The 69,138-nt window shown below is 51.0% G+C and overlaps 3 protein-coding genes across 8 annotated transcripts in view; 2 read left to right on the top strand and 1 right to left on the bottom strand.

The window, feature by feature from the left end:
• Positions 1-8,072, top strand: part of PODNL1 (podocan like 1) — a 19,390-nt gene extending 11,318 nt beyond the window's left edge. For both annotated transcript variants that reach the window (XM_044994358.1, XM_044994359.1), the window contains 5 exons: positions 1,496-1,652; positions 2,129-2,244; positions 2,510-3,167; positions 3,947-4,095; positions 6,955-8,072. In XM_044994358.1, coding sequence (XP_044850293.1) covers positions 1,496-1,652; positions 2,129-2,244; positions 2,510-3,167; positions 3,947-4,095; positions 6,955-7,105 — 1,231 coding nt within the window. In that variant the 3' untranslated portion in view covers positions 7,106-8,072. The remainder of the gene's footprint in view (positions 1-1,495; positions 1,653-2,128; positions 2,245-2,509; positions 3,168-3,946; positions 4,096-6,954) is intronic.
• A 2,175-nt stretch (positions 8,073-10,247) lies between these two features.
• Positions 10,248-46,939, bottom strand: CC2D1A (coiled-coil and C2 domain containing 1A). 2 transcript variants are annotated; one of them, XM_044994436.1, is made up of 30 exons: positions 46,724-46,938; positions 45,531-45,619; positions 42,245-42,377; positions 41,864-41,973; positions 41,200-41,265; positions 39,712-39,849; positions 38,271-38,622; positions 37,993-38,117; positions 37,197-37,269; positions 36,322-36,417; positions 33,799-33,929; positions 32,664-32,736; positions 32,062-32,201; positions 31,417-31,555; positions 30,857-31,029; positions 29,775-29,897; positions 29,036-29,094; positions 27,647-27,763; positions 26,804-26,877; positions 24,464-24,522; positions 24,326-24,377; positions 23,162-23,261; positions 21,693-21,783; positions 20,852-20,983; positions 20,180-20,235; positions 16,632-16,698; positions 15,411-15,537; positions 14,712-14,788; positions 14,298-14,345; positions 10,248-13,880 (listed from the first exon to the last, which is right to left on the bottom strand). In XM_044994436.1, exons 2-30 carry the CDS (start codon positions 45,591-45,593, stop codon positions 13,860-13,862), a joined length of 3,015 nt encoding a protein of 1,004 aa, XP_044850371.1. In that variant the 5' UTR covers positions 45,594-45,619; positions 46,724-46,938; the 3' UTR covers positions 10,248-13,859. The 2 variants fall into 2 exon arrangements, 1 of the variants encoding a protein (XP_044850371.1); XR_006574494.1 differs by lacking the exons at positions 10,248-13,880; positions 14,298-14,345; positions 14,712-14,788 and adding an exon at positions 18,643-18,943 and having other exon boundaries at positions 15,488-15,537; positions 46,724-46,939.
• BRME1 (break repair meiotic recombinase recruitment factor 1) lies at positions 46,884-66,312 on the top strand. 4 transcript variants are annotated; one of them, XM_044994439.1, is made up of 9 exons: positions 46,884-46,941; positions 50,599-50,644; positions 54,516-54,726; positions 55,478-55,562; positions 56,206-56,310; positions 58,013-59,929; positions 61,962-62,089; positions 63,312-63,404; positions 65,351-66,312. In XM_044994439.1, exons 2-9 carry the CDS (start codon positions 50,617-50,619, stop codon positions 65,472-65,474), a joined length of 2,691 nt encoding a protein of 896 aa, XP_044850374.1. In that variant the 5' UTR covers positions 46,884-46,941; positions 50,599-50,616; the 3' UTR covers positions 65,475-66,312. The 4 variants fall into 4 exon arrangements, with proteins under 4 accessions (XP_044850374.1, XP_044850375.1, XP_044850372.1 ...); XM_044994437.1 differs by lacking the exon at positions 46,884-46,941 and adding an exon at positions 47,039-47,189; XM_044994438.1 differs by lacking the exons at positions 46,884-46,941; positions 63,312-63,404 and adding an exon at positions 47,039-47,189.
• The last annotated feature ends 2,826 nt before the right edge of the window (positions 66,313-69,138 follow it).

The raw sequence follows: 69,138 nt of genomic DNA, 5'->3' as shown, positions 1-69,138 counted from the left end.
CAGGGAGCTCAGTAGGGGGCGCTCTCCCCTCTGGGTGACCTCAGTGTCCCAGTACAGTGCTAGGGGGCGCTGTGCTGCAGGGAGCGGGATGGGGGTTCACTGGGGGGGCTCTCCCCCTGCAGTCAGTGCTCACCCCAGCATGGCACTAGGGGGCGCTGTGCTGTAGGGAGCGGGCTGGGGGCTCACTGGGGGGGCTCTCCCCCTGCAGTCAGTGCTCACCCCAGCATGGCACTAGGGGGCGCCGTGCTGCAGGGAGCGGGATGGGGGTTCACCTGGGGGGGCTCTCCCCCTGCAGTCAGTGCTCACCCCAGCATGGCACTAGGGGGCGCTGTGCTGCAGGGAGCGGGATGGGGGTTCACGGGGGGGGCTCTCCCCCTGCAGTCAGTGCTCACCCCAGCATGGCACTAGGGGGCGCTGTGCTGTAGGGAGCGGGATGGGGGCTCACTGGGGGGGCTCTCCCCCTGCAGTCAGTGCTCACCCCAGCATGGCACTAGGGGGCGCCGTGCTGCAGGGAGCGGGATGGGGGTTCACCTGGGGGGGCTCTCCCCCTGCAGTCAGTGCTCACCCCAGCATGGCACTAGGGGGCGCTGTGCTGCAGGGAGCGGGATGGGGGCTCACTGGGGGGGCACTCCCCCTGCAGTCAGTGCTCACCCCAGCATGGCACTATGGGGCGCCGTGCTGCAGGGAGCGGGATGGGGGTTCACCTGGGGGGGCTCTCCCCCTGCAGTCAGTGCTCACCCCAGCATGGCACTAGGGGGCGCTGTGCTGCAGGGAGCAGGATGGGGGCTCACTGGGGGGGCTCTCCCCCTGCAGTCAGTGCTCACCCCAGCATGGCACTAGGGGGCGCCGTGCTGCAGGGAGCAGGATGGGGGCTCACTGGGGGGGCTCTCCCCCTGCAGTCAGTGCTCACCCCAGCATGGCACTATGGGGCGCCGTGCTGCAGGGAGCGGGATGGGGGTTCACCTGGGGGGGCTCTCCCCCTGCAGTCAGTGCTCACCCAGCATGGCACTAGGGGGCGCTGTGCTGCAGGGAGCAGGATGGGGGTTCACTGGGGGGGGGCTCTCCCCCTGCAGTCAGTGCTCACCCCAGCATGGCACTAGGGGGCGCCGTGCTGCAGGGAGCAGGATGGGGGCTCACTGGGGGGGCTCTCCCCCTGCAGTCAGTGCTCACCCCCGCATGGCACTAGGGGGCGCTGTGCTGCAGGGAGCAGGATGGGGGCTCACTGGGGGGGCTCTCCCCCTGCAGTCAGTGCTCACCCCCGCATGGCACTAGGGGGCGCTGTGCTGCAGGGAGCAGGATGGGGGTTCACTCGGGGGGGGGGCTCTCCCCCTGCAGTCAGTGCTCACCCCAGCATGGCACTAGGGGGCGCCGTGCTGCAGGGCTGGAGGGCTCACTAGGGGGCGCTCTCCCCTGTAGGGTAATGCAGGACAGAGGCATTACCCTACCCCAGAGACTCTGGTGTCAGCTCTGTTTTGCTTCCCTCTCCTCCATGCAGGTCCGTGTATCTTCACAACAACCAGCTGACCAACACCGGGCTCCCCTATGACGCCTTCAACGGCTCCGACGCCGTCAGCACCATGATCCTCTCCAGCAACCAGCTCAGCTACCTGCCCCAGAACCTGCCCCCTGCGCTCGTCCGGCTCCACTTACAGGTGGGGCAGGGCTTGGGCTCATGACCGGGGGCGGGGCGGGGCAGGGGATCTGCCCCTAAACGTGTGGTTGGCCTGGATCCCTGAGGCATGACACATCCCAAAGCCCCACAGCCCTTTGTCTTTGATATGGGGAGAGGAGGTGTAGGCCAGTGGTTAGAGCAGGGGGCTGGGAGCCAGGACTCCTGGGTTCCGTTTCCAGCTCCAGGTGGGGTGTGGGATCTAGTGGTTAGAGCAGGGGGCTGGGAGCCAGGACTCCTGGGTTCTAGTCTCAGCGTGGCCTTTGACTCACTCTGGGACCTTGGGCAAGCCCATCGCTTCTCTGTGCCCCAGCTCTGCCATTCAGATGGCAGCTGGGCTGGGTGGCCTAGTGGTTACCTTGGTACCGTATCGAGGGCAGCCTCCCCCCCAGGCCTGCTGACGGTGACTGAGGCAGGCTCGGGAGCGTCTCTAGTGGCCGCGACCTCCCGTCCCTGCAGAACAACCGCATCGCCCGGATCCCCAGGGGGGCACTGAGCAGCCACTGGAAGCTCCGAGAGCTCTACCTGCAGAACAACAACCTGTCCAACCAGGGCATGGACCCTTCCACCTTCAGGTGAGACTGAGGGAGGGAGCTGCAGAGTGGTTAGAGCGGAGGAGATGGGACTTCTGGGCAGGGAGGGGGGTCTAGTGGTTCTAGCCAGTGGGGCTGGGAGTCAGGACTCCTGGGTTCTATTTCCAGCTTGGGGAGGGGAGCGGGGTCTAGTGCTCAGAGCAGGGGGGGAACCAGAGCATCAGGACTCCTGGGTCCAGTAGAGCAGGAGGCTACGGCACGAGCTGCTCACCCCAAGCCAGCACCCCGTTCCCCTTCTCCTTTGCAGCAAGCTGAAGAGCCTGGAGTACCTGGATCTGTCTAACAACAACCTGACTGAGATCCCGGCTGGCTTCCCCCCGAACATCATGATCCTGCACCTGGGCAAGAACCGCATCGACTCGCTGCCCCGGGACAGCCTGAGCCGGGTGCGCGGCCTGCAGTACCTGCTGCTGCAGAACAACCGCCTGACGGCCGCCGGCGTCCACCCCGACGCCTTCCTCAAGCTACGCAACCTGCACACCCTGCACCTCTACAACAACCGGCTGGAGCGGGTGCCCCCGGGGCTGCCCCGCCGGGTGCGCTCCCTCATGATCCTGCACAACCAGATCACGCACATCGGCCTGCCGGACTTCGCCAACACCTACCTGCTGGCCGAGCTCAACCTGAGCTACAACCGCCTCTACAGCGCCAAGATCCACCGGCTGGCTTTCCGCAAGCTGCGCCGGCTCGAGAGCCTGGACCTGTCGGGCAACCAGCTCACCCTGCTGCCCGCCGGCCTCCCGCCCAGCCTCCAGGTGCTCAAGCTGCACAAGAACCAGATCAACTCCCTCTCGCCCGAGCTGCTGGCCAACCTGACCGGCCTCAAGGAGCTGCACCTGGCCCACAACAGGCTGCGCATCGGCTCCATCACCCCTGGCACGTGGCAGGAGCTGCAGGGGCTCAAGGTGAGGGAGGGGGACGATTGCCCTAATGATGTAATCAGAGAGGGCAGTGGGGTCGAGTGGTTAGAGCAGGGGGCTGGGAGCCAGGACTCCTGGGTTCTATCCCGGCTCTGGGAGGGGAGTGGGGTAGACTGGTTAGGGGGGGCGGGGCTGGGAGCCAGGACTCCTGGGTTCTGTCCTGGTTCTGAGAGGGGAAGTGGCTCAGTGATTAGAGATGAGGCACCAGAACTCCTGAGCTTGTACCTTCATTACTAGGTTAAAGAGCCCTCTGGCAGCATAGGAACGTCAGACAGGATCAGGACCAATGGCCAAGTACCCCCTTATCCTGTCTCTGAGAGCCCCACCATTAGATGTCTCAGCTGAAGGTTCAGGAACTCCCACAGGGATACTCAGCTCCCCATGAAGGTCTCCTAATAGTCAGAGATTGGCTTAAAACCATGAGGTTTAATCTCCCTTCCAGAACTGTTCTAACTCCAGATCTCCTTGTCATCCATACAAACATCCAGCCCCTCTTCGAGTCTGACTCTGTTTGCAGCCTCATTGACTTCATGTGGCAGGGAGTTCCACAGGCTAACGACATGCTGAAAGGAGAAGTGGTTTGAGTTGTCTCCCTTCTCCCAGTGTAGGGACTCGAACGCTGTGATCAAGTCCCCGACCCGCCTGCCCTGCAAGAACCTTGTCTAAAGCAGTCAGCCTGGCAGGGTGTTACCGGCGATTAGCGGCGTAGAGTGAATCCAAGTAGCTGTTGAGAACTGGGTAACCCTGTCTCTCCTGCTCCCCAGCTCCTGGATCTCAGCAACAACGAGTTGTCCTACATCCCCCCGGACCTGCCAGAGTCCCTCGAGTACCTGTATCTCCAGCACAACCGCATTGCTGTCATTGGGGCCGAAGCCTTCCACACCATCCCCGACATCCGAGCCATCGTCCTCAGGTAACAGCCAGAGCAGGGAGGTTAGTGCCGGGAGCACAGGCAGGCTCCTGCCCTACCATCCTGGTGACCGGCTTTCCCGCCAACCTTTCCGAAAGGTGGGGCCAGAGCAGGGGGGCTGGGCCTCAGGATTCTGGGGTCTCTGCCCCTGGTTCTGGGAGGGGTGTGGGGTGAAGGGGTCAGAGCAGGGGGTCTGGGAGTCAGGATTCCAGGGTCTCTGTCCCTGGTTCTGGGAGGGGTGTGAGGTGAAGGGGTCAGAGCAGGGGGTCTGGGAGTCAGGATTCCAGGGTCTCTGTCCCTGGTTCTGGGAGCGGTGTGAGGTGAAGGGGTCAGAGCAGGGGGTGCTGGGAGTCAGGATTCCGGGGTCTCTGTCCCTGGTTCTGGGAGGGGTGTGGGGTGAAGGGGTCAGAGCAGGGGGGCTGGGAGTCAGGATTCTTGGGTCTCTGTCCCTGGTTCTGGGAGGGGTGTGGGGTGAGGGTCAGAGCAGGGGGTGCTGGGAGTCAGGATTCTGGGGTCTCTGTCCCTGGTTCTGGGAGGGGTGTGGGGTGAAGGGGTCAGAGCAGGGGGGCTGGGAGTCAGGATTCCGGGGTCTCTATCCCTGGTTCTGGGAGGGGTGTGGGGTGAGGGTCAGAGCAGGGGGTGCTGGGAGTCAGGATTCCGGGGTCTCTGTCCCTGGTTCTGGGAGGGGTGTGGGGTGAAGGGGTCAGAGCAGGGGGTGCTGGGAGTCAGGATTCCGGGGTCTCTGTCCCTGGTTCTGGGAGGGGTGTGGGGTGAAGGGGTCAGAGCAGGGGGTGCTGGGAGTCAGGATTCCGGGGTCTCTGTCCCTGGTTCTGGGAGGGGTGTGGGGTGAAGGGGTCAGAGCAGGGGGTGCTGGGAGTCAGGATTCCGGGGTCTCTGTCCCTGGTTCTGGGAGGGGTGTGGGGTGAAGGTCAGAGCAGGGGGTGCTGGGAGTCAGGATTCCGGGGTCTCTGTCCCTGGTTCTGGGAGGGGTGTGGGGTGAAGGGGTCAGAGCAGGGGGGTCTGGGAGTCGGATTCCGGGGTCTCTGTCCCTGGTTCTGGGAGGGGTGTGGGGTGAAGGGGTCAGAGCAGGGGGGTCTGGGAGTCCGGATTCCGGGGTCTCTGTCCCTGGTTCTGGGAGGGGAGTGGGGTGAAGGGGTCAGAGCAGGGGGTGCTGGGAGTCAGGATTCCGGGGTCTCTGTCCCTGGTTCTGGGAGGGGTGTGGGGTGAAGGTCAGAGCAGGGGGTGCTGGGAGTCAGGATTCCGGGGTCTCTGTCCCTGGTTCTGGGAGGGGTGTGGGGTGAAGGGGTCAGAGCAGGGGGGCTGGGAGTCAGGATTCCGGGGTCTCTGTTCCTGGTTCTGGGAGGGGTGTGGGGTGAAGGGGTCAGAGCAGGGGGTGCTGGGAGTCCGGATTCCGGGGTCTCTGTCCCTGGTTCTGGGAGGGGTGTGGGGTGAAGGTCAGAGCAGGGGGGGCTGGGAGTCCGGAGTCCGGGGTCTCTGTTCCTGGTTCTGGGAGGGGTGTGGGGTGAAGGGGTCAGAGCAGGGGGGCTGGGAGTCCGGATTCCGGGGTCTCTGTCCCTGGTTCTGGGAGGGGTGTGGGGTGAGGGTCAGAGCAGGGGGTGCTGGGAGTCCGGATTCCGGGGTCTCTGTCCCTGGTTCTGGGAGGGGAGTGGGGTGAAGGGGTCAGAGCAGGGGATGCTGGGAGTCAGGATTCCGGGGTCTCTGTCCCTGGTTCTGGGAGGGGTGTGGGGTGAAGGTCAGAGCAGGGGGTGCTGGGAGTCAGGATTCCGGGGTCTCTGTCCCTGGTTCTGGGAGGGGTGTGGGGTGAAGGGGTCAGAGCAGGGGGGCTGGGAGTCAGGATTCCGGGGTCTCTGTCCCTGGTTCTGGGAGGGGTGTGGGGTGAAGGGGTCAGAGCAGGGGGTGCTGGGAGTCCGGATTCCGGGGTCTCTGTCCCTGGTTCTGGGAGGGGTGTGGGGTGAAGGTCAGAGCAGGGGGGTCTGGGAGTCCGGATTCCGGGGTCTCTGTTCCTGGTTCTGGGAGGGGTGTGGGGTGAAGGGGTCAGAGCAGGGGGGTCTGGGAGTCCGGATTCCGGGGTCTCTGTCCCTGGTTCTGGGAGGGGTGTGGGGTGAGGGTCAGAGCAGGGGGGGGCTGGGAGTCCGGATTCCGGGGTCTCTGTCCCTGGTTCTGGGAGGGGTGTGGGGTGAGCGTCAGAGCAGGGGGGCTGGGAGTCAGGATTCCGGGGTCTCTGTCCCTGGTTCTGGGAGGGGTGTGGGGTGCAGGTCAGAGCAGGGGGGTCTGGGAGTCCGGATTCCGGGGTCTCTGTCCCTGGTTCTGGGAGGGGTGTGGGGTGAAGGGGTCAGAGCAGGGGGGGCTGGGAGTCAGGACCCCTGGCTCGCTGTAGGTGTGTCGACATTGCAGCTGGGCGCATGCCTTGCAGCGCAGACAGACTCACACTAGCTTCGCTGGGGAAATCCAGCTATGGTGGGGAGCAGGGGCGGCGGCTCCGGCTAGCCACCCGAGCTGCAACCCATGGGGTTGGGCGGGCTAGGACTCGGGTGGCCAGCCTGAGTTCTGCCAGAGTCACAACAGCCACACGGCTAGCGTCAGCGCAAGAGTGACCTCGAGCCAAATCGCTGCTCTCCGCACCCCCCCCGCGCTTCAGCAACACTTACGGGGTGGGGAGGGCCAGGCTGGAGCCCAGCAGAATGGGACTGTCCCGTCCTTGCTCTGTGACCTGAGGGGCCCACTGCCTAGGGCAGGGTCCTGGGTGCCCTCTCCCCGGAGTATTCGGCCAACAAATGCCATCTCAGGAGGCCTCTTCCCGGCAGAGAACCAAGTTTTTCCCCTGTCCTCCTGCTCTTTCAGATCCAACCGCCTGCTGGCAGCCGGCGTGTCTGCCCAGGCCTTCGCGGCCCTGAAGCAGCTGGAGGTTGTGGACACTACGGGGAACCCAGAACCCATCAGTGTCAAGATGCCACGAGCCGGGCGCTGGCTCAGATCTCACCCAGGCGCCTAACAAGCGGACAGCTCAGCCTGAGCTGGTCAGTGTCTGCCCTGGGCCTGGTTTGGCAGGGAAGCTTGAATAGCAGCGAGGAAATGAGGAACCAGGGCAGCTTTGTCCTTCTCCAGCTGCGCCGCTCAGGTGCTAGACTCTGTTATCGCCAGGGGCTCGGGTGGTCCTGTCAGGGAGCGGCAGCTAAGCAGGGTTGGGAAGGCCCAGCAATTGGACAGAGGAAAATCCAGCCATGGTGGCGAGTAGGGCGGGTGTCTCCGTAGGGAGCGCTGAGAGTCAGCACCGTCCTGGGGGCGCTGTGCTACCGGGAGCAGGGGGCACGCTCCTGCTCTTTCAGCCAACCACAGAAGTGGGGTCCTGCCCCTTGGTCAGCCTGGCGAATTCCATCTGCCTCCCTAACTCCTTGCACTCTCCACCTCTTGTCCAAACCATCACGTAGAACTGCCATGTTCCACCCCAGAGGTGGCTGCATTTCAGTGCCAGGGAAGTTATTTCCCTCTGCATGGGGCTAGATTCTGAGCTGCTATCAGCAGGTGCGATTCCTCTCAGACCTCCAACCAGCTCTGAACTTGGCAGGTGCTTTGGGATCTCTTGGGCTGAGAGGAGCTCTGGCAACATCCCCTGCTGAAATCCCTCTCTCCTGCTGTCATTTCCTGCAGCCGCCTTCCCTCACTCCCAGGCTCTGACGCGGCCCGTCCCAGATCGCAGCGATAACATGGTTTCAATATCCTCCCTGCACTTCCCTGAGGCAGCATTCCAGAGGGATTACGCTGCCTGCTCTTCTGGGCTCGTTCAGCTGCACGGGGCGCCGACACACCCCTGCAGGCCCTGCCCCGGCCTCCCGAGAAGCAGCACGTCCCCTTGGGCACTTAAGGCCTCGCTCCAGGGGCGGCTCCAGGCCCCAGCACGCCAAGCGCACGCTTGGGGCGGCAAGCCGCGGGGAGCGCTCTGCCGGTCGCCGGGAGGGCGGCATGCAGGCTGCCTTCGGCAGCGTGTCTGCGGAGGGTCCGCTGGTCCCGCGGCTTCGGTGGACTTCCCGCACGCGTGCCTGCGGAAGGTCCGCTGCCTGCGGGAGGGCCACCGGAGCCGCGGGACCGGCGACTGGCAGAGCGCCCCCCGCGGCGTGCCGCCGTGCTTGGGGTGGCGAAATGGCTAGAGCCGCCCCTGCCTCGCTCCACTTTAGCCAAGCATTTTAACCAGCCTTGCAGGGGCCAGGAGGGCTGCCCGCTGCTAGGCCTGAGTTGGCCAGCTGGAGGCATGCGTCAGCCAGGGCCTGAACTCCAGCCCAGCTGAAAGGGCCCCTCCCTGTCAATTAGTGACTGTTGTGCTTGCAGCATAGGCACCGTGGGGGCTGGGGTAGGGGTCTAGAACCTGCGCCTGCAGGGCTGCCAGGTAACAGACACCCCGCAACAGTGCTGCTGCAAAGCGCTGCTGAAGCCAAAGGAAGGTATTTAAGATACTGGGATGGGGAATGGGCCTGGACCCAGGCAATGGTGCCAGCAGAGCCGGCGGGTGTCTCCACATCTCTGAACCCGGGCGGGATGACACGTGTTGTGTCCGGTAGCAAAAGACCCCGGAGTGAATGGAATAACCAGGGCCTCTTTCCTTTTGCAGTCCCCAGTTAGCTCCCATCCCCAGGAACGAATCCCTAACAAATAGATTTCATCTGGCCCCAGTGCAGGCTCGAGGAAACGACTGTAAGGTGGGTTGAAACCCCCCGCTCTAGTAGCTCTCAGTCGAGCTGGAGGGACGGAGCTAGCGGGACCCTGCAGGGCTCTGCCCTGAGGCTGGTCCTACTCAATATTTTGGTTCAGGACTTGGCTAATGGAGCGGAGTGTGCGCTTATGGCTTTGGCAGAGGACACCCTGGGAGGGGCTTGCAGCACATTGGACAGGGTCAGAATTCAAACCAACCCTGACTTCAATAAAGCGCAAGTCCTGCACTTGGGAAGGAAGTGAAACGCACGGCTACACTCCGGGGAACACCTGGGTAGGTGGCAGGACGGTAGAAAAGGATCAGGGGGTTACGGTGGATCACAAATTGGATATGAGCTAATGCTGTGAAGGCGGCTAATATTCTGGGGTGTATTAACAGGAGTGTGGTCTGTAAGACCCGGGAGGGAACTGTCCTGCTCTACTCAGCACTGCTGAGGCCTCAGCCGGAGGCCTGTGTCCAGGTCTGGGCACCAGCCTTTTAGGAGGATGTGGACAATTTGCTGGCAGGACAGAGCAGAGCAACAAAAATGATTAAAAGGTTTAGAACACGTGACTGTGAAGATTAAAAACACTGGGCCTGGTTAGTTGTGAGACAAGAAGACTGAGGGGAAGCTGGTAGGTCTGCAAGTATGTTAAGGGCTGTTCCAAAGAGAACAGCAACCAACTGTTCATGGCAACGGAAGGCCCAGAAGGAATCGTCGTAAGCTGCAGGAAGGGAGATTTAGGTTAGCTAGTAGGAAACACGCTCTCAGGCTAGTGAAATACAGGACTAGGTTATGCGGGGGAGGTGGTGGCATCCCCCTCACTGGAGGTTTTTAAGAACAGGTTAGACAAACCTATCCGGGATGGCCCAGGTTTACTTGGTCCTGCCTCAGTGCAGGGGTCTGGACTAGGCGACCTCTTGAGCTTCCCTCCAGGTCCACGAATCTAACCAAGTCGTCTACAAGTCCCTGAGCTGTTTTAAGCCCGATCCGAGGAGCTGGCAGCAGCAGGCGGCCATGGAATGAGTGGTCGACCTGCGCGGCGCAGCGCCGATAGCGCGCCCCCATCAGCATGCTGCTCCTCGGCTCGCACGAAGCACAGCGTGACTGCAGCTAGGCTGAGAAGCAGGGTAGCCTGGAGGACCTGCTCGCCCATTAGTTCACGCTGCCTATAGACCTGGCTCTGTGCCTGCGTTTAGTGTCTGAAATGGGGCTAACTCATCCTGGGGCAAAGCGAACGCAGCACTTTGAGCCGGTAAAAGGGCAAGGGTGTTACTGGGGACGCGTCTTCTTAGGCAGCGCCTGGGGCCATCTCCAGGCTGCGCTCAGATCTCCCCCTTTCAGACCAGGCATTCGGCAGCCCGCGTGTGCAATGAGCGCACTAGATCTCGGTCCATTTCATGGAGGGTGGGGCAGGCAGCCCCATTCATAATTAGCCCCTGTGTTGGGAACGAAGCTGAGACGACTAGAGCAGTGGGCTCTGAGCGATGCCCACGGGGTGGGACTCCCATCTCCAGGGCGTTTCACCCACACTGGCTTCCACAGAACTTGTACATTCCATTAATTTACTAGGAACACAGCTTGAGCCAAGGCAGTCGCACCACTAACCGACCCACAGCCCGTGCTGGAGAGAACATACTAACACCAGGCTAGGTAAGTTCAGTGAAGGGTGGAGGCGCAATTGATTTCAGCTGCTCTCTTTCCCCTGGGGGGGGGGAAGCTGCCATGAGGGGAATCCGGCAGAGAACACAAGGACTGAAGAGGTTCCAGAGAGGTTTAATTGTTATTTGTTACAGGATTTCAGTTCAGGGTAGAGCTGGGTTTGGTTTTGTTTTTTTGGTAGAAAAAGAGATTGGTCTTAAAAACTTTATATAGATTTGTGGTCTCTCTAAGCACAAAATAAAACCCGAACGCAGTCAGTTCCCACATCTCTGCTTTTACATTCGCTCTCGGATTCTCCGGCCGGACAGACAGACGCCCCCAGAGACAGGCACTTACAGCACGTAAAAACAGACCCAGCAACACGCTGCGGTACTGGGCTGTGGAATCAGACCAGGAGGATCAATAGACATTTGGACAATTACCCATTATTTACCCGCAAATAACGTTTCGCTTGGGCCAGAGACAGAAAGGGTTAAAATTTGGTTTAAAAGGAAGGTGGGGGGGGAAGGGGGAAGTTGAGATTGGACCATTTCGACAGCTGATCAACTCATCCCTCACCCAGCAGCAGCTCTGTGAATTTGGTTATTTACAGGGATTAAAGGAATGTTTCTGTTTAAACCAGGCCCTCACGTCACTCGCAAGGGGTGGGGAGAATCCGGATCAGCCTAACGCTCCCCTCACTTCCTGCCAGCGCAGGGGCTGCAAGTAGCGGTGCTGCCCCGCTGGTGTGCAGGGGCTGCAGCGCGGCTCCACCCGGCTCATCGCCAGTGGCAGTTTCACGCGTCTCTCAGGGCCAGGCCCGCAAGGAAGAGCCACCGGCCCCCGGCCGAGCTGGGACTGAGATGCCAGCGAGAGCTGGGCACTGCAGGAGGGAGAGCGCTCCGGGGGGAAATCCCAGCTCTACTGAAGTCAGGGATTTCAGCCCCTCTAGTGTTTGGGCCTGGGGGGAGGTGGGACTCCCACCAGCTCTGAGGAAGGGGACAGTTCCCCGCCTCCCCCACGCAGCTGCTTGCTTGTACGATAGCTCTGCCTCTCCCCTCTTGCTCAGGGGGGGTTGCAGTCTCCTGTTTAGGCAGCTCAGAGCTGGGGGTACCTTTAGTGGCCCCCGGCTGCAGCCTCCTACTGAGCATGGGGTTTTTGAAATCAACCATTCCCAGGCAGGGTATCCCGAGCCACAGCCCGGCCAGGGCTGGATACGTTCTCTTCAGCGAGAAGCTGCAGCTGGTTCCCTGGAGCCAGGCGCCAGGGGAGACGGGCAGTAGGGTGAACTGCAGATCTGCCCTACTGCCACAGAGAGAGAGCCAGCCCCGTGTGTGCGCGCGCCCGGCTCTCTGTCCAAGGGGCAAGGAACGGGCATGGGAGCGGGACAAGCAGCCAGAGAGGGGCTTTAGCTGCAGGTTCCTCTATGGCCACTACCAGTAAGTGACTGGGTTGTAGTGGGATGTGCAGGGCAAGGGGGATCCTGGACAGCCCTCACACAGGCCCGGTAGCCCTTCTGGGTGGATCAGGTAAGTAGCGAGAAATAGCCCTGTTCTCCACTTCCCGCTTTCACAGCCTCCTTAAAGCAGCAGGCCCATGACGGGGGTAGCAGTTCACAACGTGTACCACCCTCCCCAGGCATCCTCTGCCTGGAGCCCTGCGAATCCTGAACAAAGCAGCTGGGGCCTGCCGTCCCTGGGGGAGAGGTGCGTGCAAAGTGCATTGGTGCAGGGACCCCTCCGTGCAAGATGAGCCGTGACCAGAGTGCAAATCGGGGGTGGGGAGAGGGTCCCCATGAGCCATGCTGGGGAGGAGGGGGAGGGAGCATCTTTAGTGTCATCGAGGTCGGAGAAGGTGCGCGAGTCTTAGTGGGTATTTACACAGGAGCCAGTTCCGGACGTTGGGGCAGCTGCTCTGAGCCACACTCAGGCGCCTTTCGCTCCCTGTGATCGTCCCGGCCTGGGCTGGAGGAGCTGGCAGGAACGGCCTCCCTGCGCCTGGAGCCCTCCGTGCCACATTCACACTCGCTGCGTCCCTGCTCTGACTCCTTAAAGCAGCTTCCTGCCCCACATACCGCCCCAGCTCTCACCCTGCTGCTGGGGGGGCTCAGACAGTGTCTCGGGGCTAGGGAAAGGGTTTTCTGCCCATCTCTGCTCACGCAGCCCCTGCCTCCCACAACGCAGGCGAAGAGCAGCTGCTGCCAAAGCAGGAGCGCTGGTGATATGGGCTGGGGAAGGGCGTGGGGGGCGTCTGGGGACGTGCGTTGGTCACACCACGCACCGTTTGTCTGTGTGACGCAGACAGGCGCTGGAGCCGTCCCCGGGAGCCGCTGCTGCAGGCAGAGGACGGGGCAGTGCCCAGGAACAGCACCAGGGACTGGATTAGCTGAGCGAGGGGTAAATGCCCCCCTGCCCGGGGCCTCCCTACCTTTGGGAGGGGGAGCACAGAGCAGCACTCACAGGTCGCAGCCTTTGCCTGGGCCCGGGTGCTGCACAGTACAAAGCCCCCGTAGAAACCAGTGCCCGAAAGCGCAGTGCGGATTGCACTTACCGAGGGGGGGGGTCGCAGGGACAATGGCTGTACTCTAGCCTGGCCCTGAAGAGCCCTGCTCCAGCCAGCACCGGCGCCCCATGACAGGCAGGGAGTTTTCCCGGCCACTCCCTGCCCACAGAATTCTAGCACCGGGCTCTGAGGCACAGGGCAGGAGATGGGACGGGGCGGTTTCCCTTTGCACCGGGTCGTGCCTGGACTAGGACGGGGACCTGTGGCTGAGGAGAGGGTGCATGAGCCACAGATCCAGCCCAGGCCCCCGTCAGATGGTGCTGAGACCAGGCCGGGGGCTATTACAGGTAACGGCCGGCACCGCTGAAGAGTCCTGCACGCTGCTGTCGGCCCTCGCAGCCCCGGGCTGAGCCTGCCAAAGGGAGGCGGGACCTGTGGCCAGCACCCATTTGCCACAGGTATCTGCCCCAGGGGAGGCCCAGCCCCTGGTGAGTAAAGTGCCCTCCCGCCAAGCCGGGGACCAGGAGCGGGCCGGACTCAGCATCTGTGCTTCTCGGTGGGCAGAGGGGCAGAGTGATTGTCACGTGATTGTCTGGCTCTTCTCCCTGTGGGGCATCATGCACCTCGGGGTTCGGGGTGGGGCTGTTCTGGGGGGTGAGGTCAGGGCCTGAGCTCACTCTTACCACCAGAGTGGGGTGGGGGAGGGCACAAGGACAGCACCCGCCCTACACTAGCAGAGGATGCAAGGTCAATTTCAGGGCCGTTCCCATCCCCTCCAGTACATCTCCCCCCTCGGCAGAAAGGGGCTCCACCCACATTAGTGTCTGTCTCGTTTCTCCCCCATGGAGTCATGGAGGGAAGAGGAGTGCAGTGGGGGGGGGGGGGTTTCTGTCCCAGGCCTTCAGAGCACCAAGGGCTTCATCTGCGGAACTTCTGAAGCTGGAAGAGAAAGAGACGTGTGGGCATTTGAGTGGCAGCCCCTGAGGCCGTGTGGGGCAAGGCAGGGACAAGCAGCACTTCACTCGTGGGCGGGGCTACAGGAACCACAGCAGGTTGGCATGAGGGAGCGAACGCTTTGCACTCGGGACCCCTGAGACCTCCAGCCTCAAGGACTGGGAACATCTACGGCCTTGGGGCCACCATAAATCTCTGAAGCATCATCGACCTCCATCGCTGGTCAGCCCCCTCCATGGCAGAGAGGCCGAGGGTGGAATGGGCCATGGAGAACGAGCTCCCCTCCACCTGCCAGTGGGGGTGCAGGGCTGAGATGTGGGAACCTGCCCCTGCCCTTGGAATAAGCCAAGGACTCCTGGCCGAATGCACTTTGACCCTGCTCAGCTGCTAGGGGCCGCTTACCTCACTCTCCACGAGATTCCGCTTGTACAGGGCTTCCTTGGCGGCGTCCTGTTAACCAACACAACAAGCATCAGGACGTCGAACTCCCCTGGGGCAGAGGGCAGCTGCTGCAGGGACCATGCCACGTTTGACAGCTCGGCTGCTGTACAGCAGGTACCTTGGCAGCACTGGGTGATGGGCCTGGCACAACAGTCTAGCCAGGTTCTACCTACACCCCCACACCAGGCAGTAGTGAGCATGGGAAGTTACACACCAGTCCCACAGATTCCAGTCGCCCCGTGTTACTTATCACGAGTGGAAAGGGCTCAGGCAAAGACGCCCGCCCTGTCCCACCACACACCATCACAGAACCAACGTCTGGCTTCTGCCCCATCTTCCTGCCAGGGAGAAGAGAACGGTAAGTGGTTTCCTCACCCGATTGCCCTCGTTCCCGAGACGCCGCGCCGAGTCGGTGTAGAACTGCAGGAACCTCTCCAGCTGCGACAGGTACTCTAGGGGGAGGAAGGTTAGATTCAGCCAAGCCTCTATGGGCAGGGCGGGGGTCTTCAGCTGCATTCCCCACCACAGAAAGGTTTGAATAGCGATTCTCTCCAGGACACCTCCCCTCCCGAACTGCAGAACGCTCCCGGTGGTTGCTCACACAGTCATGCAGCGTTAGGAAAGCCCTTATGTTCAGTTGCTTTTAGCGCCATCGCTCAGTTACACAAGACAGCCCCAGCACGGGTGACTAGCCAGCGCTCTGAGGTTTGGGAATCTCTGCTCTTGGGACCACCCCTGTGCCTACGGTGAGAGGGAGGGGGATTAAACAGGCCCAGCCAGGCACGGGCATTAGGACTAAGAAGAGCAGGGGGGTCCTTAAGGCGCTGTAGGAACGAGGCTCAGCAACTACCACAGACGTGACAAATCGCTGGTCTCTGCCCAAGTCCTAGTGGGACGCGTGTCCCTTGCCCCAAGCCCCTTTCCCGTCTCACCCACAGCCCAGGGCGGAGGCCGGGGGAGGCTTGCGATGTCAGGCTGTGCCCACCCTGGGGCAGAAATCCTCACCTCTCACGAGCACTGCGACGGGCATCCCCCCCCCCCAGAAACGAGCTCCGATCGCAGGGCTGCACTGACCTTTCCTGAACGCAGGGCCCCCGTGCTGCAGCTGGGATTTCAGCCACTGGCTCCGCTGCGTGATGTCCTGGAACTGTTCCACTAGCTCGTTGGGAAGCGGCTTGCGAGCCTGCCTGTACGCCAGCACCTGCCAGCAAAGCCAGAAGGCCTGTTGGCTTCCCAGGCAAACACAGAGGAGCCCACAAAGCCCTGACGCACGTCAAGTCGTTCTGAGCTGCGTGCAGGAACCGGCGCCGGGAGCAGGGAGCCCGGGCTGGGGAGGGAGCAGCTCGGGAAAAGCAGCCAGGACCCGGAGAGAGAGGCACCCCCGTGGGGAGTGCACACACTGCCGCCCTCCAAGCGCCAACGCCCAGCTCTCCTGTGCAGGGCAGTGGCGGATGCATCCAGCGGCAGGGCAGGACTCCGGCCTGGATTCTCTCGCCCTTTCACATTGCCCCTAGAAGGGGACATGACCTGCGACCACGTCTCCCATAACCCGGCACCCTTGCGACTGTGCGGGAAGAGTCGTTGCAGCCCACCGAGCAGGGAACCTGCAAGTCGTAAGTGGCTGGTTCCCCTCGGCGGTCACTGGGCGGGGTGGGTTCGTGAACTCAAGATCATTTCACTGGGAACCCCCACCGGGAGCAGGGCTGGTGAGGACCCACCCAGCAGAGACAAGGGACCTGCCCCAAAGACTGTGCCTACGCGAGGGGGAGAGACAGAGCCACCACGTCTGAAAATCCTGGCCCAGTCCGGGCGGGGTGTGGTCTGAACAGGTGCTCCATGGGGAAGGTGAACCCCAGGGTGCCCTAGAGGGAAATGCCCCGGCCCATCAGTGCCTCCCAGGCAGAGGCAGCCCCACAGCATTAACGTGCTGCGGCCTGATCCGAAGCCCACTGCAGTCAAAGGGAGTCTTTCCATTGGCTTTCGGACCAGGCCACCAGCAGGGTAATATCCTAAACAGAGATAGGCCTCAGCCAGCCTCTTGGATTCAAGCCCCTCCCGAGGCCAGAGCCCATTCTGCTTCCCCATCCGGATGGTGAGCGCAGGCTTTGTCAAGGCAGGCGACTGGGAGTCAGGACTCCGGGTTGTTATTTCTAGCTCCATCACCCAGTTCCCTTGTGGCATAACCAGCGGCTGCAGAAGACCCCTACCCCTTCCCCACAGAGTTCTGCTCGAGGCCTCGCTAAGCAGGGGCTGCCAGAGAATCTGGGCAGGGGTAGGGCATCGGGTTTCACTCACCTTCTTTTCCAGCTTCTCCTTGTCAAAGGCTAAAACGTTCAAGCTGTGCAGAGTGTGAATGGGTTTGCTGGGGGAAGAGAAACATTAGCTTTGGTTAAACCCAAGAAAGGGCCAGGATTCCATCCCCTGGAGGTGGGTAGAATTTCCCCTCGCTCACGCTCTGACTCCACAGAGAGGAGAGACGGCCATAGGAATCGAGACCACGCCAGTGCAGGAGAGATCCCAGGATTGACCCTACCGAGATCCTCATGGCCTGGGGAAGCTTTGCCCTGCCAGAATGCCCCACTTCACCCCAGAGCTGCTACTCCGAAGCAGGCATCAGCCCCTCGGAGGGATAGCAAGCATGCTCCTGAGAGCTGAACCCGCTCCCGCTGCCTAGAAATGAGCTCCCCTGACACCTGCCAGTCGCTCCAGCTCCCAGGTCAATGGCTTTGCCTGGCTAGATGTCGCGCTGGTGAAGGTGGGAGGGGTGCAGAGGCAGCACTGTCCTCAGACAGGCACTTGGGTGCGCTACGTGGCGTTGAAAGGAACAGGGAGGGGTGGGTCAAGTACAGTCACGTTGTATCAGACTGGGGGACCAGCGCTCAGGCAGAGAGAAGGGAAGTGAACTGTCCACTGCCACAGCCAGGATTACAACTCAGGCATCCTGATTCCCAACCCCAGACCCCCCCAGCTCAAACCACTAGACTCCACTCCCGTTCCAAAGCCGTGACTACAGCCTAGGAGTCCAGAGACCCAGTCCCTTGCTCCAGTCACTAGCCCACATGCAGTCTGGAGATCACCGCAGCCTTCAGAGAAGCCACCCGCCGCACGTGAGCCAACAGCTCAGGAGACTGGTGGGGGTATTAACTCGGACCCGGTGCATTTCAGCGCACTGTGGTCTAGCGGCGCTCGTAAAACATCCTGGAAACACAGGAGCCCAGTGTCGTGTTCCCATCAGACCCCCGACCTGTCCAGCTCTAGCGACCTCTCACTTCCCAGCCCTGCCACGCAGCAGAGTGACTGATGGGCTGCAGGCCGCTGGGGAGAGTCTGCGCCCCTCTGCCATGGCCTGCACGCCTGGACCAAGTGGGTCGGTCCAAACGCACAGAGGGAACATTCATCAGACTAAAGGAAGGGCCCCAACTCTGACAACCGCTGAGGAGGTGGAGGGTCTCTGGAGTGAAGGCATAGCAGAAAAGTGATCCCTGCTGTCACACAAATCCTGCTGCATCAAGATGCTGGGCTCTCAGAAGGCAGTTAGTGGGAGGGAGATTAGAGCAGGGGTTGGGACTCCTCGGGTCTCTGTCACTAACTCACTGCAGGGCCTTGAGCAAGTCACTGCCTCCATTGTGCCTCAGTTTCCCCTTGAAGTTAACAGTCTCGCTGTCTCCTCTCTGGTACAAACTAAGGCAAACCTTTTGCTGGGGATGGATTAGTTTGTCTCAGGGAAACTGCACAGACATGAGCTCTTCACACTCTCTCACACCCACCCACCCATACACGTCCCATCTTTGCCATTTCCTTTCAGAACATCACTTGCTGCACTCAGGCTGAGAGAACCTTCCAGACCGGGACCTCCGTCACGGGGAATCAGGGATCCAGGCAGGGAAGGGAGCTAGGGAACTGCTGTCCCTCCCCCGCAGTCCACTTGCTCTCCCCAGGCCAGATCCTAAGCCCGGGATGCATCACCGGGAAGCAGACTGCTGTGACCCTTCCTGTGACTACAGGGGATTTGCCAGCCCCTGCTTGTCCCCCCCGCCGCCCCCAGCTCCTTTTCATTTTATTCTCTCCAGCTCCGAGTCCTACCCAATTCCTTGCTCCTCCTGAGTATCTGCTTGGCCTTCCTCCTCCTCGAGCCTCTGTTCTTCACCACTTCTCTGTCCCCTCTGAGCCTCCTCCTTCTCCCTCCCTGCCTCCAGCCTGGGGCTGAGAAAACCCATTGCCCCCCCCCGACTCCCTCCATCTCTGCCCCTAGCTCCCGGAGGAACTGTTCGAGCCCCCATGCTGCCCTGCACACATCACCTCATACCTTTTCTCTGCCCCTCAGCAGGCGCATACCTCCCCTCTGCCCCTGGGGAGAGGTGGCAGGAGGATGGAGTAGGGAGCAGGGTCTGTAAGACGCCAGCAAAGGGGAGAGTATCCCTGGATTACACTGAAGCAGGAGGCTCCTGGAATACCAGGGGCGCTAAATGCACTAGTCACTCTACGCTATTGCTCTTCCAGGGCCGGCAGGAGCGAAAGGTTTTCCACGTAAGAACTTCCAGGGCCCGAGAGGAGGAGGAGGGTCCAGTCAGAGCCGGCCTTGCTAGAGCACTGAGCAGACGGACGTTCTGAAAGGAAATTAAAGACAGAGACAAGAGACCATAAACAGCGACTGCCAGAGAGAGGCTGCGCCCTGATCTCAGCAGGGCCTGCACAGACTCGCTCACCCCATTCAGAGAACCTGCTAGGACTCGCCGGGCACGGGCCATACAGCCGGAGGTATCTACGCACAGCACACTGCCTCTCAAAGCGCTTCTCAGCCAGCACTGCCAGGATCCCCTCCCCACGGACCCAGCATCTCGCCAGGATCCCCCATTCCGCACACGAAGATGGGAAGGGCAGAGTGGCCGCAACCCCATGCGTTAGACAGCTACACAAATGTTCTGTTTCGCTGTCCAGACTACGGTGGCAAGTCTCTCCGTGGGTGCTGCTGTTTTACTGAACTTTCCTCACCCCCCCCAGGAAGTCGGGTCTGTCCAGCGGGATGGAGGGAGTTGCTTTCTCCACTGGAGCAAATGGAAAATCAGTCGCAGATGAGCACAGCTTTGCACTTCTACACCACTGCTCATCCATAGATCTAGGAGCGCTCCAGGAAGGCAAGCGTTCTTTCCACTTTAGAGCTGGGGAAACTGAGGCATGGGGCAGCAAAGTGACTTGCCCAGGGTCACACAGTGAGTTAGTGGCAGAGCTGCGAATGAGCTCAGTTCCTTGCTCTAACAAAAGCATCCCCCTACCCCAGTTACAAAATAACTGATGACTGGCATAGGGCGTTACCATGAGCAGCTACCATACGGCGCAATAATGCAGCTTGTTAGAGCACCAGGCAGGGAGGGGATAATTAGTGACTGAATAATAATCTGGGTTCTGTTCCCTACTCTGGCACCACTCGTAACCACTCACTTCCCCCTCTCTGGGCCTTAGTTTTCCCACCTGTACAATGGGGATAATTCTGACCTACATCCCAGAGAAGACATTGTGAAGTGCAGGGAGATTCTGTGAGTGGACAGAAGGTCCTAGAGAAGGGCAAATAATTAATTATTATTATTATCCTGGAGTTTACAGTCTACAATATCAGCACTGCCAGCTGAGGGTAGTTTGCTTATGCCCACGTCTCATCATCCAAAGCTACAGAAGCAGAAGCTCACCAGGGATGCGAAAGGTCCAGCAGGAATCCCGCCCCCGTAGCCCCGACAGAATGGGAGCGGGGAAGGATCCTTACGCAGACAAATCCTCACAGTTTCCTCAGAGCACAGACAAAACCCTAAGCGGCACAACTAAGCTAAGCCAACGCTAGCGGGACGTACCTGTTGCCCACGTCCCTTACTGGACCGACGGTTGGTTTTGGTTTGGGGAGAGCAACCTGAAAGAAGAGGCAGAAGCTTTCAAAATAAGTCCTAGCAGTGTGATGCCTTTTCATCCCCGGATCTCTGGGTGCTCTACAAGGGGCCGGGACAGGATCATGACCCCACTACACCGACTGGGAAACGACTTGTCCAGCGTCCAGCCTCACACAAGTCAATGGCACAGCTGGGAAGAGACTCTCCCCAGTACAGAGCCCTGCACTCCGGGCTGGGCTGCCTCTCTATTGGAAGGGGAAAGGGCCTTTTAAAGCAAAATCCTCGAGGGCATCACCACAGCTCACACGGATGAGCCAAGGCAGACCCGCTGCATGCTGCTCCTCAGGCAATTTTTCTTGTAGGTCGAGTCCCAGCTTTTCAGACCCCGGCGCGTAGGAAGCTTTGCAGGCGAAGGGGAGATGTGATCGCTCTGTTGGGGAATGACTTACATTCCCTCCCTCACGCCAACCCCCCCGATGGAGCCCGCTGCCTCCTCTGACTGGCAGCCCAACGCCAGTGGCCTGGGGCTAAGGCAAAGTCTCTGCAGAGCCAGATCTGACTCACTTTCCCAGTCAGTCCTAGAACCATCCTGCCTAGGTCACAGGGAACCCAGAGCCCCATCAAGACAGCTGCCCTTACCGCCGGCATGGTCAGAGGGTCAATCACCAGCCATTTCTCTGTTCTTGTCTCCAGCTGCTGAGAACTCAGAGGCTCCCTTAGCCGCACAATCACCTCCAACTTCCCCCCTGTGGGCCGGCGGCCATCCAGTAGCTAGGCATGGAAAAGAATGGAGCAGAGACGTGGGTGTAGGGGAAACACAGTGAAAAACCAAGAAGAGGCCAAAGCAAAATGAGACAATGGTGTCTAGTCCAATATCCCATCTCCGGACATATCTAGTCTAGCATCCTGCCTCCCTGGAGCAGACCGCTGGTCCATCTAGCCCAGTATCCTCTCTCCAGCAGAGTCTTCAGAGACAGGCTCAAGCCCATAAATTGGCACCTGGGCCAACAGTGAAATACTGCACACCGAAGGGGACTGGAATTCCTTCCTGACCCTGCAGCCACCTGCCGGGAAGCATGAGATTGGATTATCCTCATTTTAGCAGAATTATCTGTATTACTGGTCAATTATCCGGCCCATTAAAATATAAACATCCGGACACAGTGTCTGCCTTTGCTCCTATAGCAGTGCACTCCCTACCCACTGTACAGCAGGGAGGCATTTCCGAGAGGTGTTGACTGCAGCTGGAAATGGCTGGAGTCCCCAGTAACAGAACCAGCCCGACATTGACCAGAGAGTTGAGCAGCTGGTAATAACATCCAGCCCCTGCCCCTGCTCTGCTGTTTGCTCCTTTCTAGCCTCAGCTCCTCGGGCCGGGAGGAAGCTCTGGGGCTGAGACTCTGAAGAGGGCAGGATTTATAGGCAGGTGCACACAGGTGCCGCTTAGAGGGAGGAGGGGGAACTCTCCACTGTTTCCTACCTCGACAATCTCCCGAAGCTCACACATTGTCTCCAGGGCCTCCAGTTTCAGCTGCGCTGTGCCCACAACGCGGTCTGTCTTGAACAGCCCCCTGGGAGATTGTGTGTGTGTGGGGAGAAAGGGATATGACAACATAAAATTGAAGTCCTTATCAGTCCCTCAGCCCAGTGCATCCAATCCCAGCTCCCACAAAGACCTGTTTGTTCCTGGAACGTCCCCAAAGTGGGAATCCAATTCTCAGAAGTGACTAATGGGCGGAACCCTGCCGCTCCAACCCCCCTTCCCACAATGACCGATCCCAGCAGCAGCCGATCCCAGCAGCGACCGATCCCACAGATCGAACACGTTAACGGGAGGGTTTCAGCTTTTGGGGAAGGTTCTGTCTCTATGCTCCCTAAGGGCCAGCTGTGCTCTGAAGGTGCAGCACATTACAGACCAGTGGCCTAACTACAGAGGACAAAATATTCCTCCTCTGGCAGCTGCTGCTCCTCTCAGCTCAGTCCCAAACCTCCGTCTCCCAGGACAGTTTCAATGCTTCATGCAGCCTCTCTGTCTCCTAGACTCTCACAACCCTCTACTCACAAGTCCTCTCCCCATCTCCCTTGTCAGAGCCCTGGTAACCCAGCAAACCCTCTCCCCGACCATGACCACTATCCTTCCAGCTAAGGAGGGACACATTCACTGCTGCTTCTTAAGTGGCACCGTTATGCTACAGTGCAAGGGGAGGTGTGACCAGACAGCAAGTGTGAAAAATCGAGACAGGGGGTGGGGGTTAATAGGCGCCTATGTAAGAAAAAGACCCGAAAATCGGGACTGTCCCTATAAAATCAGGACATCTGGTCGCACACACGGGCACAGCCAAGTGCCAGCTTTAATTTAGCAAGCACGGATAACAGCGCCAGTGAAAACGCAGTGGCACAGGCTTCAGCCTGGGCTAATCACTTGAGTACGCAGCCAGGAGCCCCGGTGGGCTCCCACAAGGGTATGCATTTGCAGCGAAGACATACCCTGTGTGACAAACTGTTCTCCTCCCCAAGTGATGCTCCCAACACAGGGGCGGGACACAGGCAGGGAATGAGCCCAGCTCTCTGCCTGGCAGCACAGAGCGCTTACCAGCAGGGCAGAGAGTAGGCGCTATTCCTTTGCTACGCAGGGTAACAATAACCTGCTGACCAGCACTCCGGGGACACGGAGATGCGCACACTTGGTCCATCTCACAGGATTGCAGGTTTTGATTTCAGCAGAAGACCGACTGTCGGCAGCAGTGAAGCTGTTAATAAGCAGTGACGCCCAACAGCCGTTGTTTATTTCACCTTTGAACGCTGCAACGGACCTTCTGCCTGCCCCCAATATTCATGAGTTTTCCACCCCAGGACATATCAAGACTGTCACAAGGAAGGTTCCCTCTAGCTTCTGCGGATGACATTTAAACCTGCCCTCCAGTGCCCCCAGCCTCGCATCTCACTCACCCTTTGTGGACAACCTCAAACTTGAGGCCTTTGGTCTGAAAGACTCTCTTGAGCCCTCGGTGGCCCCGATTAATATACAGCTTGAACTGCTCTTTGAATTCTGGCAAGGGAACAGCAGCAAATCATGGTATTAGCATGAGGATTACACACCAAGGAAGGAGCCATCAACTGCATCCCTGGGCAAGACATGAGGCCAGGAATAGGATTAGCAGGAAACGCTTTGCACAGCTGCAATGATTTTCGCCTTGGGATCTCAGTGCACTTTGCAGTTCATTATGCCTCAATACAACCCCCACCACCTGCTCCATTTTATAGCTGGAGAAAAGGAAACGGTGTGGTGAAGTGATCTGCCCCCAGGTATCACAGAATCAGCAGCAGAGCTGGGAACAGAATCCAGGAGTCCTGGTTCCCCGTCCCCTGCTTTAGCCACTACAGCCATCACCTCTCAGAATCTTGGGAAGAAAGACCTCGAGGCACCAGCTGGCGTGTCACTGGAGATTACAGCCTCTCGGTCTTTCAACCTCAAGCAGAACGTATTTCACAGAACGAGTTTCCAGGTCAGGCAAGAGGAAATTGTGATGCTGACAGGAGAGGAACTAAAAACAGACCCAGCAATGCACCGAGGGGGCATAGACTGTGTGGTCCTTGCCCATAGTGAAATCTTGCTGCCATAGTGAAATCTTGTCCCTTTACCAACCACCCACCCCACCCTAATACACCAGTCCTGGGCTCCCCACGCACACAGCCCTGCTGGTGCCTCTCAGTCCCAACCTGCTGGCTCTCCACTTTTCCAGCCCGTGAGCTCCTCTCACACAGTTTAGCGACTGTCCCTCAATCCTGACCTGCTCCCCTCTGCTCTCCTAGTCTCAAGTCCCCAGATAGAAGACTGACGTGTACCTGCAAAGCTGTTTATCCAGGATCCCTGCAGTATCTAAGTGCTTCATTGCGGAATCAGTCTTGACCTGTCCCATCCATTTCTATTCCTGCTCTGCAACTCTCTTGAGCAGAGACTGCCCGATTACATATGGGGTGTTTTGTCACCTGGGCTCATTCCACATGCAGATCACCTTAAGGCCAGCACTCTAGTCTTCAGAAATGAAAGGCTAATGCAAGGGAACCCTCCTCCCAACACAAACGCATCCATAACTCCAGATGGGAACCTACCGGGCGAATCTGTGTTTTTGATCACGTTGGTCTTATCTTTTTGAGCTTCCTCCTACAACACAAGACATAAGGGAGGGTGAGAACTGAGCCTTCCCAACTGAAGCCTGGGAATGTCGCCGAGCAGCATTCATAACTCACCGCGTTGGGGTAGGGAAACTCGAAGCGTACGAAGGCATCCAGGTCATTGGGAGTCACACCTTAAAATACAAAAAACCCACCCAGTTTATAGCTTAAAGGAGAAACCCTAATATGCAACACATGAGATAAAAAGCCAAGGACTCTGCTAGGGTCGCTGGAAGTGAGCAATCCGCCCTGAAGCTATCTACCTGGGGGAAGAGAGCATTTTAACCAAAGGGCAGATTAATTTGTACTGGAGACGTCTGGGATAGTTGAAATGGTTGTTTAAGACAGAAGGTTCCGGCCTACGCTGAAGACAAATCCTTTTTCTAGGACTGGCTGAAAACTGTCAAAACTCTTCTGTGATGGAAAAGCAAGTTTTCGATTCAACGATATTTTTCACAAGAAGTATCCAATTTCCACAGAAAGTTTTGGCTTTTCTGCAAAAAAACCCCAAACCAAAGAATTTCTATTTTGATAATCTGCCACGTTGCCACATGGGAGCTGTAGTTCCACTGTCTCATGTCCCCATTGTCCTCTACTAGCCGAGCTCCCTGGCTGGACTACATCTTCCATGATGCACTATAGTCAGGGACTCCCAGGATGTACTGACTCCCCTCTTCAGCCGGGGAGCGGGTGCATCATGGCAGATGCACATGAACCAGGGAGCCCAGTCTGTAGGAGAATGGGAGCACAAGGTACCCAAACTACAACTCCCATAAGGCAGCATTTCCTAATAGAAAGTTTGTAGTTTTCAAATTTTCCCATAAAAAAATAAATTTCCTGTTGGGGGAAAAAAAACCCATTTCCCAACCAGCTCGAACACTTTCACTCTAAGAGGGCCTATAATCCATCCTAGATCTGTGCATTCTCACGTTCTGCTCAGTTCTCCCCAAACATTCACAGTTACCACCATCCACCTCCTGCCCAGCTCTTGCTATTTGATCGTATTTTGGTGTTATTTTTGTCTGATACCCTCCTAGCGTCCCATGTCCCACTTTGTTCCTCCTCTGCTAACGACTGGATACATTTCACTACACGTTAATCCTGCTGAAGAGCGTTGGCTTAGGGTAAGGACTGGGCCTCAGGAGAAATGGCTTCAGTGTGTGGCTCTGCCACAGACTCCCCGTGCAACCTTGTGCAAGTCACAACCTCTGGGTGCCTCAGTTCCCCCTCTGTAAAACGGGGATAGAAATACCGATCTACCTCCAAGGGTGTTGTGATCATAAACAACATCTGTGAGACACTCAGGTATTAGGGTGATGGAGTAGTACCTACCTGAGCACCTAGTACGAGGTAAGTACCTAGACGAATAGAGAGAGTTGCTGCAGGGGAGGGTTATTTTCAACTGAAGCTAAAAATATGGGGACTATGGAGACAGTAAATCTTCTACAGCACTTAAGTTCCTCATAAATTGTAACTTTGCATTTCCATAGCAATTTTCATTCCAGGATCTCAAAGTCTACGACAAACATTAATAAATTAAAGAGACAAAGTGGGTGAGATAATATCTTTTATTGAACTAACTTCTGCTGGTGAAAGAAACAAGCTTTTGAGCTACACAGACAAGAGTGCTCTGTAAGCACGAAAGCTTGTCTCTCTCACCAATGGAAATTAGTCCAACAAATGGTAACACCTTACCTGCCTTTTCTGTCGAATATCCTGGAACCCACACGGCCACAACAATTAATAAGTTAAGTCTCTCAGTCCCCTTCCCCAAGAGCTAGGTGGTATTATCCCTATTTTACACATGGGGAAATTGAGGCACAGAGGCTAAATGACTTGCCCAAGGTCACACGATCAGTGGCAGAGATTGGAACGGAACTCATTTTTCCTGACTTTTATTCCCATATTCTAATCATCCGAGCCCCACCCCCAGTGGGGTTCTTCTCCTTATTGGGACAGCTCTGCATAACACAATTTTTGATGCACCTACCAGTCCACAAGGGGATCCCATACGAGAAGAGCAGGGAAAAGCACCAGTGATAATTGCTGGTGCTCTGACCAACAGTCTCTGGGGCATTTTAACAAAAGGTAATTAAAAAGCAGCTGAAAATGGGCACTTTGCGTGGGAGTCCAAGAGCTGGAGCAGACACTGTAGCAACATCCCGCCCCACCCACAATGTCGTCAGACAAAGCGCCATGCTCCCACTGCACCTAGGCCACCCCCACTCGGCAGCAGTCCCAGTGCCTGGGGCTCTTCACCTGCTCCAATCGGTCAGCGCATTAGCAGAACAGATTATTCCCACTGCCGAGCGAAACCACCACTCAGCACCTCTGCTTAGGGTTATTTCGCATAGCGGTGATGAGACACATCCCCGTCACCCCTCCTTTGCTAATAAGAGCCAACTGCTGTTTTACCTGGAGGAGCTGGGAGGTTGATCCCTTTCACTATAGTAAGAACCATATCGTTGCTGTTCAGCTCAGGAAAGATCCTTCAAGAATAAGGCAGAAAGAAGGTTAAACATCAAATAATTCCTACCTCCTCCCGCCAGCCAAGTAGTGACTTGGGGACGGGGGGACGGGCAGGGGGGCGGGGGACGGGTGGGGGGAGGTGGGGGGGCTGGCATGCTTTGCAGTGCCCCCTGCAGGTGCTGTAGGTCGACACTTCCTGCTCTTGCATACAGCGGACCAACACAGGTATGCCTCAACTACACCAGTAAAAATATATCTGCCAGGACAACCTTCCCGTAGAAATGATCAAACACTGCACTTCTACCATCTTCCATCCAAGAATTGCAATGTCTTATCCCCATTTTGGTGATGGGGAAACAGGCACAGAGTGGGCCGGATCGATGGATAAAACAAATATTGTGTTTAATTGACTATGGAGTATGGCACCAAGACGGCACACGGGGCTAGCCAGGGGTGAAACATACAACAGCCCTATCCACTCCACCTGCTGGGGGCCCCCATCTCCACCTCACGCACACACCGGATCATGAAAGAACTCAAACCAATTATTCAGTTCCTGAGACTAGAGTGGGAGGGAGGACTCCACACCGCCTGGGAGGCAGAGATCAATAGGTACACTCCCGTGTATAGAACAGCTCCCCCGAAAGCGAGGCCACGGGAAGCTGCCCCGGTGGAGGGCCAGACATATCAGCACCGGCGAGGTCGTGGTTACCTTCTCCCACCCTGCAATGAGGGATAGCATGGCTGGAATGAAAGGAGCAGGAAGCAACTGGCAGCAAATTAACCTACTTGACCACACTGAAGGTCCTCTGCTCATAGTGGTACTTGGGCAATGGGAAGCCTTTGGCATGGGCTTGCTTTAAGATTTCCATGTTCTTCTTGCAATCCTCTGCCATCTTCTCAAACCTGCAGAGGGAAGGGCTAAAATGAGCCAGGAGTTTACTCTTTTGTAGCTTACCTGTTATTCTGCACTCTGCTCTTAGACTTGTGCAAGAACCTTCACACCTGCAGCTCCTGCTGTCTGGAAGAGCATTCCTGCACTGTCCACTCTCCATCTCACTACAGATTGCAGGAGATGGCCTATCACATTCCCCCTCGTCTGTGGCTTTGGGTATGTCTCCACTACAATCAGGAGGCTTGACTGCAGCTCCTGTATGCCTAGCTAGAACAGCAGCAGTTTAGCCACAGTAGCACAGGTGGTTACATGGGCTCGTTGTCGGAGTACATACCCAGGGTCAAAGGTACCTTGGGTATGCCTGGAGAGCTGCAATCACACCTCAGGATTGCAGTGTGGACATACCCACAATTTCTCTCTCCTTCTAGTTATTAAACTCTGAACTGTAGCCTCAAAACTTCCCATGAGTGACACTAAAAAATACCCCAATTGTTTTATTTTGTAACATATATTGTGCACATTGCATAAATATCTGGTATTGTTGGCCTCTGTCCTTGCTGAAGGCATCTCTGTGTGCCTGACCCACTGAACCAGTTCCTATCTCACAAATTCACACCATGAGCCTACGTCCAACAGATGTGGAGCAAACTGGACCCATTTGGGCCAAGACAATCTTAATTTGCAGTCTTAGCTTTGACTCAGGGTGGGAAGTGGAAGGTAGATTATTGAATTTAGCGAAAGCACCTTCTAGGCTGGAGAGAGAAACTGGAGACATGGGGTCACCAGTTTAATATGATCACTACAAACACTTTCTATATTTAATATAGCATCCTTCATCCAAATGCTCCAGAAGTTGCAATGCTTTTAAGTATTTCGCCCACCACTGAAATGTAGCCACCTCTGGAGTAGAGAACAGCAGCTGGTGTGTGCTGTTAAACAACACTGCACAGTGAGGTGTCCTGTGTGCCAGGAATTTTAGGCAGGCAGTATGGAATTACCTATGCTGGAATTTAGCCAGGACACTGGGGATGGGAAAAATGCCATAGGATCGTTAACCCATGAGCAGTCAGGACCTCTGCTTAGCATCTCATCCGAAAGGCAGAACATCCAGCAGAGCCCCCATCACAGCCACATTTCGGAAAGGAAATGAACGACTTCCCTGATAGAAGCAACCAGGAAGGACACCCTAGGCAATTCTGCAGCAGCGTCATGGTGTGTACAACCAACACAAGGAAAGGAGCCTGATGGAAAGGGGGAAAGAAAGCACTCCCGCTGACACTTACTTGGTTGTTTCGGCGATATTCCCTAGGTGAGTGAACTGCTTGGAGTAATTCAAACACATCTGGGACAAAAACACACGAGAGAGAAAGTTACTACAATCTGCCCTCCTCTGGCGCCTTCCAGCCAAGGATCTGCAGCACTTCACAAACACGCAGACACAGCCTCCCGTGGAAGAAGTATTCTCATTCACAATTACAGATGGAGCCACTGAGACGGAAAAGGGAAGCTCGCTCAGTGGGGAAACAGAACCCCTGAGTCCTGTCTCCCAAGTTATCCTTTCTCCTTTACAATCCACCCAGTACACTGCCATCGGGACGGCATTCCTGCCACCACACACTACAGCAATACACGGCGGCTTAACAAAACTGGAGTCTCCCTCAGCCCCCTGCCTAATGCCTTGGATCAGCAGTTCTTAATCTAGGAACCAACAGACCCCTGTGTTTTCTTGCTATGCCCCCCAAAATCCCACAATCCTTTGCAGAGAAGGAGGACTCCAGAAGAGGCAGAGCAAGTTTGACTTAACAATAGGCAGCAGCAGGTGTGACCCTAACACTCCTGGGATCACAGCTGGCAGAATCTCCTCCTGGAGGAAGAAGGGCAAGAAACTTCACTTAAGCCTAGGCAGGAAAGCTCCAGTCCCTGAGGAATCCGCTGCCGTCACTGCTCTTCTGAAGAGCTTCCCAGGAGATTCTAAGCCTCTGAAAGCCCAAGCGAACGCTCTCTTCCTACTGCATCTCCCACCTCGTGCTGCTGCCTCATCAGCTTCATGAACTCCATGTACTGGCTGGCAGCCTCTGGGGAGATGCTGACCCCGCGACGCTGCACAAGCATGAAATCCTCCTTGTTCACTGGGGCTTGAGGCACCTGAAACAGACGTGAGGCATGACAGTGACCTGCGGTTTCAAGAGACGAGATTTTCACCTACACACACCCATCTGCAAAAGCCAGTCCTGGAGTAAGGAATTGCCCATGCTGGACCACATCTTCCAGCCGAGGTGCTCAAAACCCTTCTTCATTATCTCATCAAGCCTCACAGCCCCCGGAAGGCAGAGATTATCCCCACTTTGCAAACTGGACGAGTCACTTCCTCTTTGCATCTCCATTTCCAGAGTCCCACAATGGGTCAGTATCAGAACCCGAACCCAGGAGTACTGACTTCCACTCTCCTGCTCTAAGCACTAGCCCCAACTCCCCTCTCAGAGCTTGGAATAGAATCCAGGAGACTTGAATGCTCACCCCCTACTCTAACCATTAGACATTTCTTCTGAGACAGGCAGAGATGTCAGCACTCCGAAAGCAAGTGCAGGGGGTGGGGTATTCCAGTGTTCAGTATGTAACACAGCTCCAGTTATATTTAAGTTCAGGAGCTTGTGCATTCAATACTCCTGAATTCAGCCAAAAGACATAGCTATGAATATTCATGTAGTGGCTAGTTTTAGAGACAGATTATCATTACAGTATAAGTAGCAATATAACCATTTATCTTTTTGTTATGCAGGATCCCCAGAGATCTTGACAAATTTTAACAGTGACAGACGCTGTCTGTGAGGATCATAATGCCCAGCACTAAAATGCAGCCACTTCTGGGGTGGGAAGTGTCAGCTGTTTAACTAGCACACAGCAATGGTGCACAACATGGTAGGAGAGGGAGTGAAAGATGCCATAATAAACGTATTTGGAATTGAAAGAGGCAGAATAGAATTACCCAGGCCTTCTGGGCTTTTGAAAAGGTCAGGAATCTTTAACGACTGAGTGGTCAGAGACCAGTATTTCTCACGCTGTGGATTGGTCTCAAATTAAATGCACTGCTGGGATCTCCTTACTTTGGTTATGTCGACAGGAAGCCCACCCTGGGATGCCTCGATCATGGGGTCAAGTCCCTTGGCCTGACGCAGGAACAGCTTCGCTCCCTCAATGTCATTCTTCTGTTTGGCTCGAAGCGCCGCCTGCATCAGTTGTTTTTTCCTGCCCTCCAGGAAAGCCAGCTGCTGTTGGGCTGCCGGGAGGAAGAGAAAGAAGATAGTCACATCGGGGGTGGCTGTCAGGACCTCATGCTACGGGTAGTCCGAGCTGGAAAGGGAAGCTGGGAATGTTGGTGTATTCAAAATACCAGGCCCATCAGACCCTACAGTCCTCTCTGGTTCCTAGCCTGTGCTGCCTAGTGTTACCATGCATGCTCTCCCTAAATCCTGGCCTGGCCTCCCGACTACAGCACAGGTCCCAAGTCAGACAAGGGAACCATTCCAGCCAGAGAACCGTAGCAGGCACCAGCACCACAGATCAGCATATAGGATAGCGTGGCCCTGAACGCAGTCTGGCCACTGCCTACAGCATTGGCCTTGATAAAGACGGAAGGTTTCTGAGAGCTGGAAAGCACAAGTACCTTTTGTGGTGGCTTTTGCGGTGGATTTGCCAGTCCCAGCTGGATTTGCTGCTGCAGGGGTACCTCCCGAAGACGCACGTGGAACCAGCTTGGGCTGGGACAAGGCGGCTGGCTTTGACAGCGCAGGGCGGGAGCCCGGCTGTAATTAACAATCAGAAAAATACATGAAGCTATTTTTTCTTACAACAGAACGTGACTCTGGGACTCAGGTAAGGTGGGAATTGAAACAAATGGAGAGGAAAAAAGCCAATGTTAGCCAGCACTATAAAATTCAACCCAAACACAGACCCAAAGGACTTCGAGGGACCATCGTGATCATCTGGTCTGACCTCCCACACATTGCAGACCACAGAACCTCACCCACCCAATCCTGTAATAGACCCCTAACCTGTAGCTGAGTTGCTGAAGTCCTCAAATCATGGTTTAAAGACTTCAAGTTACAGAGAATCCACCTTTTATGCTAGTTTAAACCTGCAAGTGACCTGTATCCAGTTTCCATAGAGAAAAAAGTTCCATAGCACAAATGAATGGGGTTCTGTATAAACTGGTCCCACCCCTGATAATCAGTTAATACAACTCAGCATTGGTTTTAACTAAGCCATCTTGTGCCCAACGGATCAGGCTCCCAGGTTAGCAGAACCTGACCTTTTTCATCCCCTCCACATTGTCATCTTCCTCATCATTCTCTCGGTCTTCCTGATTGGCTAGTTTCATAGCGGTTTCCAGGACTCCCATGATGCTTTGGTCTCCTGATGAAGCCTCCATGCCATGGATGGGTGGGAAGCCTGCCAAAGAGATGGCAAGTCTAAAGAGGAGATCGAAACTGATGAAACTACTATAGAGAGCTGCTGCGTACCTGAGCGCCCCAGAGAGGTAGGAAGATTCCACATCTAGCTACTTGTGTAATAATGCCATTCAAACCCGCTGAGTGAACAGTGCCAGATAACAGAACTGCAGGGAACAAGGGGGCGATCTCTGAAGAAATGCCAAGGACCACAGAAAGGAGACTGAAATTCCCTCTTGCTCCTAGGGGAAAGGTCCTTCCAGGGCAGGGCTCAGAGACATTGGTGGGGATGGAGTGTAGAAATGTGCCCTGTTACTGCCAATGCTGTATGTGTTGTAAACAGAGAGGTCTCCAAAGCTGCTATTCCAGAGTGAAATTCACACATATGGAAGTTTTAAAAAGCCATGAGTGAAGAGCGTCCTCTACTGTTCTACACTGGTAGCAAAATAAAATCAGAAAATACCTGGTGGAACAGGCAGCTCAGCAAAATCCACAGTTTTCCCCGCTTTGTGAGCTCGGATGGCCTCTTGGTATTGCTGAAAGAGAAATCAGGACTGAGTACCTCTGCCATGGTGCCTCACAGGCATGCCGTATCCCTTATTATTTACACTAGGGTAGCACCTATGAGCCCCAGTTGTGCTAGGTACTGTACGAACAGAACAAAAAGGTGGTCCCTGCTCCAGAGAGTTTACAATCTAAGTATCAGCCAAGAGGCAGCAGGTGGATACAGAAAGATGGGGGGAGCACAAGGAAACACTGAGACAATCCGCATGCAAGCTGCCAATAGGGCGGGTGTCCCATCAACTAATCAGAGTCAGACAACCAGCTTGCGCCTCAGAATCTTTTTACTGAGGAGTTCAAATCTTATCCCCGTGGCACCAGTTAGGGATTTCTCCTCCCATTACTGCACTGAGTGTGGTATGAGAGAAGAAATCTGGCTAACTCTAACATCCATTGGAATTATGCCATCAGTGGCAGATTAGATTCCAAATCATGGTTGGGTTTTGCTTAGGTCTAAAAGATCAGGGTTTTTTAAGCCCTCCATTTCTCTGTCAAGATATTGGCAATTTGCACCAGGCTTTAATGCTCAGCCTTCAAGAAGATATTGAGCAAAACTGATAGACTTTACGAATAAAGATGATAGGCACAAGGATCTTTCATGCATCACTGAAATGCAGCAGTCTCTGGGGTGGAACGGAGCAGCTGTTTAACAGCGCACAGAAACATTTATGCTACTTGAAGTGATGTATCATGGATCCAAATGAAACTGCAGGGGGATTTAGGAAAGCAGTATGCAGTTACCCAAAATGTACCCCCCAACTTTTGGGGAAAGCACTAAAGACTAATGACTACGAGTGGGGAAGAATCTCACTCAAAAAGATGGCACCTCCAGAGGCACTGTGCCCCCGGCAAGTGGGGTCAGCACCGACTCAAAGAGAAGGCAACCCCTGATTGAATCCCCAGCCAGCAGATAACATTGCCCCAGAAGGAATACTGCCCTGCTGTGGAGCTCTAATACAGCACGGTATCTGGTGGGGGTGAGGGGAGCCAGGATCCACTCAGAGCTGTAGGCCACAGGACTTCCACGCTTTTCTCACCTTCACAATGCGCTCATGCATTCTTGCCTTCCGGTCATCTCCTTTGCTCTTGGCCTGAGCGGAGGCTGTTTTGTACCGCTCCATCCTCTGCTGCAGGGCTTCCAACATGTCTCGCGGGGGTGGAGGGAGCTCTATTGCAGGGGTGGCGAGAAAGAGATGACAGGTTTATTGGGTTTACTTTTCTAACTTCTCCCTCCTTAACGAAAACCTGTAACTCTGCCCCTGCCCTCGCTGAGGTGGTGACAGGAGGCAACTCAGCCTTTCATTTCCAACCCATTTCTAACTGCTGCCTAGAATATCTCGCTCTCATCCTGAGTTTTCATCAGTAGATCTCAAAGTGATTTACATATGAAGTCATAGAATTATCCCCCCTTTTTACAGATGGGGAAACTGAGGCACAAAGCAGGCCATGACTTGCCACCCAACAGGAGAGCCAGAAATAGAACCCAGGTGTTCCGAGTCCTAGTCCAGTGCTCTATCCACTCAGCCACACTGACTCCTCCCTGAGCATTGACGATAAATAAGAGATGTTCCCTGCCAATCAGGGAGCAAACGTGTTCCCACCCCAGAACTCACACGCCCACCCATCCCCGTGTCACGACGATTCTTCCGGTTACCCGAACATGCAGCACAAGCTCTGCAAGGCTCTAGAATGTTTTCTGGTAGATGCCGTGAGCTCTGCGGGTAACAGCTGAACCGGAGTTTGCACAGTACATAAGAACATAAGAAAGGCCGTACCGGGTCAGACCAAAGGTCCATCTAGCCCAGTATCTGTCTACCGACAGTGGCCAATGCCAGGTGCCCCAGAGGGAGTGAATCTAACAGGCAATGATCAAGTGATCTCCCTCCTGCCATCCATCTCCATCCTCTGACGAACAGAGGCTAGGGACACCATTCTTACCCATCCTAGCTAATAGCCATTTATGGACTTAGCCACCATGAATTTATCCAGTCCCCTTTTAAACATTGTTATAGTCCTAGCCTTCACAACCTCCTCAGGCAAGGAGTTCCACAAGTTGACTGTGCGCTGCGTGAAGAAGAACTTCCTTTTATTTGTTTTAAACCTGCTGCCTATTAATTTCATTTGGTGACCCCTAGTTCTTGTATTATGGGAATAAGTAAATAACTTTTCCTTATCCACTTTCTCAACATCACTCATGATTTTATATACCTCTATCATGTCCCCCCTTAGTCTTCTCTTTTCCAAGCTGAAGAGTCCTAGCCTCTTTAATCTTTCCTCGTATGGGACCCTCTCCAAACCCTAATCATTTTAGTTGCCCTTTTCTGAACCTTTTCTAGTGCTAGAATATCTTTTTTGAGGTGAGGAGACCACATCTGTACACAGTATTCGAGATGTGGGCGTACCATGGATTTATATAAGGGCAATAATATATTCTCAGTCTTATTCTCTATCCCCTTTTTAATGATTCCTAACATCCTGTTTGCTTTTTTGACCGCCTCTGCACACTGCGTGGACATCTTCAGAGAACTATCCACGATGACGCCAAGATCTTTTTCCTGACTCGTTGTAGCTAAATTAGCCCCCATCATGTTGTATGTATAGTTGGGGTTATTTTTTCCAATGTGCATTACTTTACATTTATCCACATTAAATTTCATTTGCCATTTTGTTGCCCAATCACTTAGTTTTGTGAGATCTTTTTGAAGTTCTTCACAATCTGCTTTGGTCTTAACTGTCTTGAGAAGTTTAGTATCATCTGCAAACTTGGCCACCTCACTGTTTACCCCTTTCTCCAGATCATTTATGAATAAATTGAATAGGATTGGTCCGAGGACTGACCCTTGGGGAACACCACTAGTTACCCCTCTCCATTCTGAGAATTTACCATTCATTCCTACCCTTTGTTCCCTGTCCTTTAACCAGTTCTCAATCCATGAAAGGACCTTTCCTTTTATCCCATGACAGCTTAATTTACGTAAGAGCCTTCGGTGAGGGACCTTGTCAAAGGCTTTCTGGAAATCCAAGTACACTATGTCCACCGGATCCCCCTTGTCCACATGTTTGTTGACCCCTTCAAAGAACTCTAATAGATTAGTAAGACACGATTTCCCTTTACAGAAACCATGTTGACTATTGCTCAAGAGTTTATGTTTTTCTATGTGTCTGACAATTTTATTCTTTACTATTGTTTCAACTAATTTGCCCGGTACCGACGTTAGACTTACCGGTCTGTAATTGCCGGGATCACCCCTAGAGCCCTTTTTAAATATTGAGTAATTCCACTCAAGCTAGTGACACTCCCAGGCTTGCCTCCTCCTCCCCTCCAGGTCCCATTTACTTTCTGGGCAGGTTTTTCCTTTCACTACAGAGGGGGTTTGCTGTCCTTAGGAACAAACGCAAGGTTGGCAAGATACACAGCAACTACCACACAGGCAGTACAGCACGCAGCTCCCATTCGGTCTAATGGAAATTCCAGGGTTGATCGGCTGCACGGCATAATGAACAACCTCTAGTCACGCTGGGGCAGCCAAGGTCCCAAGGCACCGTTCTGGAGATCATACCTGCAGCAGGGGCTGCTGATTTTGCTAAAGGCATGGTTGTTGACACAGCAGATTGTTGTCGTAGACCTGGGGACAACAGCTCCTTGGGCAGCTGGTCTGTGAAAATAAGATTGTAAGTGACAAGCAGAAAGTAAAGGAAAAAAAAAAAATCAACCAACCCAGATTGACAGAAAGTAGACAGGTTACTCCTCTCCCACCCGGCCCAGCCAACCCCGTCCTCACAAGGAGCAGCACCCAGATGGTCACTGCAATGATGATATTCCGTCTTTCTCTGGCACCTTCCAAGCCAGGATCCCAAAGCACTTAATTAAACCTCCCCTTTCCTTCCAGCCCCACTTTACAAACACAGCAATTGAGACACAGAGTGGTGGAGTCCCCTTCTAAAGGCCACATAGTGAGTAAGTGCCAGAACTGGAAATAGAACCCATGAGTCCCGACTTCCAACCACTGGATGACACTAAGGGCTGGTCTATACCAGAAAGGCTTTGCTGATACAGCTGTACCAGTGCAGCTGTACTGCCAGAGCTCCCTAGTGCAGCTGTACTGGCATCAGGAGAGCTTTGGCTGGTACAATCCACCTCCCCAAATGACAACATAGGGACTCTTACCAGTCCAGCTGCATGTCAACGGGCGGTTTTGCAGGCATAGCCATGTAAGTCAAGGTGGTGGATTTCTTCACATCTCTGACCAATACAGCTATGCAGGCAAAATTTTATAGGCCTGTCTTAGCAAAGAAAGATCATGACTGCTGTGTTCACCCTTTTAGCACTTTCCTCCACTCAGTCAGTGTCTCCATTGCCACATCAATGGAGTCAGCGGGAACCTTCCCAGAAAGCAGACGCGGCTGTTTGGCGAAGCCGAGTACCAATTCTCACCTGGAGGTGGGGGCAGATGGCCCAGATCCACGGTTTCACCTTTCTCCAAAGCTTCTACAATGGGATCAAAGCTCTGAAAGGCACAAGCCAGGGAGAATAGTACTTGTAACCTCTTTCTTCAAAAGATCTTAAAACACTTCACTCAAAACCATTCAAACCAACCTCGTATATCCCATGTGAAGTGGGATTTATCTCCAATTTACAACTGAAAAAAACAGAGCAATTTGCCCAAGGTTTCACAGTGAGCTGAAATTAGAACACAGTAGTCTTGGCTTCCAATGTTCTGCTCTAAGTACTAGGCCACATTCTCCCCCCAGAATCAGAAACAGAACCCAGGTCTCTGGGCTCCCAGCCTCCTGCTACAGCAAGTGAACCATACTACCAGCGCAGGTTCGTGTTGGTTACAGAGGGATGCTCCAAAGGTGGAGGACAGATGGGAGCAGAGGAATGTAGTTTCTTAAGCCACACCTGAGCTGGCCTATGGAGACAATAACTGCATCTGCATTAACTGCAATTTTCAAGGTCTTTTTTTGTAGAGGGGAGACCACAGTTTGATTTTAAATTCCCCATACGAAGCAGAACAGCTGAACTGAAGGAAAAGCCTGTCCCAGAATAAGACTAGCCAAGGTGAAACAGTCACAAACATGCCACAGAACCAGTGGATGTGGTTTACCGGCAGCCTTCTAAGCACCAACTGGTCAACTTCTTAATTGCACCCACTGAAAGTGTCACTTTAGGGCCAAACCAAAGCCCCTGCCAGGCTGACAGAACAGTGCTTTGGCTGGCAGGCACCTACCTTAGCGATGCGGTAGTATTTACTGGCCATCTCGACGCTGCCTTCCTGTTTAGCGTGCAGCGCGGCTAGCTTGTACTCCCGCTGCCTGTCCTGTAGGAGCGCCTGGGTGCTGACGTTTTCAGAACCTGTAGAGAGACAGAGAAAAGAGCCATTGTGCTTTGTGTTTCAGAATCATCCGATGCAAGGTCGGGGGAACATCATGGTCATAGATCAGCAGGAATTGATAAGCTCAACCTACTGTGATGAGAGAGAATGAAAAGGGCCCCCCCCATGCTTACCTGATAGTGCCAAAGGGACAGGTTTTTCCTCTGCTGTCTCCGGGGATCTGATGGGCAAGGCCAGGGCTGGCTTTGGAAGTACAGGAGGCGACGGCTTGGGAGACACAGGAGGTGGCGGCTTGGGAGATGCTGCAGAGGGTCCCTGTGGAGGTGCTGTAGTGGGTGGCTGTGGAGGAGAATGGCTGGATAAACTGAACCTTCCGTTGGGTGCGGGGCTCTGGGATGACAGAGTCAGTGGAGAAGGGGACGGCAGCTGGGAGTTCCCGCTCTTTCCTAGTGCAACTGCGGGGGGAATTTCTTCCTCATCAATCTTTTTGCCCTTCCTCACAGAGGTCAGCATGTTTTCTAATGTCTTGGGAAAAAACAACAATGGATAATTAGCGATAAGCTTCCAAACTCTCACTCTTGGTTTTGCCAACAGCTATAGAAAACAGGCGCTTTAAAATTAGCCAGAACTTCAGCTAAGAGCCTGACAGCAGGAAAACTGGATACCAGCACCTTAGTCAGCCCAGAAACTGCAGCCTAATTAGACCTCAGAAACCCACAGCCTGTCATCAGCTAAAAAGCCATTCCTCGGCCAAACAGCAAGTTCCTAATTCCCACATTTTTCATGACTAGAAGGTAGCAGCCTCTTAGATGAATCCCATTCGTCCTTCAGGAGCCAAAAGTGTTCTACAAACCACATGCTCTTTATGGACAAATCTATCACAGAAATGCAGTTCTCAGTGGTGGGAAGCAGCAGGACGATTAGGAACAGCACACTGTCAGAGCACATCCAGTTTTGTAAGTGAAGACTCCATACCCAAATGAAGATGCAGGGACAATTTTAGGGCAGTAGAATAAAAGTACCCAAGATGGAATTTGGTCAGGATGCTGGGACGAGCACTCTAACTTGAGAAAAGCACTATGGGAATTTTAATGACCAGGAGTGATCAGGTCCTCACTTTTCCATCTAATTGGAAAGCCCACACCTGCAGTTGTACAGGATCCATTAGGACGATGCTGGGGCCTTTGGGTTCAATATTATCTCTGAGGACACAGCAATATCACTTAATATTAAGACATCAGAGCGCTGCATCCCCTGCAATATACTGTTGCTGAAGAGGTTATCAGCTATTGTATTATCTATATTTAGGCACCTCAATAAAAATGGCCTGATTTTCAGAAGGGCACAGGACCCATAGCTTCCTCTAAAGGCACTAGGAGCAAGGCTGAAAAAACAGGCCCCTTACGTGGGTGCCTAAATATGGATTTAAGTGCCATACTTTGACGTCTGAAAACGTTGGCCATGCTCAGTTGCAAATTTAAGATCAAACAATTTCTATTAAGTTTCTAAAAAAATATTTTCGGTTTTATTCTTAAAAAGCATCTTGCAAGACAAGATGGTTACCAAGCCGTTAGCCTGGGCACAGCATGTTCAGGTGCATTATTTAACGCTCACCTTGAGGCCTCGTTCATATCTACGCACTTTGGCCCCGTCTCCAGCTTGCTTTGCGTTAGCGATGGCTGTTCTGTACATTTCCAGCCTTTCCACCAGAGTAGATTCTACGCTGCTGGAATCAGCTGGAGTTTCATTCACCTGTAAGAGCCCAGGGAAGAGGAGGAAAAAGTGTTGTTAATTAATCCAAAGCACTGGCCTAATGAGGGACAGCCATAGCAACACTTCCAATGAGAGACTGATTTTGTTCAGCTCAAGACAGTCAAACTAGATTGATCAGTTTCACTTTCTGGTTCTTACATGCTAGAAAAATTCTCCTGGACAACGTGGGTCTACAGTGACCACAACTCAGGGTCTCTCTGTTCAGACACTAAGGACTGAGGGTGGGCAGCTGGTGAAGCAATTGGTGCCTTAGAAAGGTCTGAAAGCACAAGGCTATGGAGTTTGGGTTAACTAATCCAACCACACACAACAAAAATGTCCCTATTCATATTAGATTTTCCCCGTCCGTTTTTTGTTTATTTGTTTTTAAAACAGAACTGGTCTTCAACTAGTTGAGAATCTTTTAAAGACACTCATAGGAAAAACAATACTTGGGACTTGGTAAAGGAATAAGAACACTCCTCAGGGAATACCAGGGTTCAAGCAACGGCTACTAAAACCTGAAGCTGAGGAAGGATGCATTCATCTTCCATATTCAGGAAAGCCTTTAAAAAGACAATGGAACAGCCAATGTATGGCCACAGGGAAGTGCGGCAGTTATGACACACTCTCTAATGAAAGTGAGAAATTAATGGCAGTAGTACAAGGCCTCTTCTGCTAGTAGCAACGACCTAGACTCAGAGGTTTATGATTTTTTCCAACTTCATCAGCTATAAATTCTAAAACCCATCTGATTTCAAGACAACTAAATACTCAATTTTTCCTTAGGGACTTGGCTCCTGAAGAGTGACTTTACTGGGGGTGCACATTTAGGCCCTGATCCTGCAATTTATGACACATGGGACAGCAGCTGCACCTGCAAAGCACCACTAAGGCAACGTGGCTCCCGGCGGTCACAGCATTCTGCCCATACATTGCAAATTTCTGGAGTGTGCCTCATCTTTTCCACCCAATTACTTTGCTCAATTTACAGGGAACAAAACAAGCCTCCTGACTGTCTACCAATGTCACCAATTCAATCTGGATCTGAAAAAACCCAAACCCAATATTGTAAGCTGTCAGAACCTGGCTCCAGCTCACTCGTTCCCCCTGAACCGACAGGAAGATGAACTGTGACCTCATAGGTCGTTTACATCTTTAACGTTTCTGCAGTGCTAAGAGGCACATATGCTGGTTTGCATCAATGGGGTGAGCATATAGAACTTCCAGACATACCGGGAACAGATACGTAGCACAAGGAGGAGCCATTTCTGTATTATGGCCACACTTTCAACTGGAAACAGTGAGAAGAATGAAAGAGGACGCAAAGTTGGAAGGGGAGTTTTGCACCTTAGCAGCAGGTATTGCGGCATCCTTGATTTCTCTCTCTTCACCCAGGACTTCATGGAGTTCTGCCTACAAAACAAAGAAACTTGGTCTCTTAATTTTGTTTAGAGATGCACAAAATGTAAGTCACACTGATGGGAAGTGGAGCAGCAATTTATAAACTTCAGCGAGACAGATTAAGGGTGACAACTAGCAAGGGAGAAGCTTTGCAGCAAAAGTCCCAGCACTTCATGAGTATCTCCTCCTTATCAGGATGGGACAGGCACTTATGTATAATACGCCATCTTTAAGGAAATGGAATAATCTAGGAGTCAAGACACTAATTCCAGTATATACAGATCAGTAACACTGCGGGATTCCTGTATGAATATCAGTATAATGGGTTTAGCTCACAATGCAGCTGTGAGCAAAATTCAATAGAAGGATCCCTGGTCAGTGACACGCTGAGGTATAAAACTTTTTGGAGAAAAAAAAATCCTGTTTCTCCAAGAGGACCTAGAGGGAGCAGGGAGATGGCAGATGAATGGATCTATTTGCCTGTTGCTACACAAGAATTCTCATTCAGACAGGTCACTTTAGACATTCCCCACATATGAGGCATCGACCTGATAACAAGGACTTTTGTGTAACATTCCCAGTCCTTCACCGAGTACAAAGTCCTTCATACCATCAGATCATCTTCATCTTCCAGATCTTCTTCCTCTTCCCCATCCTCTTCATCCAGGTCCTTCATGCAGAGAGCGGCCATTCGCTCAATAGCTTCCATGGGCAAAGGGGCTGAAAAGACGAGGAGACAAATACACAACTCATGTCACATAACCGTTTAATATCAGAGTTCAGACGAGTGTGCTGGGAGGGTGGGGGAGGGAAGAAAGATCTAGTTGCTAAGCACAGGACTGCGAGGCTCTGCCACCTCTCTCTCGCTGGAGCTCTGAAATTAAGGACTAGAAACTTACCGTTTGTAACTCTTTTAATCAAGCCCTTCTGGGATTCAGATGTGTCCTAGCTGAGCAGATGTATAATGGGCATAGAGTAGAGGACCACTTACTTTTCCCTTTCGGCTTCTCTTTTGAATCTGGCCGGCCTCCGACGATAGTTATTAATTCTGCTTCCAGTTCACCATCCTCCTCCTTATCATTGTCCATCATCCCATCTGGAGAGAAATCCACTAGCAAACCCATCTAGAGAGGATAAAAGACAAACCATGAGTCCATGGTTTCCTAATAGGCAACAAGAGGCAGTGGTATCTAGTGCTTAGATCCAGGGACCAGGCGTCAGGTCTCCCGAATTCTAGTCTCAACTAAAAGAGGGAGAAGTGTCATCTGATGGTTAGAGCAGGAGATAAGGAGGGGGTACTTTTTTCCTCCCTGGCCATACTGGGTCACACCAATGGTCCATCCAGCCCAGTATCCTGCCTTCTGATAGTGGTAAGCGCCACCTGGAGCCTCTACTGCACCCCAAACCCTCTTCCTCAGGCCTGAGTCCCCTCCCACACCCAAACTCCCCCCCCCCAGAGCCTGCACCTCCTCCCAGACCCCAACCCCCTGCCCCAGCCCTGACTCCCCTCCAACACTCAAACTCCCTCCTAGAGCCCAGAATCCGCACCCTCTCCCACACTCCAAACCCCTCGTCCCCAGCCCAGAGCCACATCCTGCACCCCCAAACCCTCTCATCCCCGGCCTCACCCCAGAACCAGCACCCCCAGCTGGAGCCCTCACCCCCTCCCGCACCCCAATCCCCTACCCCAGCCCAGTGAAAATGAGCGAGGGTGGGGGAGAGCGAGCGATGGAAGGGCCTCGGAGAAGGGGAGTGGTCTCGGAGAAGGGACGGGGCAGGGCAAGGGTGTTTGGTTTTCTGCAGTCAGAAAGTTGGCAACCCTAGTCACTTTACCTCCCTGTGCCAATTTTCCCCACTGATAAAATGAAACTAACAGGACACCTACTTACACTACTAGGCATTGCACAGTTTAATATATGTTCATGAAGCATTTTGACAGCCTCATATGAGAGGAGCTACAGGAGTATAATCGTATTACACAACACATTCTTTATGACAGCTTCCCTTAACGTGTGGTCAGGGCGTGTCTTTCTTTCTGTTTGCATAGTGGAGGGCACCTCATTGTAATATCGGAGAGGATTGTTTTCATACTGCTTGTTAAGAAGAATCATCTCTCCCTCCAACAGAGACTGCTGCAAAGACTTAATTGCAGGTGTGTATGTGCTTTTAGAGGAGTGTTTGGTTTGCGCTTCCCAACACCTGTCTAGCTTGGAGTTTGACCCAATCCCTGATGGGCGGAAGAAGAAAGCATAAGGGAGCAGGCCAGACTTTCAACTGAGACAGTGCAAGGCAGGGCAACACAAATCCTATATTCATGCACCACTACGTAAAAATCCCTGACAGATGGCAAAACTCAACTCAGTACCTCCTCCTGGTAGATTACTAAAAGAAAGGCTAATGCAAGTACTATAAACCTTCAGACAGCCTGAAAATGGGGAAGCAACATGCGATCCCCTCACCCTCCAAGCTGCAGCACAGTCAGATACATTTTACGATCTATCAAGGTTTATAGCCAGTGAAATTGAAAGCTCTCACCAATTGACTGGTCATACATTAATTTTATTGAAAGCAGGATTCAAGCGAAGGGGGAGGTTTAATCCATTATCCACACCTAATTGGATTCTGTCTGACACAGAGCCCTCCAGCACATGAAGAGGGCTGTTACCATATGTCACTGGACAGTTTGTCCTCTACAGACTTGCTCTGGATCTCTGATTTGGTCCATGACTTGCACGTTGTGACAATTTGACCATTCTTAACATGCTCCTCCTGCAGACAGGTACTTCTATTAATAATTCAGTGAGGTGCCAGACAGCAGTACTAGTTACTGTCAGCTGTGCCTAGGTACCGCAGTGACTGGAATACCAGATACAATACCACTGAAAGCGTTAGCAGGTTTTCCAGCCATCCCAGCTTTTAGCACATAGGTAAGTTCAGTAAAAAGGGTGCAAAAGAAAAGGTCTACAGAAGCTCAATTACCCACATCCCCGGATACAAGAGACCTGGAATAATGCCCAGCTTTATCCACCACAGACTGAAAATGCTGCAGGATGCTGGACCATCCATCCCACAGAGTGGCAATTTAACCTGGGATCTATGACAAGCCATCAAATTTTATTCCTCTGAGACAGTCACTTAGGAGCAATCAAATTCCCACCCTTAGACTGGCACATGTGCTGCCCAGATTAGCGAGTGGCAGGCACAGTGTGACAGAAAAATTAGCTTTGAAAAGTTAAACTGATTCTTTGACATTTGCAAACCCATATTTAACACCATTCATTTCAATCATCTTCAGCAAAATCCTAAATTCTCCTCCCCAATCATTCTAGGAAAATAAAGCAATTGTTTGACCATGCCCATGCCAGTAGCTGTCAGAAAGGAGACCTGCAACTCACGTGAACCTTCTGTGTGATTCTGATCTAGGTTAATAAAAGTTAGAGACAGAAACAACTCAAAAGATCACCCTGCCCATCTGCCTGTACACAGAGATTGAGAAATCTCAGATTTTTAGTTCATTATGTAAACACAAATGAACATTAACATCAGGAATTCTGCATCATGAAACTAGGGTAAAAGTAGATGCTGTCCTTTCAGGAAATGTACGCAACACTATTTTAAATTCCACACATTAGTATTTTTCTTGTTTACTTTTAATTCCACATTTTGTGCATTAGCAGAGAGATGTTGGGAACAGATGAAACACTCCTCTTCATCTGGTCCCATCTTTGTCCCAAGCGGCTAGGGTGAGGGGTATGATGATGATTTGTTTACTTCTATTATTTCTGGTTTGTCAATTCTCCTGATGTGATTTCTAAATGACAGCAAATCTAATTCCCACCTTGGGATGGGGGCAGAGGCCACTTGGGTTACAACCTGGCCAATTTTCCCACTGGCTAAACCAGTATTTATACCATAAGGCCAGCAGGACAGAATTTTTCCCACAACGAAAGAACCAATATTACTAACAAACAGCAACAATTTTTCATCTCTATAGAACTTTTCATCCCGCAGGAGTCCAAACTTTACAAACTACAGGCCTGAACCTGCTCCCACTGAAGTCAAAAGTAGCAAGGTTGGGGCCTTTATACACACAAAGGTTACTTCCGAGATCACTTGTTGGGGGGTGGGAGCAGCAGCCACAGGGATTGAGGGAATTTCAGATTCTGACAACAGGACAAGTACATTTTTTTACACCAAGAATCTCAAAGCAGATCCGAAGGGAGAGGTGTTTCCTCATACAGACAGGGAAGAGGTAGAAAAGGAAACCCAGGATTCACCTGTCTGGCTTTGGCAGCACCACTGCGTCCTGGTGGTGGAGGCGGCCTCCTGTTCTTGCTCATTTCTTTTTTCTCCCCCTCAGACTGAGCTGAAGAGAATCAGTGCATTATTAGGTCAGATGGAGCTAGATGGTTACAATGGGATCACTCAGGCACTGTCCCTGTGTTTCCACTCCCTCACCCCATGGGGCAATTTGGCTAACCAACCTCATTCCTTCCTCCTCCTAATGCTTTCTTCTTCCCCTCCTCTTCACGTCTGCCTACTCAGCCCTCTGCCGCCATCCCAATTTCCCCCTCATACCACCTCCAATGCCCCTCTCCTCCCAAGAGACCCCAACTGCCAGGAGCTCTCCCACAAATCCCCAACACAGCACACACACTTCCCAGATCCTTGCTTCCCTCTCAACCCAGGAGACGCATAATGAACTATCCTCCCTGCCCCTAGTGGTCCCTCTCTCACCCTGCTTGAACACCCCACATGCCCCCCACCCCCAGCAACCACACCCTGAAGCCCCACACAGCTCATTGTTCACTCCCCCATAAGCCTACTCCCCCAACCCCAAGACTTCTGCCACCACCAGCAGACTGCTCCCCCACCCAGTAACCTCCCACCTTCTGACCTCTCCCCCCAGCACCCTGCTCCCCCACCCCGATCCCCCCACATCCTGACCCTCCCCCTCAGCACCCCCATCCCAATCCCCCCACATCCTGACCCTCCCCCTCAGCACCCCCACCCCAATCCCCCCACATCCTGACCCTCCCCCTCAGCACCCTGCTCCCCCACCCCGATCCCCCCACGTCCTGACCCTCCCCCCGGCACCCTGCTCCCCCACCCCGATCCCCCCACGTCCTGACCCCTCCCCCCGGCACCCTGCTCCCCCACCCCGATCCCCCCACGTCCTGTCCACTCCCCCAGCTCCCCCACCCCGATCCCACGTCCTGACCCCTCCCCCTCAGCACCCTGCTCCCCCACCCCACTCCCCCCATCCTGACCCTCCCCCTCAGCACCCTGCTCCCCCACCCCGATCCCCCCCACGTCCTGACCCCTCCCCCCAGCACCCTGCTCCCCCAACCCAGCAACCCCCACACTTGCTGACCCCCCAAGAGCCTCGCTCTCTCCCCCAGCAGAGGGCTCTCTTCGAAGACACCCCGAGGGCAGGGGGCCCCATTCCCTCCTTATCCCCCCAACTCACTTCCTGCTTTGCCCAGGCAGCTGTCAACAACACGCCTTGTTTTACGGCCACCGGCACACCATTGTCGCAAAACCAGTGCCGCGGTCGACTTGCTTTACGGCACCGGCTGAGGGGAGGGGACTACATTTCCCAGAAGACAACGCAGGGAGGTAACAGAATCGCGCATGTGTAATAGTGGAGGAGGCGTGACCTAAAAGGGGCGGGGCTAACAGACAAAGGTCAGTAGGGCACTTGGAACCCTTAAACGGAGGGCGTGGCTGAGAGCGAAAGAAGCCTGGGCTGGGCCCCGATTAGGGGGCGGAGCTAAATGCCCGGCCAGGGAGCTGAGGGCGGAGCGGCGAAGCGAGGGGGCGGAGCCAAGGAAAGGGCGGGAAAAGTGGTGTTAGCCGGAGCTAGCGCGAGCCGCCTGCGGCGACGGCCTGAGGCGATGCCGGCGCGAGCCCTGAGGCGAAGGGCGGGGCAGGGGGTGAGACTCAGGATGGGCGGGAAAACCCTGGTTGCGCTGAGGGGAGCGGTACCCCCCCCTCTCCTGAGGTGACTATGGTGCGTCCTGGGGGGCAGGAGGCCCACCCCGAGGACACCCCCGGGCCTCAACAGACGCTGCAGGGCGGTCGCTGGGCTGCCCGGCGCCCTCCCACCGCAGCCAAGCAACGTGTGGCAGCGTGTTGGCAGGATGCGGCTGTGCCAACAGGCTCTGGGCTTTTTGCTGCCCACAGCAAAAAAAAAAGATTTGGCTGCCCCCCACCCCAGCCCTGGGCTCTCACCCCCCCCTGGTGCCCTCCCCCACCTGCACCCCCCGCTGCCCCAGCCCTGGGCTCTCCCTTCCCCCCCCGCTGCCCCAGCCCTGGGCTCTCACGCCCCCCAGTACCCTCCCCCCGCTGCCCCAGCCCTGGGCTCTCCCTTCCCTCCCCCCCCCCCGCTGTCCCAGCCCTGGGCTCTCACCCCCCGCCCAGTGCCCTCTCCCACCTGCACCCCCCGCTGCCCCAGCCCTGGGCTCTCCCTTCCCCCCCCCTTGCCCCAGTGCTGGGCTCTCACCCCCCCCCCAGTGCCCTCCCCCACCTGCACCTCCTGCTGCCCCAGCCCTGGGCTCTCACTCCCCCCCCACACCCGCACCCCCTGCTGCCCCAGCCCTGGGCTCTCCATTCCCCCTCGGCCGCCCCAGCCCTGGGCTCTCCATTCACCCCCCGTTGCCCCAGCCCTGGGCTCTCACCCCCCCCCCCGGTGCCCTCCCCCACCTGCACCCCCCGCTGCCCCAGCCCTGGGCTCTCCATACCCCCCCTGTAGCCCCTGCCCTGGTCTCTAACCCCCCCCCCTGTGCCCTACCCCACCTGCACCCCCTGCCGCCCCAGCCCTGGGCTCTCATCCCCCCCACCCGCACCTCCTGCCGCCCCAGCCCTGGGCTCTCCATTCCCCCCCTGTCGCCCCAGCCCTGGGCTCTCACTCCCCCCCCACCCGCACCCCCTGCTGCCCCAGCCCTGGGCTCTCCATTCCCCCACTGCCGCCCCAGCCCTGGGCTCTCCATTCCCCCCCGGTTGCCCCAGCCCTGGGCTCTCACTCCCCCCCCCCCACCTGCACCCCCTGCCGCCCCAGCCCTGGGCTCTCATCTCCCCCCCCCGCACCTCCTGCCGCCGCTGGCCTGGGCTCTCCATTCCCCCCCTGTCGCCCCAGCCCTGGGCTCTCACTCCCCCCCCACCCGCACCCCCTGCTGCCCCAGCCCTGGGCTCTCCATTCCCCCTCTGCCGCCCCAGCCCTGGGCTCTCCATTCCCCCCCTGTTGCCCCAGCCCTGGGCTCTCACTCCCTGCCCTCCACCTGCACCCCCTGCCGCCCCAGCCCTGGGCTCTCATCTCCCCCACCCGCACCTCCTGCCGCCCCAGCCCTGGGCTCTCCATCCCCCCCCTGTCGCCCCAGCCCTGGGCTCTCACTCCCCCCCCACACCCGCACCCCCTGCTGCCCCAGCCCTGGGCTCCCCCCCACCAGTGCTGACTCTGCTCGCTCTCCCCTCGCCTCCAGCTAGTCCGGCGCTGGCAGGGTCAGGGTAAGCAGCGGGGCTCCCGGGCTGCGCCTTAGCCCAGGGTCCCTCCAGCCAGGGCTCCCGCTTCCAGGACTGGCCGGGACCTGGGAGGGCAGAGCCAGGAGACCACCCCGGCAGGGGGCTGAGGAGCCGGGGCAGGGTAGCTCCAGAGGGAGCAGAGCCCCAGAGAGTGGGACGTGGGCCCCGCATGGCAGCACCCCGCCCTCTGTGGCCCTGCTGCTGCTTCTGGTCGCCCTGCCAGAGTCCCTGGCCGCTTCACCCAGCCCCCACTGCGGTGCTGGGGGGCAGCTGCCCTGCAGCACCTGCAGGCGGCTACGGGGTGTCCCCCAGCCTGAGTGTCCCCTGCTCAGAGCCTGCTCGGCCCAGCCACAAGGTGTGGGCGCTGCTCCCCCACGGCGCGAACCGTAGCAGCCCCTGGGTGCCCCCCCCACACGACATGCTGCTGCCAGGGCCGGCTCTAGGCTTTTGCTGCCCAAAGCAAAAAAAAAAAAAAAGATGGCCAGAATGCCGCCCCTGAAAATGTGCCGCCTCAAGCATGTGCTTGGTTTGCTGGTGCCTAGAGCCGGCCCTGCCAACTGGCCGGCTTGTCCGCAGGAGATGGGCCACTTCCGGCGATCCTGTGAGGAGATGTTGGTGTAACGGAGTGATGCCAAGATGCCACTGTGTCACAATGAGATAGCGATGTGCTGGCGAAGATACCGTCACAATGTGCTGGCAAGAGCTGGCCGGGAAACGGATTTTCTGTCCCGTGACAAATTTAGAAATTCTGAGGAAACAAGACCTGAACTGAGACAGAAGGCTAACATTTCAAAACAAAAGTCTAAATAAAATTATTGTTTTGGGTCCATTGAAAACATTTGCTTTTGCATTTGAAATGTTTCAGTTTGATTTTGACTATTTTAAATAGTTTTTACTGTACATTTTCAAAACCAAAACTGCTTTGAAATGAAAAATTGAAGCTTTGTCTTCTGAAAATGTCAAAACAGGATTTTTCCACATTTTAAAAACTTTTTCCATTTTTTTTTCAAAATATAATTTAACCAAAATACAAAAATTGGTTTAGTTGAAATAGCATTTTCCAATGGAAAACTGTTTTGACAAAAAAAATTTCAGCCAGCTCTAGTGCTGGCACAATGTTGGCAGACCAAGATGCCAGCTGGTGATGAGGAGATGTGCCATTCACAGCGACATCACTACATTGCATCGGAGTGGCAGAGTTTTCTCAATAGCAGGCCCATACTGCCGGAGTTCACTCCCAGCAGAAAAGTGATTTACCAGGAAGCTGGCCACTCTTAGAATAGAAAGAGCTGCGAAAAGAAGCAACTCATTGCCCACGCCTTCTGAGCTGGTTAAATCCTGATTTCCTAGCTCGCTGGTAAAAGTGCAGGCAGATGAGGTGCTTGGCCTCTCTAATTGAGAACTTGAATATTTCAGTGTCAACTTTGTAAGGTGTCTAGATACTTTGATAATAGGTATAACATGTGGGCAAAATCTGTATCCGTGTAGCTGAATAATCTGCATAGCTTCACGCTGTCTTGCATGAGAAGACAAGGTGGGTGAGCTAATGCCTTTTTTTGGACCAAGTTCTGTTGGTGAAAGAGACAAGCTTTTGAGCGACAGAGCTTTTCTACAAGACGGCTGCAACAACATTACAGATACCTTTGTCTGGCATATCTGCTCAAATGCTATGGATGGAAAAAGTATCTCCTGGAATTATGTACTAATAATTTTAAAAATCCATAGTAAAATGTCAACATTTGTTTAATGTGTTTTGCCTTGTATGAAATAACATACACCGAGACTTGTGTATCTTGAGCACTCTCATGTGTTTCCCTCATCTAGATTTACCAAACCGTCAAGATGAATAAAAGGAAGAAAGAACCATCAGGTAATAATGTAATACCAGGGCCTAGTTTGGTGCTACAAGTGGGTGTGAGATGCCACCACTCCTCCCACCCCCCCAACCTAGTAGAGTCCAGGGTGTATTGAAGGCCACTCTTTTCATGTACCTGGTGCTGGAGACTAATAAGAGGGCTTCATGTTTCTAAAACTGAATTGGCTCTTTATTAAGATAATTTTTTACAGAGATGTTGTCTCCTCTAGCATTCAAACCATGCATAGGCAAACTGGTTCCTGCTTGGTGTCTCCTCCAAACCTTTCCACCCTGCAAAATGTGTTTCTCCATCTAAGTTTCATGCAGGTTGCTACACTACTGAGAGGGATCTGGTTTCAGGGAGTTTCAGGGAGTACACACACTCAATTTTAAACAACTGCACAATCTCTTGTGAGCCACTGTGGTCTCATATTGGCACCTCACATGGGCAGATCTTACTTTGTGGGTGGAGCTTAGAAGAGAACCACCACCCACAGATGCCGGCTTCCTCCAGGCCCTAGGGGGTGCTCAGCCCCACCTCCACCCGCTCTGCCCCACCCCCACGCAGCCCCTTCCCTCAAACCCCCACTCCTGTCCCACCTCTTTCTGCCCCTGCCCTACCCCAGGCCCTGCCCCCACCCCTTCTCCCAAGTCCCCATCCCTGGCCCACCCCTACCCCACCTCTTCCCACCTAGTTCTGCCCCCTCCCCAGAGCAAGCCCCCCTCCCCCACCCCAGTGCCTCCTGCATGCTGTGGAACAGCTGATGGCAGCGGGCAAGAGGCACTGGGAGGGAGGGGGAGGAGTTGATCGGCAGGGCTGATGGGGGTGCTAAGCACCCACTAATTTTTGTGTGTGGGTGTTCTAGCCCTGGAGCACCCACAGAGTCGGTGCCTATGCCACCACCTTTTCCCCTCCTTTCACCCTGCTGCTGTACAATACTTTGCACTTCTATAGCAAGTTTCATCTGAAGATCTCAAAGCATTTTACAGATATTAATTACATTTACAACCCCTTTGTGTGGTAGATATCTATTATTATCCCTGTTTTGCAGATGAGGATATGGAAGCACTGAGATGTGCAGTAATTTGCTCGGAGCCTCACAAGGAGCCACTGACAAAGCAGGGAATAGCACCCAGACAGCTCCTCCAGTTCCTTTATAACACTTCCTCTCAGGCAGAGCTTAATTTGTAAAGAAAGAGGTGCCCAGGCTCAAACAATAACAATGGCATCCTCTGCACAGCATGACCTCACATGCACTGTACATGCAAGGTCACACTTTGTATGTCGGTGACAGAAGAGGTAAAGCTCTGCTCTCAAGTGGTTTTGTTTTAATAAATATTTCATGAAGTTTCTCAGTAGTCCGCACTTAGAGACCCTGGCTGTTTATCAGGGAGCAAGCCCATTTCTTCTTGTTTGGGTACACAAGAATTCACCAATTGCATTGTCTGCTCCTGCTGTCTTTCTTGATTGCATTTGTTCTTACTCCATGGGATATCAGAAAGGAGTCTGGCCTGGTGCCTCTTAGTACAGTTGGTAACAAAGAAATAAAGTTGATGATTTTCAAGTGGGGTGCACAGTCTGCAGTTCTTTGGAAACAATCCTCATCTTTTTACCCTCATCTAACTGAAACACACTTTGAAGAATCAATAAATGCTGCATCTTTAAAAATCCAGCACAGCAGGACAGTCCATTTAAAAAACACTCTAGAATCAATCAGATCTGCTTAGGTTCTTTTAACTCTGATGGGGAGTATGGGAAACTGGTACTAGAGGGCTAGCAGCACTTGAACTTTCTATTCAAAGATCAGGTGGCAATGCATGCGTGCAAGAGCAAGCTTCCTGCCAATGCATTGCAGTAAGGACCTAAAGGCAAAGCGCCCGATTCTGCTCTCATTTACACTTAAGCTTGGAAGGATTAGATTTTTTTCAGTAAATGTCTATTTCATCGTAGTTTGCAGTGTTGTAGCTGAGTTGGTCCCACGATACACAAACTGATGAAAAAATATTTCCTTCAATAATAATCAGAAAGGCAAAGTAAGAAAAATACTGCTTGAGAATTTATAAGAATTTGATCTATGGATATTTACTTTGTATATTTTGATAGGTGATGTTGCTAATTTGTGTTTTAACAGTTATAAATTTTAATTTTAAAATTATGTCTACTGTCATTGAATAATTGTCTGACCACCTCAATTTCCTGCAACTGTGAACATTTAAATTGATAAAAATAGAAAAAAAATACTTGAAACCCGTAACTTTGCACACTGGTGAAAATTTAAATAGATAAAAATAAAAATGCTTAAAAATAAACATTGATATTATCTATCAAAATTATGAAAAAATAATAATCAAATTCTGCCAAACCAATTTACACTGTTATAACTGCATTGACTTCAATATAATTGCTCCTGATTTACACCATTGTGTAAAAGAAGAATTGCGTCCAAGGAACGACACGACCAAACTAAGCTTAACCATATGGGTGATAATTTTTAGTTCTTACTGCTAAACTAGTTCAGTCTCAGCTCCCTCCCCTGAGTAGAACCTGTCTAATCTACTCAGAGATTGAGTTTTGTCAAATAATACGTTGTGGCATAATTATTATGTAGTTTGTGTTATGCAGCTTTCTGGTAGGTGGAGGATCACTAGAGAATTCCTGTTCAGCCTCTCTCAGCTGGCAGTGCTTACAGATTTACTCTAGAAAGGAGACCTGGAATTTGACCACTGCATAATTAACTTTTAACACTGGCAACATACATGAGGCTTTCTTCCAAGATGCAGAGGGGGTTTCAGGATTCCTTGCTTAGCATTTGTTTTCCAGTCTGCCAAATCAGGAGGTGTCCAAAGTGCAGTAAGAGGGACAAATACAGTCTGTAGCCTCTTAAAATATCACTCATGGTTAATCTGCTTGCAACCTCAGGATGAAGACAAACATGACAAATTTAGGTTTTATTGGTCATGAATTTATCCAACCCATATGTTTTATTCATCTACTGAGGAAAAATAAAAGTACCAGCATCTTTATTTAAACTGATGTAAATACTGTACTGAACTGGCTAAGGAACCAGTGCCCTCAACTGGGATCAGAAGTCCTCTACTGTGTATCATAGGTCCTATATTGCTAACAACTAAAGACGATCCCCCTTTAGCTCAAATGGTAGAGATGTGTGTTTCTGTAGCAGGAGGATATAAGATTCATCTTTGCTATTGTAATTATATGTAATTGAAAATAAAAGAATAATATTATGTAAGCTCCTGATCACCATGATGTGCAGGATAGTAATTTCTGTGTGAAGTTCCTAGATGCTCAATTAATTATTACTCTCTCTATATAAAATAGGTTCTGGCAGCTAGCAAATATCTAATGTAGCTTACCTCAATGTTGCTAAATCTGGAAATCCCTGTGCCACATCATTAAGAGGATTGCTGGATACAGTTAAAGGGCCTGATTCTTAGTTACACTAAAGCCAATTTACACGCCTCTGGCAGTGTAAAAATGCTGCTTTACATCCCCTTTAAGGCACCTTAACACTGCAAGAGGGCTGCAAAGGGCCCATAGCATAACTATCAGATCCAAAATCATCTGTAGCATTTTATGTTGTCACAGATTGCATTAGAAATTTAGTGTTAGTTTGACATTTTTATGTAGCTGCAAAAATTAATGCAAAACCTGCACTAATGACCACTTGGCCAACTATATGATACCTTGAGCTTATTCAGTTTCCATTGATAGGGCCTGTGGAGTAATTGCCACAGCTCCCAAGCTACAATGTAACTGTATAAAATTGCACTCTTTTTCTGTTCTAGATGAGAGATGTAGTGTAATTATTCCTGGTGCATGGAACATTATCAATTTGACTTTTTAATGATTTTTTCCCCTTAAAAGAAGGAAACAATGAACTCAATGTTTCCAAAGCAAAAAGAAGCCTTAGGGAGAATTCCCAGCTGACAGCAGAGAATAATTTTGAAATACCAGTACAACCTCAATCCAATGATTCCAAAAGAAAATCAAAACCAACCACAGCAGGAACAAAGCAGGAACGGGAAGAGAAAAGCCAGGAAAACACTGAAGCTTTGGCAGTAAACTTGCAAACAAGGTAATTGAATTTGTTCCCCATGAAGCACTGAATCATCAGACATCAGTTTCTTGGATGATAGAAGACAGAGATTTGGAGTAACAAAGGCGGGGGGGGGAGTTCTCCCTGTAGAGTGAGGTGAGTGGGATGAATACGGAGAAATACTCCCTTTTTCTGACTCCCTGCACGTTTAATTTTCACTGTCTTTGATCACTTGCACAGAATTTCTTTCACATAAGATTTCTTTATAGGAGAATGTTCACTTGAAGCCTGAGGGCCAAATTCTGCAATTCTTTACTCAGGCAAAACCTAATAAGTCAAGAACTGCAAGATTTGTCCCCATGAATCTAATTTGCAGAGTTATTAAGCATGTATAACTCCAAATGAAGTTATAGAGTTGTGCTGGCTCAGCACCTCTGAAAATCAGGCCCTTTTACTGTATATGTGTGCTTCAGTTTTACTGGTGTATATTAATAATAATACTTTGTGCTTCAGTAGTGTCTTTCAGTTGAGAGTCTCAGAGTGTTTTACAGATAGTCTCATAGAATTCCTAAGAAATGGATCCATATTGTTATCCCCTTTTTACAGAAGGAAGAACGGGCACAGAATTATTATGATTTGCTCCAAGATAACATGGCAAGGCATTGGTAGAGCTGGAAATAGAATGCAGGGGCCCAGAATCTGTGCTCTAGCCTCTCCCTAGGGAATTTATTAATTTGTTAATTTACAGTTCCTAAATGTGCATGCTGTTGTGCTGTCTTTTTCTAACCAGCTCAAATGATGAAGAAAGAAAGACTACTTCTGAGCCGAAACAGTTAAGTCAGGCAAAGGAGTTTATTTCTCTTCCTTTATCTCAGGTAAGTCTGTTCTAATGGTGTGATGCAAAACTAATATTAGCAATAAATTGTGCTGTGGTTTGCTAGGTGCTGTCTAGACATGGCACAGCTGGATTTGATTCCATTATGTAGCTGGATTTTCTGTGTGTACATATTGTTATCTCCTACACCTCAAACTTGGATGCTTATGGTTTGTTGGCAGCAGCTTTACCAAAGCAACATGCATTGGAAAAAGGTTAACCTCATAGAGATGCTGCCTATGGACCACACATTCATCACAAGACCTAAATACATATTAATAATGTACAACTAATATAATCCTCTATTCTCTTGTAAAATAAAATAAATGTTAAAATGTGTGAAATTATGTGAAATGCATTCTTTAAATTGTTCAGCTCAGTTTTCTACGTTCAGCCAAATAGTCTATGTGAGTTTAGATTCAGGCTTGACATGTTATTGGGTAGATTGAAATGGGTTGGTTTGCATAATTTAACTAGACAGGATTATAAAACCAGATACATTCATTCCCTTGATATCTTTCTAATCAATACTGAAAGTGTCTGATCTGAGGGAGCTTGGGTCAGGGTTGCTCAGAGTGCTGTATTACTTAGTACATTTGGTAATAACCACCCTTTACACTCATCATTATTGAACTTGGTTGTAGAATTCAGCAGGGAAGTTTGTGCCAGTCTTCGCAAAACCAAAGAAAGGTTTGACTGAAACACCTGAGAGAAATGATGGAGAATCAGCAGGGTTTCAAACAGAACAGGTACAGCACTTGATCATCAATTAACAGGTTAGACAGCCCTACCAATGCATGTGCAGTTATATACAAGACAACCTACAATTTACAGGCACCTCTTGTTAGATGTTGGAGAACATTTAGCAAAATAATTCCTTCTGACTCTAAAATTTAAAGCACATTTTATTTCACATTAGTAATTAAATATGAACATATTCCATGCAACACAGTTCAATGGAACAGTGCCCAGGAATGAACCCCTTTGGTTCTTCCAAAAGTTTTGCCCAGATATGAAGAGAACGAAAACATTATGCATGACATTTTCAAAAGCATCTAAGTGACTTAGGAGCCTAAGTCCCTTCTTCAAACGGCTCTTAGGGTTGAAGGCCCTTTCAATGAGACTTAGGCTTCTAAATGTCAAAGTTACTCTTGACTATGAGCCTTAGGCTTCTAAGGGCTAGTCTACACTTACCTGCCGTGTCGACGCGGTGAGTTCGACTTCTCGGAGTTCAAACTATCGCGTCTAATCTGGACGCGATAGTTCGAACTCCGGAAGCGCCGCGGTCGACTCCGGTACTCCACCACTGCAAACGGCGGTGGCGGAGTCGACCTTGGAGCCGCGGACTTCGATTCCACGGCGTCTGGACGGGTGAGTAGTTCGAACTAGGGTACTTCGAATTCAGCTACGCTATTCACGTAGCTGAATTTGCGTACCCTAGTTCGACCCCACTTCTTAGTGTGGACCAGACCTAAGTTACTCAGACTAAGTCTACACTGGGGGGGAGTTGACCTAAGCTAAGCAACTTCAGCTACGTTGGCGTATCTTAGGTCAATTTACCTGGCCGTGAGGACGGCGGTGAGTCAACCGCTGCCGCTCCCCCGTTGACTCCACTTCCACCTCTCACCGCAGTGGAGTTCCAGAGTCAAAGGTAGCGCGATCGGAGATTGATTTTAGACATGATAAATCAATCCCCAATAGATCAATCACTACCAGCAGATCCGGTGGGTAGTGTAGACATACCCTTAGGCACTTCTGAAAATGTTTCCTGATGTCGGTAATATACAATAATTGACCAGCCAACAAGATATAATAAATCTTGGCTCTACTTATTGTAGAACCATAAATATTAAGGATGGAAAAAAAACCTGTTAAGTCCATCTACTCTATTAGGCCAGTAAGATTGCTCTGCTGTCTCTTTTCTAGTGCTATTTCTTGTTCAATTTTAAATGACTCAGTGACAGAGTTTCCACTAGATCCCTTGAGAAATTATTCCACAGTGTAAATTGTCTCAGCAGAGGGGAACAATTACTATATATTCCCATGCAAATGGGAGTAATAAGTCCAGGAAGACTAAAAAACGGAAAGCTGTTCAGTGGGTGTATTTAAAAATCTTTCTGAATTCTGAGAACTGCGGCACAGTCTGCTGTTGGCAGAGGTCCTTGGGAGTTTCATCAGGCCTCAGAAAATTGTTCTGAAAGAGAGAGGACAAAGCCTCAGGCAGATCCTGGGCCAGTGTATATTAAACTCAATGGAACTGTGCCAATTTACACCATCTGAGGATTAGCCCCCACTACTTTATCACATACTTACATATAATTTTCACCTTTGTAAATATCCTCTGAATTCAGTGCACAGCTCCTATAAATTGCCTGGTAATTGTTTGTATAGACTGGAGTAGAGATCTATAGACTGGAAAATACTGAAGTTGTTCTATTATTTTCCTCCAAGACAGTAATGATGCACAAACTTCAGGAAATATTAGAGTCTAATCTCCAATGCACAGACAGCAATCTGGCATGTGAGTCCTCAGAAGCAGATATGCAGGAAGCAAAGTTCTCACCAGAGTCATTTCAGTTGATGGGGTCCAAAGTGCAAGAAGCTGGAGATATGGAAATTTCTCACTGTCAGAAATGTACAAGTGAAGGGCTGGATGTTAAAACTCAGAACCAGCAGAAGATTAAAAACATAAGCACCAAGGCTGCTATGGTAGGTGATTCTCACCAAGGAACAGGGATAGCATCTAATTTACAAGAAGACAACTGTGACAAAAACACCTTCGTGGAACTTGTTCCCTTATTTCCAGATACTTTATGTCATAAGGATGCAGGCAGTCATGAAAACAGGAACCTGTCTCTAGGATCACTTGAATGCCCCATTGAAAAGGATGTGAGCTGTAGTATACTAACAGAATACAGAATTTCTGACAGAGGTAAAGGCAATCAAAATGAAGACCTTCTGAATAGTTGCCTTGAGAATGTGGACCAAAAGATACCCACAGAGGATGAAATTGCCATAAAACTAGGCAACTTTGTTAAAGAAGAAAAAGAGACTAAGGATGTGCATGGGGAAGTCATAGATCTGATGGATACAAGCATCAAAAGCAAAATGGAGAGCAACCTAATGAAACCTCAATTTTTAGTAGATTTAAACATCACCACAGATAAAGAAAAGAACAACTCATGCACAAGGGGCAGAGGTGAAGAGCAAAGCAGCAGTGACAAAGGAGCAGAGCAGAACAGTCCATTCAAAGATGACAAAGCTGCAGAACAAAATAGCCTTCACAGCAGTGGCAAAATTGCAGAACACAGCGACCTGTGCAGCGCTGGTAAGATTGCAGATCGAAGCAGCTCAAAAAGCAGTGTCAAAACCACACAGCAAAGTAGCCCATGTGTAAGTGCTGAAGTTGTAGTAGAGCAAAGAGGCAATTGCAAAGTTACAGAGCAAAGCAGCTCACAGAGCAGTAGTGGCAGAGTCTCAGAGAAAATCAACAGTGACAAAGACAGAGGTACTTCTGGGAAGGATTTTCTTAGTAGTACTCCATCTATGATTGTTGATCTGAAGATGGATGTAGAGGCTACTGAATTAAAAAGCATACAAGCTACTGAAACAACCTGTCTATTCTGCATACAAACTGAAGGGCGCGGTCACTTACAGTGCAACAACACCTCACTGCAAACAGCTTTTTACAATGGAGAGAGTTATACAGGCAAAGAAGAGGCAGAAAAGAAGAGCAAGACATCTGTAGGCACCAGAGCAGAATCTGACCCAAATGCTTCAACTCCCTTGATTGATAATAGCTTTATATGTGAGAACAATCAAGAAGATTACATCACTTTGGAGTCAGGGAAGGAAAATGGAAGTGAGAAGGTGAGGCCTGGTAGGAAACAGTCACCATTTAGTATCTGTGACTCAAGACCTAATTCATTAGAAGTGAAACAGTCAAATACAGAGATTGTCCCAAAGGCAGCAACTCAAATTCCAGAGGCAGGAATAAAGTCTTCTCCCCTTTCATTTGGCCTCCCGTTGAATGTAAAAAACAATGAAGAAATGGTCATTTGTGAGAAAAATAAAATGGACCCTGTTCCCATGGAAAATTGTCTTTCCCCTATAGATGTTCTTGAGCAACTGGAAAGAGAAAAGGTGATAATCAATCATAAAAGAGAAACTGATGCTAATTCAGGTGTCTGGAACTCTCTTTCTGCAGCAGATACAGGTTTGCCTAGTAATGCACTGAGGGATCCTTCCCCAGTGGACCAAACCTGCTCACCTTGGGAAGATGCACTTTCTCTGGATCTAGAATTGTTGCCTGACAACCCGATACAGACTGTCCTTGAAGATAACAGAGTTGAATTTCCATTAAAGCAGGTAAGCTGATTGTCAAGTTACAATAATGTTGAACATAAATACGCATTTTTGACTGAATTGGGCCCACCTAGCATACAAAGGAAAACTACATTCAAAATACACCTGGCCAAACATGGAGTTTTATATATAGATGCAAAATTTCTGGGCCCTTTTGTGATCAGTTTACAGTGTACATTATGAGATTTTATTAAGCCTACCTCAGGCCCCAATTCAGCAAAACACTTAAGCAAGAATAATTCCATTGGAAATCAGAGGGACTGTTCCTGTGTTTTGTGACAATTTGGAGAATCTATTTACATCTTACAAATTCTGGTTGATTTCATCAAATTGCTGTGTAATTGAATGCCCAGGGAAGTCAGGTTGACCAAGTTTGTCTGCAGGGAAGGGGACAAGGGGTTTGAACAGTGGAACGAGGAAACAAAGAAACCAGGTGTTAATACTAGGAGGTAAAAACTCATAGAGCCAGAAAGGAAGCTTCGGTAGGAGAGAAGAACAAAGGCTCATGCTTTCATAGAGGTCCTTTCTGACTGAAGGACCAGCTGAGGAAGAAGGAAACTAGCTGCAGGAGAGAGATTCTGTGATTTAGAGGCAAAGTCATGTGCAGGAGGGGGACACCCTACAGGACTCTGACCATATCCCAAAGAACACTCACGAGTGATGAGAAAACTGAGGCAAGGAATGGTGTGTAGGTGTTTTATTATCTGTATATCTGTTTAAATTGTGTTAGAAATCTTTGCAAAGTCTGTCCAATGTATGCTTCAACTATTGCATGTCCCTGAAAATGAGGGTGCCCACAGGGCTGTAACTCTGGGAAGGTTGTGTGTAAGGTATTGAGGAGACTGGGGCGCTGGCACTAGTCACAGAACCCGGGCAGTTATACCATGGGTCTCAGCTCTCAGAATAGAGGATCTACACCTGAGAAAGTGCCTAGAAACCCAAAGCCAGAGGCAGTGCCTGGACTCTGCTCAGACTTAGGAAGCTTAAAAGCATGAGTCCAACATGGTGGGACCCAAACACTACAGCCAGGTGAGTGTGCAGAAGAGAGAGCTTGACTAGAGCTGTGACATGTTTAAAGTTAAATGGGACTCCTCATATGCTTAAGTGTTCTACTGAATTGGGGCTTAAATATAGACCCATTGGGTAAGGCATTTCTAATAAGGGCATTTATTTAAAACACTACTTTTAGGAGGAAGATCAACCCCCACACACACACTTTTTTTAGCCTTGATGGCAGTTGTTTAAAACATGCTACCATAGAGTAGAACTATCCAAAATGCATCCTGCTGGCCAAATGCAGCGTACAGTCTTAAAATGTAGCTTTTGGCTACACTCCCCCTAAATGCCAAAACCTGCAAGGTGAGAATAAAACTGATAAACTAAAAGGCAAAATCTTCAAAAGTGACCATTTTTGGGTGCATAGCTTGAGGCTTTTTAGGACAGGGGTCTAAATACAGCCTTTGGGCTCCCTAAAATTTGCCAATGAGGCTTCTAGTGTTGCAGAGTTTGGACAACTCATTAGAGGATATGCCTGCATCAGAGTTCTGCCTGTACTCATCACTGATTACTTAATAATTAATTATTATTATACCAGGATGTACAAACCTTGTGCAAAACAACAACAGATTTCTTCCTTCCTGGTTTTAATTTGGCATGGAGCATTGGAGAGGGATGACTGCACATTGAAATTCTATTCTATACTACAGACGCTCCCCGGGTTACGCAAGACCCGACTTACGCAAAAGTTTCCATAAGCCAGAAATAGGATTTTCGAGTTGCGGAAATTTTTGCGTAATATAGGGGTATACGTTTCCGACTTACGCAAAATTAGAGTTACGCAAGGCTTTCTGGAACGGAATGCTTGTGTAAGTCGGGGGCGTCTATATTCTATTCTATATAGGTTTTTATACCATGCTCATCACCATAATATATGAGCACTTTCCAGTAGTACATTAAGCAACTTCTCTTGGTGTGTCAAATTAAATAGTTATACAGAGCATTTCTCTATTCTTTTTATTAACTTCCTCCCTCTCAGCGATTTTCTGTGGATAGTAATTGCAGTCCTTCCATCCCTGAAAGTGATCTGTATCCTGAAAGAGAACGACGTCCAAAGACACCAGTCCCAATCATTAATATATCTTACCCAAACAAGCTGCAACCCAGGTAGGGAGACTTCTTACTGAGCAGTGTGAAACCTTATTTTCAATATGTTCCTTCCATTCATAGTTTCGTGCTCTGGAGTAAGCAATATTGCATTTCACTAGTCCAGGACTGTACATATTAATCCTGACTACCGAAAACAGAATAATTATTTCAATTGATTTCTTTGGTACTAGGAACATTTCTGGCAAGAAGGGATATTGTATTTCAAGCTATCATGGAAAGAATGGAAAGTGTGAGCTGGCTGTAGTACTGATTTTAGAACTATACAGACATGCTCTGTCATTGCCACTCTATATGATAAGTATCCATGTATAAATTTATGAGTACTAGCCTTCCATACGGGGGGAGGAGGTGTGAGATGGCATTGTGGATTCGCATTTAGAGGTGTACTCTACACATGGATTAGAGTTGTGGACAATCTGGAATTGGGCAATTACATTTTGTCTACCTAAAACTTCCCTTGCAGTTTTAAATAGATCTAATATTCTTTACTTCCTGCCCTAAACTATTGCATAATATTGCTGAGGACTTCTCACTGCTTTGTTCCATACTTTTCTGGAGTGGGTGGACAAAGTCATTACTATAGTTCGCAGTCCTTTCAGAAGAGTAATGTGTAGCAATGTGAGATACTAGTTTCTCGTCAAATACCAAATATAGAGAACTTCTCATTATATAGGTAATACAGTTTTCTTCCTAGACCCTCATTCTGATTTTTCTCAAAACAAGAACATCTTTTTTTTTTAACTTATCTGGAGCTTGAAAAAATGGAAACTAGATATAGATTGTAGAAAAGTTATGTTGACCCAGCTATGTTGCTCACAAGTGTGAAAATCCACATTCCTGAGCGACGTAGTTAAGCCAACCTAACCCCTAGTGTAGACAGACTAGGCTGATGGAAGAATTCTTCTGTCCACCTAGTTGCTGCCTCTCAAGGATTAACTACCGCAAGAACCCCTCCCGTCACTGTAGTGAGTGTCTACACTGAAGTGCTACAATAGTGCAACTGCAGCAGGTAGCCAAAATATATAATGAGCCTGATTTTTGTTTACACTAGGGTCTTTTTACCCCTTCGGCAGTGTACAGAAGCTTAAAGTTGCATTTAGTCATATACTGTATATACTTAGTATAAATGAGAATCAGGCCTAATGTTTTAGCTGAGTGGGTATTGATGAGTTGGTGTTTAGGATTGTTTTAGTTCTTCTCTCCTTCCTTTTTTCATCAGGGTTGAGATGATGGAGGGGGGTTGTGATCCCACCAAAGAGGAAGATGCAACAGATGTTGTTTGTGGTCTGATTATTGAGCTCTCTAATCTCAAGTAAGAACATACTTCGGTATCAGGGATGCTACATGTAGAACTCTTCACAGCATGTGATTCTCTTGATTATTGACTGAAGGATAGGAGGATTGGTTTACTGTGCTTTATAATATAGACAGCTTCAGAGATTGTCTGTTTTAGTGTCAAATGTCCAGGTCTTTGTATGCCCTGTAAGAGGTTGAACCTGCACATGACATGTGCACAGTTAGGTGGGCATAAGGGCAAGGTTAAAAAGTGATCAGTAAAGCAGGGAGCACAGGAGAGGGACTCCTGCACTACTGACAGAACTACTGTGGGGCTACCATATCACTCCTGTGTACCAGCAGGTTAAAACTACTGCTTACCGTGAAAGACTTTGCTTAAGGTTACTTATGCCACAAACCTCCATTCACACTTGTGCTGGAGTGTAACAGCCTTACTGCACACTCTGCTGCAAACCACACAAGGATTTGAAGGGTCAAAGTTTATTGCATTGTCTTTGCTAGGAAAAAAAGATACTTTTTCAAAATCCTTGCGTACATACAGCAAATTGTAATTACCTAAGAACATAAGAATGGCCATACTGGGTCAGGCCAATGGTCCATTGAGCCCAGTATCCTGTCTTCAGACAGTGGCCAATACCAGGTATTTCAGAGGGAATGAACAGAACAGAATTATCAGGCGATCCATCCCCTCTCACCCATTCCCAGCTTCTGACGAACAGAGGCTAGGGACTATTCAGAGCATGGTTTTGCATCCCTGCCCATTCTGGCTGATAGCCATTGATGGACCTATCCTCCATGAACTTATCTAGTTCTTTTTTTAACCCTGTTATACTCTTGGCCTTCACAACATCCTCTGGCAAAGAGTTCCACAGGTTGACTGTGCATTGTGTGAAGAAATACTTCCTTGTGTTTGTTTTAAACCTGCTGCCTATTAATTTCATTGGGCGACCCCTAGTTCTTGTGTTATGAGTAAATAACACTTCCTTATTTACTTTCTCCACACCAGTCATGATTTTGTAGACCTCTATCATACCCGCTTAGTCATCTGTCTTCCAAGCTCAGAAGTCCTAGTCGTCTTAATCTCTCCTCATGGAAGTTGTCCATACCCCTAATAGGATGTTTCCCTTTTCTGCACCTTTTCCAATTCCAATGCATTTTTTGATATGGGGCAATCAGATCTGTACCCAGTATTCAAGATGTGGGATACCATGGATTTATATAGCGACAATATGATATTTTCTGTCTTATCATCTATGCCTTTCCTAATTATTGCTAACATTTTATTAGCTTTTTTTTACTGCTGCTGCACATGGAGTTATTGCGGATAGTTCTCTGAAAACATCCGCTCAAAGATCTTTCTTTTTAACAGGGGTTAGCTGATCAAAGTAAATCCTAATCTCTACTAGTTAGTTTTTTTAGTGTAGACTTAGTCTACAGTCAGCTGCTAGCAGATAACATGTTAAACTACTTTTCCTGTCTTCATGATTTAAAACTTCTCACTCCTTTTATCATAGTGAAGATAGGCCTGAGAGGGGAAGGGATTTCATTTATTTAAGCTCCCTATTCAGGAATTTGAATTAAATAAATGCAAGTAAACAAACCATAAAATCTGAAGAGTTTTTATTTTTAGGCCCCTATTCATCTTTAACCAAATGAGCAATCCCTTCCTTATGCACATGCTTACGTGCTATGCTGAATGGGGCCTAATGCTTTAAGATGTTTTGCTTATTTGTACCCATTTAGGAGAAAAATCTGTCTTTCCCAAACCCATTCTTTCACTTAAAGGTGATCTGCAAGGGAAAGAAAAAGCTGTGTGTGAATTATAGAGCTTTCAGATTAATGAAGGAAAAATTAGTGATCTTTGAGTGGGGTTTTTTTAAAAGATATTTGGAACCTCATTCCTGCAGCTGTGAGGAGAGTTTGTTGCTAATGTGAAACACATCTTGTTTTCATTCTTTCTAGTCGACTGATAATGAACACCCACAGGGATCTGGAGTCTTTAAAGAGATTGAAGTACAGAAAAAGCAGACAATCCGGAAGGTTTATTGCTCATGCCCTGAAGGGAGCGACAAATACTCTGTACTAAGTAAAAAATGGAAGGCGCTCTAGGACTGTGCATCAAATCAGAGCTACATAGCAGCATTGTTGGGTTTAATGGTTTAAATGGCCAGAGGTTTTGTTCTGGTGTTGCTTTTACTCTCCTACATTTGGTATTTTGAACCTTATTCTTATTTACACTCAGGGCCCTTGACACCACTCTAGCCATGTTAAGGCTCCTTTTCACTGGCAGAATGTAGTAAATGAGGCTGAACTATAAATGAGACTAAGGCCCAGTGTCTTAGAACCAAATTCTTGCTGGCTACTGGCTGATTGCAGTACAGGAATATCCACTCATCTCCTGCCTCCCCAAAAGGCACATATACAGATTTCAAAAAACAGTTGTATGCTCAAATTCTGGTTGTAAACCTTTGGTCTTTCCCTTCCAACCTTGTCCAGACTAGAGGTTAAAGGTGAAATGTTGAGCCATTCTAGCTACCATGTTTGAAAAAGTCTAGTGCAGACAAGGCAGCATATACATGCTAAACTGTTCAAGGTAAACCCTAGTCTCCCCACTGAAGACTTCACCTCAATCAGTTTAGCAAGTGTTTAAAGTCCCAGACTTTTGAAAATACCTTTCATCCACTTCTGTTATGGAGCCCTTGCAGAGCAGGCTTTCTTCATGTTTTCAGGGAAAACCAGAACTGAGGTGCTCTTTTCAGTCCTATAACCCTGCAACAGCCTGGATTTGTGCAGTATTATTCTGATATAAATTATGCAGAAAACATTGGCCCTTGAATAAAAAGTGAAACTGTTTTCCAGCTGTTTTAAATCTATATGGGATGGCAAACCTGAATGTTGATATTTATTTCTTTTCTTTCCTCTTTTCATTGTGTGCAATAAACAAAACAATACTAGTTGAACACAATCTTCATAATCCATGGATGAGTCTTCAAACATTTCAGTACTTCATTATCTCTATAATATCATGCACCTTTTTTTAAACAAAATATTAATACAGTTTTTTTTTTACTAGTGAAACAATTTTCAATAGAATGACAACCAAAAACTGGCAAATAAAATAACTTTCAGAAATAACTGGCAAATATATGTATAACATATAAAACAATTTTCAAAGAAAATAAAGGCAGGAAGACTTGAGACTGAGGGAAAAATCATTAGACACTCACCCACTTAACATTAGCTGGTAAATTAACCTTGTTACATAATGCCCCCTCAAACTCAAATATGGGAACACCTAGCTTTTAAGAGCCATTTGATTGTTGTCTGAGCTTTCAGAAATGGCCAAAGCACTCTGTTGGAGTCTTCAGTCAGGACTATTTTGTTGATATTCTCTCCCACTCTTCAACTGAATGACATAATTGCATAAAGACTGAGGCATCTGCCATCAGCTTCCTAGGTGCAAGTCTTACCCCTCCATGAACTGGAACATCCAATGGAAGCCAAGGCAGGTATCTGTCTTGGATAGAAAGGTAAAATGGTCCTGTAGAATGGTTGGCAAGTTAGTGATGGAGGGAGAATTCACCTCCATACTCTCCCCTTATTTCCACCTGGCTCTTGGAGCAAAGTGGCAATCTGGCACCCAGACCTCTCTCTCCACATAGCATGAGTAATGCAGGCAATCTCTTTGGCTTCCTCCATGCCATCCTCCTCTAGTATTGATGCATCTGCTGTTCCATCAGCCTGAAATGCCAGAGAAGGGACATCACCTGAGGCAGAGTTGGGAAGGTGAGGAAGAAGATGCCTCATTCTTTAGGAGATAAAAAAATTAAGCAAATGTAATTCTACATCCCTTCCCCCCCCCCCTCAGAGGAACACATGTAATTATTGGGCTAAATCCTGACCAATTTAGGACTTATCTACATGAGAAAGATGCATCAGTTGAACTAAAGTTTTTATTTTAAAAACTAGTTAAACTGGTGCAAACCCCTGTATGGACACTGATTTTGGTTTAAGGGTATGTAACCTTTATGTTGAAATATTCCCATAAAAATGAGGATGCAATAAAACCAAACTTAGTTTTCAGGTTCGAGCCTCTAGGTTGGTTACAGAAAATGTATTTTGTAGAGGACCACAGGGAGACACTTGGAATGATACAACCAAACTATTTAAAGGGAAAATGATAAGCAAGCAGAATGCAATTACTAGTTACACAATATTACAGTTATACTTCACCTCAAGGAAGGGATTGTATCAATAGGTGATCAGTCCACTGACTGAGAGAAGAGCCTTATAATCCTGGAACCTAATGATACCCTTCTGATGTTAATTGGAGCTCCTTTGCAATTTATCAAAAGGACTCCTTTTATACTCAATACTAATTAGCATTAAACTGACATTTACCATAATTTACCACCTTCTTATTGGCTCTTTACATTACCCATTATTTAAATTAACATCTGCACCAATGTCCTTCCCATGCTATCAATATAGGTAATATTTTAATAAAACATTAATTAAAAACCTTGCTTAAATCAGTTATAACCAAAACATAATGGTAACATAACCCTGGGTCACATCCTGCCAACTCTTACGTTCAGATAACACTTGGTCTCCAACTTCTCTCTAACTGTCTCACACTAGTAGCTTCAATTCTCCTCTACTCTTAGCCTAGGTTAGGCCCAAAATCTACTGTGACAAGGTGGCCAATGTAGTATGGTGCGTCCTGTGCTTTTCTTGGTGGGGGGCTAAGATGCCACCCCTTGCCCCTGCTCTTGGGGCACTGAGGGCCCCACTAGTGGCCTGGCAAGGTGGTAAAGGAGGGAAGCAGGGGAGGGTTCTGGGTTTGCTCCTTACTCTGAGCCCCAGTCCCTCTCAACCCCTGTGGGGTCTTACCCTCTTCCCCCTTGGGTGGGGTACCTTCAGTCCTTAAACACTGGGGGAAGCTCTCCCTTATTCCGGTTTTCTGATCATCCAGGTCTCACAGCACACCTCTAAACTCTAGTCCTCTCTCCTTCTCCCCTGACTGCCTGAAGCAGGGGGTTTTATTATTAGGTTGCTAACAGGGCCTTAATTGACTACAGATGCTCCAATTTAACCTGTAGCAACCCTCCCTAGTCTACAGGGAACCACACCTTAATTAGCCTAGGGCTCATATACTTCCCCTCGACCACTCTCCCACTGCTCCCTGGCCCTCCTGTATCATGCTACCTTGTACTTATTTCTTAACCCAAACCATCATATAGACCAGTGGTCCCGGGACCGTGGCAGCGGTGGAGCATCCACTGAAATGCTGCCGAGTTTCTGCGGCATTTCAGCGGTGACGCCTCTCGAATACGTCGCTTGTCGGCGGAAAGCAGCGTCATCGAGAGGCATCGCCGCCGAAATGCCGCAGAAATTCGGCAGCATTTCGGCGGATGCTCCATTAAACCAATTCCTAAGCCTAACTAAAAACCACAGTTGAAACTTCCTTGTGTATACAAGGCCTTATTCAGTTTTTACTTAGGCAAACCCCAGAATCCTGCCATAGGAGAAGTTTGAGTAAGAATTTCTGAATTTGGTCCTCTGTTTGGGAGTTTTAATCCTTTCATGGCTGCTTTATAAAAAAAAAAAGTTGCTTTGAGTTCTACAGTTGAAAAATTTATCGTAAATATCAGTGACCTGGAGCAAAATAATTCTCAGAGTCAAGACTTGTGACACACAGAAGTTGCATCACTTTAAGTCAGTTAAAAAAATACAATTTAGTTAATACT

Source organism: Mauremys mutica, chromosome 20 (assembly GCF_020497125.1).
Source record: "Mauremys mutica isolate MM-2020 ecotype Southern chromosome 20, ASM2049712v1, whole genome shotgun sequence".
Lineage (NCBI taxonomy): Eukaryota > Metazoa > Chordata > Testudines > Geoemydidae > Mauremys > Mauremys mutica.
The sequence above is the reverse complement of the archived record's forward strand: the minus strand, read 5'-3'. Positions and strand labels throughout refer to the sequence as shown.

Excerpts from the sequence above, each read along its gene's own strand:
- CC2D1A (XM_044994436.1), bottom strand. The coding sequence starts at position 45,593 with ATGAGCAAGAACAGGAGGCCGCCTCCACCACCAGGACGCAGTGGTGCT. Across the intron at positions 36,418-37,196 it reads CCATCTGCCCCCACCTCCAG|ACCAGCTGCCCAAGGAGCTG; the intron begins GTGAGAATTGGT and ends TTATTTTCACAG. Across the intron at positions 14,789-15,410 it reads GGGCCCTGCGTTCAGGAAAG|AGTACCTGTCGCAGCTGGAG; the intron begins GTCAGTGCAGCC and ends TCCTCCCCCTAG.
- BRME1 (XM_044994437.1), top strand. The coding sequence starts at position 47,151 with ATGCCGGCGCGAGCCCTGAGGCGAAGGGCGGGGCAGGGG. Across the intron at positions 54,727-55,477 it reads GCAGTAAACTTGCAAACAAG|CTCAAATGATGAAGAAAGAA; the intron begins GTAATTGAATTT and ends TTTTCTAACCAG. Across the intron at positions 59,930-61,961 it reads TTGAATTTCCATTAAAGCAG|CGATTTTCTGTGGATAGTAA; the intron begins GTAAGCTGATTG and ends CCTCCCTCTCAG.